Raw genomic sequence first — 72,089 nt, forward strand, 5'->3', positions numbered from 1 at the left:
TTCATCATTCAGGATGGAATTTGAGGAATGTGTCACAACCCAAATTTCAATACTTTCAATCCTGTTCTCTCGAAATAGGATAAAAGATAAAGACTTCTCATATGTATCAAGAGTAGTTTGGGATTTTTGTTTTATGTCATCAAATTCAAACATCTATACTTTCACCTTATTTTCATTTCCCAGATCGTCATGTTGTCTTTTTCTTCTTCATGCAACCAAATAGCCTTTCATCTTTGTCTCCCCTGCCCCCACAAAGACTTCCTTGGATGTATTTCTTCCCCCTTTTATTGAAGCTATTGCTTTGAAAACATTGAATAAATCTGACATTTAAACTCCTCCAGTATGCTGTCATATATGTTTCCTCTGCTGGGAGCCTAGAAGCTTATGTTAAAATATAGCTTGAGGTGTAAAAATTATTGCTAAGAAAAGTAAGTCATTTCTTTTTCTTTGCAAGAAACTGTTGGCCTAGATCTAAAAAGACTATGCGAGCTATTTTTTTTTCCTTCTCCACAATGTTTGAACCTGTTTGATATCAAGGGCTCTCAGAGGGGGTGACCAATTAGCCTCTTTTCTTTAGGACAAAGACCATTGCTTCAGGAAACTGGGCCGTTGGTGACTTTAACTCAGGTCAAATTCTGCTTGAATAGACTCCATTTCGGCAAGTTTTAAGTGCCCTTTACAGTCAGTTCTGGGTTGTATAGCATCATAAAAATTCTACAGTTATAAGGGACCTCAGAGATGATCTAGTGTGCCTGATGTTGGAAGGGAGAAGAGGAAAATACAGAAAAATTAAAGTGATAGTTTAAGGTCATGACGTGCTTTTGGGTAGAACCGGAACTGAAATCCAGGCAACTTCATTCCTGCGTTAGAGTTCATTCCATTATATGCTGTTTTCCATGAGACACAAATAGAAGGTTTCAGTGTCCTTGCCCAGCGATTTGGTTGCTGACACGGTATGTGGGGAAGTTCAAGCAGCAGACCCTTGGGCAGCAGGAGGCTTCCTAGTGGAGGGAGGCTAGCGGTGTGAGCATAGCAATGTTCCTGGGAACTGTTTCAGACTGGTTTCCTTCCCCATCCAGCTTGACTACAGTATCCGCAAGTACCTTTAGTTCCTGGGAGATGCTTCCTCTATAAAAAAAGGCTGGAGACGGAAAGCTTAATGTGAGGCCCCACGGTTTCTGGTTTTGTGTGGAAGGACAGCAGGAGTTCCATCTTGGCAGCAAGCACAGGGACTGCTAGTCCCTGAGATTTCTGTTTTTGTGTAACAGAGATGGAGGTGGAGAGTGGCCAAAAATAGCAGTAGTGTGGCAGAAATGGTAGCAGTAGCCACAGAGGACACAATTTAAGCACATAGGAGTCCAGGAGGCTTGCCAAAGTTATAGGGCAAAAGGAATTTGAACCTTGGCACTCTGGTTCTGAAGTCGGCACCCTTACTCTTAAGCCAATTTTCCAAAATAAAATGTCAGCAGAAGCGGGGAATGGAGAAACAAAAATGGAGGCAAAACTTCCAGAGAGTTAGAAAGGAAGAAAGCAAGAGTTTCCTGAATTCCTCTGCACAGGTCACGAGTTGGCAAACTTTTCTATAAATGGCCAGATAGTAAACACTTTTGGCTTTGTAAGCCATAGGATCTCTGTCACACTACTTTTTTAATGCAAAAGTAGCCATAGACAATACATAAATGAATGGGTGTGGCTATTTTCCAGCAACTTTATTTGGAGAAACAGGCAACAAACAGAAGTTTACCAACCTCAGAAGTAGATCCTTGTAGCTCCAATGGTGAGAGATGAAGAAAAGGAATCAAGAGACTCAAAAAGACATCAGGTTGTCTTTATGTCACTGGACTTCTCTGAGGATTAAATGAGTTTGTAGATGGAAAATGATCAGAGCAGTTCCTGGCATCTAATAAGTGCTCAGTAAAATGACTGCTGTTGGTTTCATTGCTTTGTTGTTTTTATATACATATATTTTGGGGTGGTGGTGGCTATTATTCACATAAGTGCCTCCAAGACATTCTGACCTTTTCCAGGATAAGCTAGGAAAAAGCAGAAGCTACCAAAACCCGTATTGACTCTCTCCTTGGACATATTACTAGAACTTTTTCACATTCAAAACGAGCAAACCCAGAGAGGGTGGAGGGATGGGTTAAATAGGTGGTGGGGATTAAGCACTGCACTCTTTGTGGTGAGCACTAGGTGTTGTATGGAAGTCTTGAATCACTATATTGTACACCTGAAACTAATGGAACACTGTATGGTAACTAACTGGAATTTTTTTAAAAAAATTAATCAAACTCATGCCTGCTTCCATTTAACTGCATCCTCAAGAAAATTTTCCCGGTTAGGCAGAAGTAATAGTTTCTGAGAGGAGGTAGGAATCTACCCGGACACAAATTTTGATAATCCATTGCATTTCTGAAATATCTCCAGAGTTGATATGTTAGATGCTAGTTGAGATGTATTTGTTCAGAAAAGTTCATTCTGTCAACACACAGTTATTCTCTGCACTACTAAGTTATTCAGTATAAGACATAGATTATCCAATTGACTACCTCTCCTTAGTGTATTTGACAACCTGAAAATTCATTCATTCAACAAACATAAGGAATGTCATCTATAAGGCCTGATTCTGTCTAGATGCTGGGGAGAAAACAGCAAACAAAAGTAAAGAAATAAATATCTGACATCACGTAGTTCACCTTCTGACCATATCAAAAATAACAATATGCTCCGTAAAATACCTTTGTGATATCTACAAAGGTAGATATCTACTTGACAGAAATTTAAAGACTAATGGAAAAAAAAAGTGAAGGTTAATGAGCCACTCTTGCTTTTTAAATCTTTCTCTTTTGTTTTCCCTTCTTTTTCCTTTTCTTCCTAATTGCCTTCCCTAGCCCCTCCCCCTACCTCCCCCTCCCTCTCTTTCCCCTCCCCCTTCTCTCCCTCCCCTTCCCTTCCACTTCATTTCTTCTCCTTCTTCTCCTCTTCATCCTTTCTCTTCTTCGTCATCTTGTCCACCTTTCTTTGTTCCTTTTTCTTTCTTTCTTCTTGAACTGTTGCCCTTTTCTCAGACGCAAGAGTCATAGTAGCTTGAACATCTTTATTTAAATGAACATTTTCTAAATATCCAAGTTTCAAAAGCAGCTCTTTTCCTTTACACCGTTTTAATGTTGAAATAGCAAGGTTGCTCCAAGAACTTCAATCTCATTTTCTAACAGACTTTTCTTCCAAAAAAGATCTTTCTCCTTTCTGAGTGAAATTGCTTAGATCGAAGATCACTATGTTTTTAGCTCAATTGAGTCCTCTTTCCCTGTATGTGTGAACTTACTTAAAGTTGTCAGAATCTCAGACTTAAAATTCTAAGTATTACTTTTTTGTGTGTGAAGCCTATAGATTGAAAAATGCAAATGTAGCATGAACTGTCTAATTTTATGGCCACCTGAATACAGAATGAGTGGTCTTATTAGGTGATCTTTAAGGTAAGGTCACTGTGGGATGATATGTTTTCTTAGTGGAATTCATGACATCTGGTTTCTTTAGAGGGCAGTGTGCCAAATCAGACAGCCTGGGTTCGAATCTCAGATCTGTCTTTTACAAATGTATGACCTTGAGCAATTTATTACAGTTCTTGGAATCTCAATTGCTTCATCCATAAGCGGTCACGACAATACCTAACCCATAGGTTTGTTGTGAAATAGTGTCTGTGTGAAACTTTGTTCTGTGTAGGGTATAAATATTCAGTAAGTGAAAACTTGTGATAATGGTAGTATTCAGATTTGTCCCACTCACAATGCCTGAAACAATATCACCACGCAAGTGACTCAAAATACCAAAGTGGATATGCCCTAATGAAGTGGTTCAAGAATGCCACCATTGTCTTTATGTATTTGTTGCCATTATTCTTTGTGTTGCAGTCTTTTTTAAAAAATATTTATATCAAAGCTACTCTTCCAGAGGACTAAGAGTAGGATGCCACCAAAAATGTCTATTTGAAAGAGGCAGAAATTGAAATCTCTTATTAGGTTTACTGTGGAGGCATTATGTGTTTGTTTTGATATTTATCCCAGAGACTGATTCTCAAATAGCAAGGCTGGATAGTAATCCAAATAGTAGTTGTATATTTTTTTTTATCTGAAACATCATGTCTCCCAAAACATACTTGGGTTGAAAAGGCAAATTTCCAATTCATGATGACTCCGTTATCCAATCTTACTGTAAAGGACTGGCAGGATAGATGTCACAAATGAGTTAAATTTTATAGTCTATCACGTGGAACCAATGTTTGGGCTGCCTCAGGATTAATATGAACACACCCTAAGAAACCACCTTAGAGACTTTCTCGGTATTTCTACAGATGTCTAAGACCTTTGTAACAATGAACTGACTTCACAGACAACTGAAACCTGAGTTGGCAATCCAGAAGAAAGACAAAGTAGCTCTATTTTCCTCTTGCTTAAATTTCCAAATGCATAAGCTTAAAAGCAAAGCCCGGTTTTCAGCAGGGCTAAGGAAACCACCTATTTTTTAACAAAAGAAATAATACACTGTGGCCAAAAAGAATCTCCCTCTCAAAGTTTAATTTCCATGTCCATATTGGCTGAGAATAAAATGTTGGGGGGAACTGGGTCAATATTGCAATGGAAGCTGGTTACCCAGGCCGCAGAAAATTTCAACATCTATGAAACCCTGTCATTGCCAACAGCAGCCTCAACCACATTTCAGTTTGTTTGAAAGTCCCTACAACTATGTTGCATTTGGGGTAATCACAGGCAATTTGAAATATTTTTTATATATGGCACAGAGCAGTATTGATCTGGCAGATAAAATAAATACAGGCTTCTGGTCATAGACAACTCTCATTGACACATGTGTTGTTTGCATAGTGTCTTGAACCAACCTCCTCATTTGTAGATGGGAACTGAGGGGCAGGAAGCAAAGTAACCTGCCAGAGATCATCACTCATAGTAGCGCCAGGATGGAAATCTGAACACTTCTTCTTTACTATTATTTTTATTTTTATGAAGTTTCTTTTGTAAAAAGAAGGGAAAAACATATATTTAGTATTTCGATATGTGCTTCTTAGAGTAAGAACTTCAATGCTGTTTCTTTAAATTGTGGTAAAAACAGTTAACATGAGATCTAGCCACTTGACAGATTTTTCAGTGTGCAAGACAGTATTATTAACTATAGACACCACATTGCAGAGCGGATCTCTAGAACTTGTTCATCTTGCAGAAATGAAACTTCATACTAGGTGAACAACTCCCCATTTTCCCTTCCCTCAGCCCCTGACAACCACCATTCTACTCTCTTCTATGAGTCTGAATGTTTTAGGTGTCTCGTGTTAGTGGGACCACGTGGTATTTTTACTTCGATGACTGGCTTATTTCACTGAGCATAATGTCATCCAGGGTCATTTATATTGTTACATGTTGCAGGATTTCCATCTTACTAAAGGCTGAATTATATATATATAATAAAAATTATATATATAATTATTACATATAATTATATATATAATAATAAAATATATATATAATATATAATAGTAATATATATTATTATTTTGCTTTTTCTTTGTCCATTCGTCCACTGATGGACACTTAGGATGTTTCCATGTCTCGGCTATTGTGAATAACGCTGCCATGAACATAGGGGTGCAGATCTCTCTTCAAGATCCTGATTGCCTTTCCTTCAGATAAATACCCAGAAGTGGGAGTGCTGGATCATATAGTAGTTCTATTTTTAACTTTTTGAGGAACTTTCATACCTTTTCCCATAGTGGCTGCACTCTATTATATTCCCACCGACAGTGCACAAAATCTCCCTTTTCTCCACATCCTCACCAACACCTGTTATCTTTGTTTTGGTTTGTTTTTTAATAATAGTCATGCTAACAGATATGAGGCGATTTTTCATTGTGGTTTTGATTTGCATTTCCCTGATGACTAGTGATGCTGAGTATCTTCTCACAAACTTGTTTGCCATCATATACTTTCTTCCATTCCATAGGTTGTCTTTTCTTTTTGTTGATGGTTTCCTTTGCTGTGCAGGAAGCTTCTCCCTACTCAATGGAGAAGTGAATAAAGGAGGAAGTAGAAAAAAGCATCCTAAGATAAAGTTTCCATCAGGTGACATATTTCATTTTCTTTCTTTCTTTTCTTTTTTTGTAAACGAGAATTATAATGAGAGAAACATGAAAAGCCTGAAGTGCTTGGTGCATTCTCTTCCTGGACAGCAAATCCACGCAGGAAGATGAGCCACCAAGAGATTGCTTGCGAGATATGGCTTGCAGGAAGGGTAGTATGCTGGGAGATCTGGAGGCCGGGGTCAGTAAATAATGACAGTCTAGGACATCTCTTTGGATGGGCCAGATATTATTAGCATTTTCTCCTTTGAACAATACAGGAGAAACCCCTGAGAGTAAGATAACTTGTTTTAACCAAACCAACAGATACCAAGGGTTCATTTTTTAGTGCTCTTTGCTTCTACTACCTGACTGTCACTAGTGATCAATTATTAAAAGCAGACAGTAAAGCAGGCATTATACATCTATTATTATATCTCATATATATATATATATGTATTGTCATAACTATAATAGATGTATATATGTATATATATACATCTGGGGTTAAGTAAAATATGGCAACTTGGAGACAAGGTTAGCATAGTCTTGCATGTACCATCAGGAGAGGAGACCAAATTGACTCAGGCACAAGAAACACAGGCTGTTTTAAGTCAAGAGTCATGCACACAGTTCCAGTACAAGTATTGAGGGAGGGGGAGAGCATAAAACAATTACCTTGGAAGTTGGTTTTTAACAGTATCATATTATCATTAGCAGTAAAGGAGCAATTATCACAGTTAATAAAATCACATTAAAACATATGACAGATAAAGAAAGCACAATGGGAGAAATTTAATGGACTACATTTCCTGCCAGATTTTATATTGGGTGTTAGATTATTTATAGGACATATGTTCTAGGAAAACAAATGTTTAAACTGGAAATGAGCAAATCTGAAGACATTTGCTTCCTTGAAGCATTGTGGTTTTACATTATTCCGGTAATTTATATGCCCTAAAAAAAACATGCTGTTTCTTTCATTAAAGCATATATGGCGTTCTAAATACATTTTTAAAGGGCATTATTTTATCTTGTAAATAGAAATTTCCATTTTAATTTAAAGTAAACCGATTTCATAATATTAGTGGTATTATGTCATCCTGTAGCCCCCTCCTCTCTGCCTCCCCAGCCCCCTCCCTCTCCCACCCCACTTACCTCCTTCTTGCAAAAAGCCCTCCCTCTGTTATTTGCTCCCCCACACCACTTTAGCTGCTGCTTCTGCTGTTTTTGCTGCTGCTATGATTCACCTTTCCCCTACCATTTTCTTTCTTATATCCTGTACCAGGGAACCCAAGTGGTACTATGATTTAAGCTACGTTTTGAAATTGAGCTTAGCCAGATAAAAGACTCCAGTTAGAAGCCCTGCTTGATTACTTATCAGATATATGACATTGAGCGGTTAACTTCTCAGGACCTTGGGTTCCTCACATATAACCTGAGGATAATAGCTGTTTTGCGGGACTATTGTGAGGATCGACTTAGAGAACGTCTAGAACGTTCCCAGTGTTATGCCTCCTACAGCGCAGGTGCTCCACGAAGGGTGGCTAAGAAACTGGTGTCTGTCTGGAAGGCAGAAAAGGTCTTGTCTCTCACAAAGAGGCCCTGGCGCCCCACACCTGTCTACACTGTGCTCCTTTCCAGGTTGTTATCATCTATACCACCAGTCTGCAAACTAGTGTTTCTCCAACTTTACTATGCATACCTGGTAAAAAGTACAGAATTCTGGGTCCTCCAAGAAGAGATTCTGATTCCATTGTTTCTGGGGTGGGAGCCAGAAAACTGTGTTCTTTTTCTTTAAAAAAGTTTTTTTTAATGTTTATTTATTTTTGACAGAGAGAAAGAACATGAGCAGGGGAGGGGAAGAGAGAGAAGGAGACACAGAATCGGAAGCAGGCCCCAGGCTCTGAGCTGTCAGCACAGGGGCACGAACTCAAGAGCTGTGAGATCACGACCTGAGCTGAAGTCAAGACACTGAACCAACTGAGCTACCCAGGTGCCACGTAGAACAGATGTAGTCTTCAGACGTACTTCTAAGTACTCTTTCTCTTACTTAGCACCCTAGAACTTGTTATTATATTGACATTATAATTTTAGCACCCTAGAACTTGTTATTATATTGACATTTCAGTTTGGGATGAGAGGAGAGACTTTCTGCATGGACTGCCTTCTGTGGATTACTCCCTGGTAACAAAACCCCCTTTGTCTAAGATGATGGTTCTCAAAGTGTGAGGTCAACCAGCAGTATTGGCATTACCTGGGAACTTTTTAGAGTTGCAGACTATCAGGCACTACCCTAGACTTACTGACACAAAAGCTCTGGCGGTGGAAGCCAGAAATTTGCATTTTTAAAATGAAATATCTTATTTGGAGGAATTGTAGTTTCACAGGCACTTGTAAAAAACAACTCAGAGATCCCCTGTATCCTTTACTCGGTTTTTCCCAATGTAAACATCTTGCAAAGCTATAGTACAATATCACAACAAGGATATAGACATCAATAGAGCTAAGATACAGAACTCTCCTGTCCCCTCAAGGACCCTGCTCTTGCCTTTTTATAGCCATATATCCACTTCCCTTCTGCCTTCACCCTCTCCTTAACTCCTGCCAACCACTAATCTGGGCTCAATTTCCATAATTTGTTATTTCCTGGATGTTGTATAAATGGAATCATACAGTATGTAAACTTTTGAAATTTTTTTTTCACTCAAGCATAATTCTCTGGAGGTTGCTGGATCAATAGCGTATTCCCTTTTATTGCCGAGAAGAGTCATAGCATGGATGGATCACAGTTTGCAGTTTCTGCATGGTTACACTCATGCATTAAGGGCATCTGGGTTTTCTGTTTTGACTGTTGCAAATAAAGCTAAAATAAACACTTGTGGGTACATTTGTGTGAATATAAGTCTTCATCTCTCTGACATAAATACCTATGGGTACAGTTGCTGTCTTGTATAGTAGTTGCATCATAAAATTTTAAAGGAATTTCTAGACTATTTTCCAGAGTGACTGTATCATTTTACATTCCTGTTATATATGCATAACTTATCAAAGTCTTGGCATCATTTTAACAGTTTGGTTAAAGTATGAAAACTTACTTCCCTATGTCCTCTTACCTTGCCTATTTATAATATAATCGTCTTAAGTATTTCTTCAACATACATTGAGAATCACATCTATACTACAGCAGTGTTATAATTTTTGTTTCAACCATCAAACATAATTTAGAAAATCTGAGATGAGAAGAAAAGCCTATTGTGTTCATCCATAATTTTGCTTACCATGTTCTTCTTCCCTTCCTGATGTTCCAAAGTTTCTTCTTTTATTAGTTTTTCTTTTTTAGAGAATTTCCTTTAGCCATTCTTTGTAGATCTGCTTGAAACAAATTTCTCAGTTTTCCCTTGTCTGAGAATGTCTTGATTTTCCTTTATTTCCTGGAGGATATATATATATACACACGTGTTCCTATACTCAAGTTGATATTTCTTTTTTTTCCTCCCAACTCCTGAAAAGTATTGCCCCCTTCTCCGGCCTCCATGGTTTCTGATAAGAAGTTTACAGTCATTTGAATAGTTTTGCCCTCATAAGTAAGATCTCATTTTTCCCTAGTTACTATCAAAATATTTTTCTTTGACTTTGGTTTTCAGGAGTTTAATTATGATGCATCTCAGCATAAATTTCTTTGGGTTTATCTTGTTTGGAATTCTTGCCAAATTGGAAACGTTTTTGTCTATTATATCTTTGAGTACTTTTTTAGCCCCTTCCTGTTTGTCCTCTCCTCTGGGACTCCAATGACACAAAAATTAGATCTTTTTGTATAGCTCTGTGGTTCCTGAGGCTTATTGGGTTCAGGGAGGTGGGAGGAGTTTGTCTTCGTTGTTCAGACTGGGTCATTTCTGTAGCCCTATCTTCCAGTTCACCGATTTTTTCATCTATTCTCTCCATTCTACTGTTGATCCCATCATTGAACTTTTAAATTTCAGGTATTGTATTTTCTATCTCTAAAATTTCCACGTGTGTTTTTTTTTATATCTTCCATTATTTTGCCAAGACTTTCTATTCTTTGCTGAGGCTTTCGATTTTATCATTTGTGATTATCTCAGGCATGTTCTTTATTATTCATTGAAGCATTTTCATGATAACTTTTAAAATCTTTGTCCAATAATTTAAGCATGCCCATCCTCTTAAGGTTGGCATCAATTGATTGTCATTTTTTTTCACGTAGTTGGAGATTTTCCTGATTATAGATACGATGAGTAATTTGCAATTGAAATGTGGACTTTTTTTTATTATGTTAGAAGACTCTGGATCTTATATAAAACTTTTGGTTTTGTTGGCTTTCTCTGACACTGTTCTGGTAGGGGAATGAGGGACAATGTGTCACCTTGTTAGTGCCAGATGGGAGTAAAAGTCCAGGTTAACTGCTCAGTCTCCACTGAGAGTTGGGGCGATGGGGGGGGGGGGTCCTAGTTACAGGTGGGGGTGAGGGTTTGAGCTCACATGGCCTCCCTTGATACTATGGTGAGGACAGCTGAATTATCAGTGGGTAGTAGGTGAAAATCCTTCTTCTCTACCGGGCCTCCTCTGATACCACCTCAGTGAGGTGAGAGAAGGGTACCTCATTACTTCTAGGTGGTGATGGAAGTTCAGGAATGTGGTCTCCACTGACATGGGGTGGAGCTCACTGCTGGCTGGAGGCAAAGAAATTCCTGCCTCCCTGCCTAGCCTTCTTTAACACCATCCTGCCAAAGGACTTGGAGCATTTCATTACAGTCTCACCAGGATGGAAGTTAGGTTCCCCACTCAGCCTTCGCAGGTCCAGGTGAGAGTGTGACCTCAGTTTTTGGTGTTTTGCTGGAGTAGGAATGTTATTTTCTAAAAGTTTCTATCTTGCTGGCTGACCCATTCTGAGCCCCTTTTTTGAGGTGTTTTGGGTTTTTTCTTTCGGTTTTGGTTTTTGGTTTTTTTGGCCTGAGACCATTGGCATTTCCCGGTCGCTGGGTTCTTTCACTCCAAGCCTGGGATATATGAGGCAAAAAAGAAAGCTCAGGGAACTTACTGTGTACTTCCTTGGGTCTCAAGGTCCTAGTCAGTCTCTTTCAGAGCCTGTCTTATGTCTGATACACACACGCACACTCACACACACACACACACAATGTCCAGTGTTTTTAATTGCACTTAGTGGAAGGAATAGGGGAAAGCGTCAACTCCATCTTCTCAGAAGCAGAGGTCACCCAGTGTGCATTGAACGAGTCCTCCAGGTGTTTGTGGTGAGTGCTGAAGTACTCAAGAACCCACGCCACCTTTCTTTGGGGCAAGTAAATGAGTGTCTGTTGCTAACATGAAAAGCCTGGGGTCGCTGTTACTATCTTAGCAGAAAAGCTCCTTCCTTATCAGTAAGTCCTTTTACAGTTCCCTGCTGTGCACGTGCCTTACATCACTTTATACTCAAGGTTGTAGGTTCAGTTTGGAAGCTAAGGTGGGCTTCAGGGCCCCAGGTTAGACAGAGAACACAGTCAAGAGTAGCTTTTGAGTATAGTGCCCCAGGCCAGCGTTTGTGGTTTATACTAAACATGAGAAACCATGCAGAAAATATGGTACTGATTTGGATATTATTCAGAAATGTGGCTGAGTCTTCTCAAAAACAAAGCAGGGGATGTGACCCTCATTCCCAGTGGGGACGTGTTTGCCACATGCTCTTTCCTTCCCCGTGAGGCATGGTTGGGAATTAGCAGCAGCTGGGAGTCCCCTGGGGAAACTGTCTAGTTGGAACAACATTGCAGAAGATATTTTGTCTTCTTGGAGAAGATAAAAATGATATCTTTAAATTGGCCTTAATCATCCAGTCGTTTAGAAGTTATGTATTGCCCTCACTAGATCAATAAGATTGCCCTAACAGCCACATATATTTTTTTAATTTTTTAAAAATTTTATTTATTCTTAGAGAGAGAGAGAGAGAGAGAGAGAGAACGAGCAGGGGAGGGGCAGAGAAAGGGAGACACAGAATCTGAGGCAGGCTCCAGGCTCTGAGCTGTCAGCACAGAGCCCCGACATGGGGCTTGAATTCATGGACTTGGAGATCATGACCCAAGCTGAAGTTGGACGCTTAACCGACTGAGCCACCCAGGTGCCCCTACGCATTTTGTTTTTAAGATTACAATGCAATCATTATTATTGGAATTTTCTAAAGCAATACTGTACATGAATATAGTCACTTCGTTGGTTTTTTCAGAAAGTCAAGATTAATCATCAAGACATTCTTTCGTTGTTAACGTACTGTCATCATCACCCCCTTAACAGATGAAGAAACTGAGGAAGTGAGGTAAACAGATTTAGTTCTCAACAATTGTTTGTTAAGTTTATTAAAAACGATAGGCTCAGTCAGTTAAGTGTCCGACTTGGGCTCAGGTCATGATCTCACGTGTCGTGAGTTTGAGCCCCACGTTGGGCTCTGTGCTGACAGCTCGGAGCCTGGAGTCTGTTTAGGATTCTGTCTCCCTTTCTCTCTGTTCCTCCCCTGCTCACACTCTATCTCTCAAAAATAAATAAAGATTAAAAAAATTGTTTTTCAATGATAAGCAGCATCAATTAAGCACCAACTGTGCATGGAGTGGATGTCCTTAGGACTTTATACCCGTGTGCACCTTGTTGAGCCTTTTCATCCTCGTAGCAACCTATTGTTACTATCGTCCTGATTTTTCAGTGTTGTCTCATTTGTGCCCATGGGGTTTTTGTGGAGCAGTGACACAGAGAGGTCAGTGCCATTGAAAGTAGAGTTTGTGACTTACGTTTCCCACCAGAAGGGGGCATGCTACATCACACAGGACCACAGGAGAAGCACAGGGTTTGGTCAGGAAGCAGAAGCGGGAACAAAGGAAAGCCTAGGACGGAGCCTTTTACTGAGCGTTCCACAGGAAAGGCGAGGCAGGGCAGACTTGGTAAATTTGAGTAAGGGCTGTCTCTAGTTGTCTGGTACCTGGCCCTGAGGTGATTTAGGGCAGGGGAATATTGGCTTGGTGTGTGAGTTAAGTAAAGACGGGGGTTTAGGGATATAGGGATATAGATATTTAGGGATATAGGTTAGTTTGCATATGAAAGGCTTTGCTCCAGAAGCAAGTTGTTCACTCTCTTTAGGAATTAACTAACCCTGGGAGAAAACAGTCTCTCCCCGGGTCTATAAGGCCTCCAAAATGTCAAAACATCACAAGACGCAGAAAATTTTTAAAATTTGACTAATACAAGTGTGCACACCGAGGCATGGAAAGTTTGAAGGACTGGCCCAGGTTACACAGCCGGGAAGGGGCAGAGCCTGGACATACATGAGCTCCAGCTGCCTACGAAGATCCTGCATAGATTCAGCTTCAGGACTGTATCCTCCTTCTTGTCATTATGCCACAGTTCCTTTAGTGATCTCTGGCACAAAAGGCCGATGAAATAGGAAATATGCTTTTAAGGAGTGTGAAGAATAAAACCCTTGAAACTCAACCTTGGGAGATAAAGCTAAGAGAACTGGGATCATTTAGCCAGGTGAAGAGAAGGGTGAGGTGCCATGTTGGTTTGTGAAGGATGGTGACACACTGGACTGTGAAGGGCTGGGACTTATCCCCATCTCCATGAAGGACTCAGGACAGCAATGAGAAGGCTCCTAGGAACATTGTAAAACAGTGGTGGATTGCTGGGTAAGGACACGAATCTACTTCTCAGAAAACAATCTCATCCCCCACAAGCCCCCCCACCATCTGTGCTTATCTACTATTCTTATTTCTCATAATTATTATAATAATTAAAGTGCAGAGTGAAATGGAATTATATCTTCAAAACCCTCTATTTTATATTATTCTACCTTAAATAATTGTCTTCTCACATAATTATCTGTGAAGGGTTTGAATTTTAATCTACTATACTCCTATGCAAGAAATAACTCCTTATCATTTTAACCAGATTCCAAATCTCTAGTTATTGAGATGGTGAGAAATTCACTACCAGTCATAAATGTATAGGACAGGCCTTGGGGAGAAGGTGTCCCGGCTCTGCATTTCCAAGATCACACAAGAGAATAGGGGTTAAGATAGTTTCTGAAAAAAATTTAAAAAGTAGAGAGTTTCTTGCTTTCCATATGATGATTACAAATAAACGTATTATTCAAGTTTCATAACATTTAAAAAGCAGAGGACTATGCTTCTCTATGGTTCCTTTAAAATCTGGGTAGTTCTGCTATACCTGTGCCAAACCCTAGGCACAGAAGGGGCAGTCTTGGTGCCTGGCACCCCCGAGCCTCTTAAGGATGCACTGTATGGTTTGTAAAGGAGTTGGGTCAATTCTGCTACTCTGTCAAGTGCTAGCATCCTGTTCCCAAGCTTGCAGAATCTCCCCTACCAAATATATGGAAACCTTCTTCTAGGTTTCCAGTCCCAAAGACCCTCTTTCCCCTCTTTCTGCTCTTATCCTTTTCCTTAATTCAGGCTTTCAAGAATAAGTGAATAAGAGGGGTTGTCTTGGAGTGATTTCTGCCTTTGGCCTTGGAACTCAAATACAGTAAACCCAAAGCCCTCCCCATTTTAATGAGAGAAAATTTTAATGAGAGAAAATGAGGAAAAATATGGAGAGAACCAAATGTAAATTAACATCTCAATAAACCACCCTGCCATCGTTCTTATAGACTCAGAGAAAGGCTGGATATCTCACATCAACAAGGTACTGCAAATCTATTCTTAGTGAGACTTGAACCTAACATTGCCATCTGCCATCGTCTGCTGCCTCCAATAAAGGGCTTTGTAACTCCTCGAGACCAGCTGGTCATTTCTCTCATTATTCACTGCAAATATGTTATACAAAGAAAGTATGACATGAAATGACATTTCAAAATATAATGCCACATTAGAAAAAAAAAAAACCTAAATACCAGCAGAATGCATTTTTGGGCCATGGGACTAAAAACAGCTTGTTGGAACTCATTTTGTTTGTAATAACTAAGCCACTCTGGAATTATTTCTTCTTTTCCAATGTGTAATGGTTCGTTTCATGCATGGAACAACTGTAATGAAAACAGTTCTTCACTAAGTCTTTGCCTTTTGGCTTTAAATTGCAATTAAAACAACATTACCCAGGTCTTGATTGTCCTCCATCTTTACCTCTGGTGCTTAGGTTGTGGCATTTATCTAAAATTCTTTGTCTCATATAGAAATGCGTGAGAAGCTGAGAAAATCAATTGTAATGAAAGCGTGGGTGGGAGAAACCGACACTACTCCAAAAACTCAGAGATTGCAAGAAGCTTTTAAACAGAAGCAACAACCATCATGAACTGCATCAATAAAGGAATTAAAGACTTGGGAGGCAGCCAAGATATATAGTTGCAGGCAAGTGACCAAAGGGTGTTAATAAATTTGCATCCCATTATGGGGGACAGTCGAGGTTAGGCATCATGGCCATCCAGGAGATGTTCAGAAATGAAACAGCCTCCATCCCGTTGGAAGTGGGGGTGGTGGGCAGTTCTGTTTTGTGGACTCTGGGACCACATGGGGATATTCGGGAGGAGGCAGCAGCTAACTCTCCACTCTCCAAAGCCATTCCCATCTGTGATTTTCCTTCTTCCCCTTCACAAAAGACAAGCCGCTGAAGCCACGACTTTTCAAAGTATCCAGAAATCCGCTGCCGCAGCCGGCAGAGCACCGCTTCTCTGACACCATTCTGAGCAATCCTGATTCTGAAATCTGTTCTTTCCTGCTCTCCTCCTCACCCACTACCTCTGCGTTTACTGAGGTCCCCATCCTCTCTCAGTTACACCACTGCGGCAGCTCTCAATCTCCTGTCCCTAACTTCAACTATGTCTTTAGAGAAATAATACAAAATGGAACATGTCAATCCCTTTTATGACTCCTGGTTAGCTACCCAATGAAATTCAAGTTCTTCAGAATGCGTTTTTGTTTTATTCTCTTTTTTTCGTCTTATTTCCTTTACATCTACATCTGATCTCCTATTTTATTTTGGGAAACCCACCAGTGTGTGCTGTCGGTAGGGAAAAACACATTGCTGATGTCTGAGAGTTTTCCAAAAAATCTTTTCTTTTCATGTGATCCTGGGTCTATTTCTGTGGCTTGCCAGCATGACTCTGGTCTGCAGAGACAACAATGCCCTCGTGGTCTCTTATTTGCTTTTTTTCTCCAGCCTTGTTTCTTGACACCCTAATTCCTTCCCTAGTTTGAATCCCACCCTCCCAATGTGCCTGGAGCCCACTGAACACCTTATGCTCTCTCTCTTCCAGGAATTTGTACATGGTACCTCGTCATCCCACAACGTGCTTCCCCTGGTGTCTTCACACACATTCTTCAGTGTAGATGTCAGTCCCTTCTGGAAGCCGGTGCTGCTATGTGGACAATGGGCTGTCTGTTTTAGCGGGTTGTTGCTTTCTTCCTCTTTTGACGTGCAAATTACCTGCTCACCTCTCCTTTGACTGTAAGTTCTGGGAGGATATGGACTTCAGACTTTATAACAAGATTTTTCTTTTCTTTTTAATTACTTGATTAGTATTTTCACTATTATTTCTCTAGTATCTAGCTCTTCAAGGTAGCACATAGGAAAACAGTAATTATCCCCTCAACAGGTAACTTGTCACGTTAATTTAGTTGTAGGTGACATAGAAACATGTATGTTTTCCCTTTTTTGATATAAGTATTATCAGATATTATTACATGCCAGGATGAGGTTTCCTACATTTCAGTTATTCCCCTATCATCTTCATAACTTTTGTCAGCTGTAAACAATGCCTTCGCTATTATTATCTATGTAAGAGTTCTCGTTGCATAAATACATTCTTATTAGAATATGTTTACTTTTTTAAAGTTTATTTATTTATTTTGAGAGGGGGAGGGACAGAGAGAAGGAGAGAGAGAATCTCAAGCAGGCTTCGCACTGTCAGCACAGAGCCCGAAGCGGGGCTGAACTCACGAACCGCGAGATGGTGACCTGGGCGGAAACCAAGAGTCAGATGCTTAACCGACTGAGCCACCCAAGTGCCTCTAAAAACGTTTATTTAACAAAACAACTTGAGGGGTGCTTGGGTGGCTCAGTTGAATATGTGTCTGACTCTTGATTTCAGTTCAGATCATGATGGCACAGTTTGTGAGATTGAGCCCCACATCAGGCTCTGCACTGTCATTGCAGAGCCTGCTTGGGATTTTCCTCTCCCTCTCTCTCTTCCTCTTGCCCTTGATGCATGCTCTCTCTCTCTTAAAAAATAAATAAACATAAAAAATTTAAAGTGGAAAAGGTAACTTTATACCATTATTGTAAGCAAAAAACCCCCATTATTTGCCATAAAGAAATGTTTAGATCAATACAAATGAAAAGCAATATACAAATATTAAAGTATTACACATTAATATTAATATTAAACAATGTGCACATGCTTTGAAATGTGTCTTGTGTTCAACCACTGGTGTATGAGCCGTGCCTTGGAACCAATGTTTTATATTGTAAGAACCATCTATGGTTTTGTTTTGAGCTAGGCTTTGCCCTGCAGTCTTCACAGGGTTGTTGAGATAAACATGCGAGATAAAATTAAGCTCTTCTACACAAGGGCACATGGTTATTAGTTTTATCCTATTTCTATTGGAGAAGATAAACAAGTGAAGTAATAAGACCACAAAAAGTCAGGATATGGAGAAGGAATCATATTTCATTCATATAGTTGCTCATGAAGATGTAATTCAGTTTTCCTCAGACTTCCGGAGAATTCCACAATTCAAAGCTCTTCCAGGAAAATTGCTTTTCCTGTCACTAACTCATCATCAAAGTGATTTTTCAGATTGCGAAGTCGAAAATATTTCATTTTCAATTGATTACAATTTCAGTCGCAGGGAGTATGTTAGTTGGAAATAAAAGCTATTAGTACATCAACTCTACCATCAATATCAATTTTTATTTAGAAGTAAATACTCACACAGAGTAAAAGCTCACACAAATGCACACCATACTTTATCAAACAAATCCTACATGATGTGATGACGGAGGGGTCATCGTTCTTTCTCGTGTGGTTAGTTTTGAATGCCCTTGGTAAAAACATGAGGAGCAACCACAAACTCACTATCCAGTCCAAGAATTGGAACACTGACAATGACTCACATCTACCTGTCTGCTTTCCCTCCTCTCATTGTTCCTCCCTCCCTGGAGGTGATTACAGTACTGAATTCTGTGCTTATCTTTCCCTTTATCAGTACCTTTCTTCCCCTTGGTTTTATGATACATCTATGTCTAAACAGTGCATCACTTTGCTTTATTGAATTTGGAAAATTATACAAAGGGTGTCAAGCTATTAGTAGCCTTCTGAGAATTGATATTTGCACTTGATACTGATTTACATCACGGAGGTCACTGCATATTGTTACATATAGCCACAGTTCATTGTTTTTTTATTGCACATATGAACACACTGTGTGTGTGTGTGTGTGTGTGTGTGTGTGCACAATATAAAGTAAATTACTTATCCATTCTTCTTACTTATCCATTCTTGGGCATAATTACTTATCCATTCTTAGGCATCTGAATTGTTTCCAATTTTGTTGCCACCACAACTACACTACTATTATTGAGCAAACACAGGTGAATAATCTGAGAGCATACCCAACAGTCTTTCTTAAGCACCACTGGGGAAACTTGTGGTCATAGGTGCATTAGTCATCTAAAGACCCACAAAACTGTCCTTTGGTATTGCCATCACCTGTGATCATTAATATAAAGCAAGTAGGGGCTTGTTATAATATGTAGCTCTTGTATCGAGGAGATAAAGACAGTGAATCCTTGGCTACCCTCAAGAAGAAGGAAAATGGATACGACATTTTATTTTCACAGTCTGCATTATAAAAGTTAATTACTCAAAATAAATAATAAATTTCATATTCATTTGGTTTTAAGAAAAGTTACAGAGAGGGAGGGAGGCAAACTATAAGAGACTCTTAAATACTGAGAACAAACAGAGAGCTGATGGGGGGTGGGGGAGAGGGGAAAGTGGGTGATGGGCATTGAGAAGGGCACCTGTTGGGATGAGCACTGGGTGTTGTATGGAAACCAATTTGACAATAAATCATATTTAATAAAAAATAATAAAATAAATTAAAACAAAAATGAAAGGCTGGAACATGCTATCAATCAGTAGCTCTTAAACTTTACTGCATATTAGAAATCACTTGGGGGGGGAGATTTTTAAAAATTCTGATGCCTACGCCATTCTACAAACCAATTCGAACAGACTCTGGAAGATACAGTTCCCTGGTGATTCCAATATACAGCCAAGATTGAGAACCCATGCTCTGAGCCATAGGCTCTAACCTATCACCCATCCTTACACTGGGCATGTGCAGGCTGGGGTTGACTACTGTGAACTTGGGAGAAGGAAAGAGCACTCAGAAGACAATATCAAACAAACATAAGAAAAGAGAAGTAAAAATTTTCCAATCCATGACCATTTAAACTACAGGAGTTCACAAACTGAGAAAATCCCAGTCACCTTGATTCTTAAGTGATAGAAGCAGCTGCTCTCCTGGAAACTTTGCTGGAGTTTCTGTTTCTGTTTCCATCTCTCTCTCTCTCTTCAAAGTACATTTTGACGTTTTCTTCCTCACTCCACCCATCCCAACCTTGGCAGGCAAGCTCTGGAAGGAATTAGAAAACCAACAGCATCTAGGACTAAGGTTTTTGCATTGAAATGCATTTCCCTCTTGGTCACTTCGCTGTTGTTCTTCTGTGTCCTTTTCACAGAATGTCGCTCACACTCATTGCATAAAGAATTCTGGAAATTAAGGCAGGATGTTTGCCCTTCTTTCCAGAAAGTTTGATCTCCAACATTTTGTTACTCAGTGTTTATCTAGTACGCATTGGTTGAACAGGTGCTGGGCGCTGTGCACTCGGCAACATAATGAGACTGTGGAAAGGAACAAGTCTACAATTGGGTGGGGCAAAGGGATTTCCAAACAAACAGTATCTTTAAAAAGTAATCACTACACTTAATTTTTGAAATAATTGTATACTTCAATGTTTTAAAACCCAGAAAGTAGAAAAGTAAAAAGTCTCCCTTCTACCATTGTCCAGTTCACAAACACCCCCAACAGATAAGCAGTATGATTAATTTCTTGTGTATGTTTCCAGAGATTTTAGCATAAATGCGAATACAAATATGAACATATATTTTTCACTCTCCCCTTTATTCACAAATGATAGATTATTTCACACACTGCAATCTTTCCATAGAAATACATGAAGACCTTTCTCATTGTTTTATATAAGTATATAGTTTCATTATACTGATATTCCATAATTCATTTTACCAGCCTCAAAAACACAAACGTTCAAATTTTTTTCTCTAATATTTTTCTATAACAAATAATGCCACATTGAAAACCTGTATGCACATGCCATTTCATCATCTCATACATGTAAAGTCTAGGATAAATTCTTAGCAGTGGGACTGTTTAGTCAATGAGCCTGTACTTTTTAAAAAATTTATAATTATCCCATTATAAGATATTTTCTAAGCTTGCCTATTTATTTATTTGCTTGTTTTTTTATGTGATCTCTACACCCAACGTGGGGTTCGAACAATGACCCCAAGAATGAGTCACATGTTCTACCGACTGAGCCACGGCACCCCTGAACTTGTACTTGTGATAGATATTGCCAGTAATATATGGAGCTACCTATATCCTCACTTCATTGCCTGCACACAATGTTCATTGAAATTTGAATTTTTGCTGATATGATGGGTAGTGATTTTTGCTGATACTGTGTGATATTAGTTCACATAACCTTTATTATGAATGAAATTGAACATTTCTTTATAGCACCAGTGTTATGTAAGTGGGGGTGAAAGATGTACTTGAATTAAATAGAATAGAAACAAGAATTTATCATTTCTACATCTGGGGTGGGGGTACTCAGACAATCCTTAGCAGTTTGTATTGGATTCTTTTTCTTTTCTTTTAAAAAAATTGTTTTAATGTTTATTTGGGGGTGGGGGTAGAGACAGAGTGAGACACAGAATCCAAAGCAGGCTCCAGGCTCTGAGCTGTCAGCACAGAGCCTGATGTGGGGCTCCAACCCATGAACTGAGAGGTCATGACCTGAGCTGAACTCAGATGCCCAAGTGACTGAGCCATCCAGGCACCCCAGCATTGGATTCTTTTCCAAAATGCCTTAATGAGTCATGGTGAGAGCATGAGAAGCATGTGGCTTTTTTGCCTTTTTTTTCTTTCCTATCCGATTCGTTCCACTTGATCTTTTAAAATACACCATGGCCTCAGCTTCTGGATTGCTACCCATGTTGTCTATGAGCTTGAACTTATGCCTTTTAGGGTTTACAAAGAGCCTTTGGGTAGATAATCTCATTTAAGGCACTCAACAGCTGTCATTTACTGTTGAGAAACTGCCTCTATTTTAATACAGAGAAATTAAATTACTTGCTGTCAGCCTCACAGCTAGCCTAACCTGGATCATGTTGCAATCCATACGCAAGAACTTGAACTCCATATTGAGTGTATTTTCTAACTAGACTTGAGGTAGTTGACTGTGACAAAAGAATCTTTGGTTTCCCCTTGCCTCTGCGTCTCCTGCATCCACAGAGAGGTCATTAGCAGTCCAGTGAGCAAAGACACAAACAGGGTCTCATACCCCTGATTTCCACCCCCCCACCCCCAACCTCACTCGCATTGACTTTTCTTTGGGTCCAGCTGTCAGAACACACATTCCGGTCAGAGTGACTTAAGAGACTTACTTCATAGGCAAGTTGGTGCACAATTGATTAGGAATTTCTTGCAGCTTCCTTCTGACCTGGTCTTGCTACAAGGTTTGTCACTACAATCAGAAGGACTGAATCACCCACCTTGCCAATTGGGATATTTGTTCTTTGGTCTACAATAAATTAACTCAGTCCTGAAAGAAACTTTTTATCCCATTGGTATCCATCATTGCCATTCTTGAAAGCATTTTTGAAAGGAGCAGGTGAATCAGAGCATTTTATGAAATTGTCAGCCTGATTCCTTGGAGGGCCAGACCTAAACAGCAATGTGAAAGGAGCTGGCACACATTATTTTTCTCAGCTTTAGAGTCTTTGATCTTCAGCACAGAAAGCTGTATGTGGTTTCCTTCTTTGTACAAGGGCGCTCTATTTTTATTTTGGTCTGAGCCTCCATGGCATCTTCTGACAATTTCATAAAAGACTCTAGTTCAACTGAATTAAATGGTGAGCTGCCTCAGGTGCAGAGGGTGTGACTTGATCCCCATTATTATTATTATTGGGCTGCATAGCCGTCTTATCTGGTCATATTAGTGATTTGCGATGAGTCTCTTGGGAAGAGTCCACAACCCTGTGGACGCTTGAGAAACAAATCCAGCTGAGTGGTGAGTCCTGCTTTGTAATAAGTGAACTGCCATGTGTAAAGCCCAGAAGAAAACACTGAGGGGGTGAACAAGTTGACCAATTCAATAGGCATGGAAAGTGATAAAGACACAGAAGTGATTTTGGAGAAAGCTTACAAACAAAGCACAGTTATGGATAATTAGCTGGAAAAATGCTATTAACTTCAATGCCTCCCAAATAATTAATGCTCTCATTTAAAATCAAATTTCATTCTTACCACATTCACCTTCAGTTTCTCTGTTTTTCACCTTTTCTTCCACAACACTTGTTTATTTGCTTTTTCCCCGTCTCTGTCTCCTTTCACTCCTGTATCTCCAGAATGGAGCAAACATTCAATAAACATTTGCCAAGTTAGTAATTGAAGGGATCCAAGGCGGATACATCTTTACTTGGCTTTGGTCTCCCCGCTTTCCTCTTCCAGGTGAGGGTCTTCTCTGACCTATACTTTCTACCTTTCTGTTTTCTACTATGTTGCTTCTTCCATTTCAACATTTAAAATTACTCATTTAGGGGTGCCTGGGTGGCTCAGTCAGTTAAGCATCTGACTTTGGCTCAGGTCATGATTTCAGGGTTTCGTGAGTTTAAGCCCCGCATCAGGCTCTGTGCTGACAGCTGAGTCTGGAGCCTGCTTTGGATTCTGTGTCTCCCTCTCTGCCCCTCTCCATCTTGTACTCTCTCTCTCTCTCTCTCTCTCTCTTTCTCTCTCTCTGTCTCTGTCTCTGTCTCTCTCAAAACTAAGTATATATTGAAAAAATTTTTAAATTACTCATTTAAAATTACTCTCATCTTGGAAAAGTAGCAAGAGGTTTTTGTCAATCCAATGTGCCCTGCACCTATCACTTATCATTCTATTCCTCTTCCAGTCAAGCTTCATGAAATGCCTATCTGTACTCACTGCCTCATTTTCCTGCTTCTGCTGCATTTTCCAATTCCATGCAGTGTTATTTCTGTCCCTTACAGTATCCCAGGTAACCCCTGGACCCCTTCCCTGTGCTTATCAAATTTGTTCCTTTAGTAGCATTAACAGTGTCAGTCACTCCTGGAAACACCACTTTACCTTGGCTCCTGACCCCGTGTTTTCCTACTCACTCTTTTTACCCTCCTTATGTTTCCTTTGAAAGCTTCTCTCCTTTGCCTGTTTCGTAGACGTTGGTACCCTTATTTTTTTATGGGAAATTTATTTTTATTTTTATTTTTTAATATGAAATTTATTGTCAGATTGATTTCCATACAACACCCAGTGATCATCCCAACAGGTGCCCTCAATACCCATCACCCACCAACCCCTCCCTCCCACCCTTCTTAAACCCTCAGTTTGTTCTGTTTTTAAGAGTCTCTTATGTTTTGGCTCCCTCCCTCTCTAACCTCTTTTTTTTTCTTCCTCTCCCCCATGGTCTTCTGTTAAGTTTCTCAGGATCCACATAAATATTGCTGTCCTTCAGAGTCACTCTACCTTCTCTCCCCAGGCAGTTTCTCTTTCTCTCCCGGCTTCCATGATCTCCCCCTCAGAGCTCTCTCAGACCTGTTTACAGAGCTGCACAGAAGTATGACAAGGATCTTGGGGCCCCTGGGTGGCTCAGTCAGTTAATCGACCGACTCTTAATTTCAGCTCAGGTCATGATCTCACCATCGTGGAGTCGAGTTCCGAGTCCGGCTCTGGGCTGATGGTGTGGAGCCTACTTGGGATGCTCTCTCTTGTCTCCCTCTGCCCCTTCCCCTCCTGCGCTCCCTCTTTCTCTCCCAAAATAAATAACTAAACATTAAAAACGATAAATATTACAAGTATCTGCACCCAGCTGCCTCTCAGCATTTCTGTCTCAAAATGCTGAGAATTTTGTCATCTCTTCCAGAATTTTTCTTCTCTTCCTACTTCCCGGTTTCAGTGAATGGTGCCCTCATCCTTCTTCTGGTGGTCCAGTCCCAACCAGAAAAACAGGTGTCAGCCATAACCTCTCCTCCAGTCTCACCTCTCTAACGGATCACAAAGTGCATCCACTGAAACGTTTACAATGCTTCTTCCTCCAATCCCCACTGGCTCTGCCCAGGGACGGGCCACTGCCCCTTCACATCTGTAACTAAGACTTTCCTCCGAGTGGCCGTCCAACCTTCACTCTTGCAGGGCCAAAGTCCATCTCCATACACTGCCAGGTTGATCTTTCCAGAATGCGGATTGGGCAACATCCGTCTTTACTTAACGTCCTGCTTCTGCCTTTGTATTAAAGCAAAACACGTCAGCATGTCAGACAAGACCTACAGAAGACCTACAGCATTGCTGCTACGCCTCTTGTACCCTGCTTCAGACCCTCATTCTCCAGGTCTGGGCTAGCTGTTAACTTCCTCCAGAAATCTATCCTGACTTTACCAGTGGCTGAGTAAAGAGTCCTTTTTGTGTTTTTACCACAGCATACTAGTATCACTTTTTTAGTGCCTTGTAATTCATTTTTTACTCATAAATCCTCTCAAATAATAAGTTCCTTGAAGGCACTGGCTGCTTTCATCCTTCTTATCACTATGTCCCAAGGATATTTCTTGGCATATACTAGATACTCATTTAATATTATACGACGAAAAAGATGAGTGTGCCTAAAGTACTTGACATAGGTCCTACTGTTCAATGAAAGGTTGGAATCGAATAATATATATAAAATGATCAGGGTAGTCCTCCAATAAATATTATTCCTTTTTCCTTTCTTATTTGATTCCTAAGAAACATTTGCTTCGAGCTGTGGAGTGGGTTAACTTAGTCGTACAGTGATTTCAATTCTTATACTAAAACCTATTGCCATTTAGAGCCAATAGAAGTATAGAACTTTATGGCTGCAATTGTCTTATCTATAGTTCAGTGCTCCGTGAAAGTACTGCAATCATATTTCTAGAATAAATTGAAGCCTATTGAGAATGAACAGAATGTACTAGCCATAGGGTAGCTGTTCCATAGAGTGACACTTGGATTGGTTCTTGGATTTCCCAGTTGGAAACTTAGTCAATGATCAGATGACTTCACAAAAGAAAATAATAACAATAGTTATTAGCAATGATAAAAATATCTCGTGGATGGATGCATCTATGCTATTTACTAAACACATGAATGCACATGCAGATTCCATTCAATTAGTATTTACTGAGAAGCAGAAAGGCACTGCCAGATAATGTAGCTTTATAAACCATAGCAAAGCGTATGGAGAAGGCTGTTCAAATAATACTTTTGTTCTTTCTTCCTACTTGAACATTTTTTAAACTGATAATAAAAATGACACGTCTCACAAAGAACGATAACGTTTATATAAGCCTCAATTATTGCATTTGACCCTCACAACAATCCCAAAAGTACTAAGGTGATATTATTTTCACTTTCAATATGAGGAAACTGAGGCAACGTCTATTTATTTGTCTATTTATTCCTCACTTACTGAACATGTCCTATGTCCTAGATACCTTGACAGACACTGAGATGTGAAAACAAAAAGGATTACCACCTGCTCAATCACTTCTAGTTTTAAGATAATTTACCTCCTTCCCTCACCCTCACATATCCCTATCCCCAGTCTCCAGTTGTTTAATTTATGCTACAGAGCTCTGTGTACCTGGGGTGGGGTAGGGGATGGAGGCAAAGGGACAAAGAGCAGAGGGAGGTGGGGGAGAGCAAGAGGGAGAGAAGAGGAGAAGAGAAAGAATGGGGATAAAAATGTACAGCTCTTGGGGTTCCTGGGTGGCTCAGTCGGTTGAGTGTCTGACTTAGGCTCAGGTCATGATCTCACACTCTGTGAGTTCAAGCCCCACATCGGGCTCTGTGCTGACAGCTCAGAGCCTGGAGCCTGCTTCAGATTCTGTGTCTCCCTCTCTCTCTCTGCCCCTCCCCCAGTTGCGCTCTGTCTCTCTCTGCCTCTCAAAAATAAAGAAATGTAATAAAAAATTTTTTTAATGTACAGCTCTTGAAAAGCAATGAATACCCTTGGGTCACTGACTGATTTTTCCCTTTCCAGTTTGCACCCGAATACATCCAGCCACCTCTTCTCCATCTCTTGTCCTTACACACCACAAAGTTATTTACAGACTTATAAATCACACCCCTTCCGTGCTCTCCAGGTTGAGATATGGTCCAGTGGTGGTGCTCTGCTCTTATTCTTACCTCCTTGGAGGTGCTTTGTGGAATTTTAGAGTCTGGAAAGCCAAAGTTTACATTTGTAGATGCTTTTGCAGCGAATTCTGGATACCAACTAGATATAGTTCTGCAAGATTTGGAAGCTGGTAGTGAGGTGGATGCTACCTCACTTCTGCTGTTTCTGCTGGCAAACAAGGTCTAGCTAGGGGCATGAATGCTGAGAAGCAGTATGCTGTGGATTTCTGATCCCTGCATCATATCTGTGGCTTTAGTTATCTCACTCAGTGGTTTCAGTGGAAGTCCCCTCCTTCCACTCCTCTAAAACTTCTCATGATTTTAGAAGCATTTAATTTCTGTATTAAATTCCTTGCTATTTAAAATACCCGTAGAGTTTTCTGTTTGCTCTACAGAACTGTGAAAAATACACCAACTTTTGCTTAATTTGAAGAATTTCTGTTTTCCCAACCAAATTTGTCCTGACTGAGACAGGGAAGATATCAAGAAAATACCATTGACGCAGAGAAAGTCTTAAAGAATGTATGTTCTAGTAGCTTACTTGGTTTCATGCAGCTTGTAATGAGGAAGCCGGGTTGTTTTTTTTTTAAGGGATCTAGTATAAATTTTTGTTTGTTTGTTTGTTTGTTTGTTTGTTTTGAGACAGAGAGAGAGAGAGGCAGGGGCAGAGAGAGGAGACAGAGGGATCCCATCAGGCTCTGTACTGTCAGTGCAGAGCCCGACACGGGGCTTGATTCCATGACCCTGGGATCATGACCTGAGCCAAAAATAAATAGATGCTCAACCAACTGAGCCATCCAGGCACCTCCAGGAGGTATGGATTTGAATCCACATACTTGGACCCTGGATTCCAGAGTCTTTTACTTATATTACCTATCACTTTTCCAAGGCAGTTAGCATATTACTTCAGTACCTGGCAGAAAGTAGAAAATCAACGTATGTTTTTCCATTCGAACTGGATTTTCAACATCTCACAGGATATATTTTAAATATAAACACAGGGATTGCTATGTGAAAACCATTACATTCTTTTTGGAAACAAGTAAAGAAAATACTTTATATTTAGAAAAGCAAAGTAGAAGTGAGAAAAGAGTAGAAAGGTAAGACTTTAAATATTAGAAAGTAGTGGTAATTTTTCCTATTATAGTAAAAAATAAGTTTTCATTATAAAATAAAACAATTCAACTTTCAAAGATTTAGAATTCATAGACATATCATTTATGAAAATTCCTTCTGACTTTTACTTTTTATTTAAATTCCTTCTCATACCAGAGTCAACTGAATTATTCAGCAAAACTTCCATTATTTCAGAGCAATATAGTGTAACAGCTAACATGGACCCACTGAATGTTGTCTAAGGTCACCGGACTGACTACTGACCTGATAGAATCATGTAGAATTGCTTTATGTGTCCATTTAACTCATAGAACTTCCATTACATCTTGTGGATATTTTACGCAGTTTGAAAGCCCTGCAGATAAGATCTAGGATAAATTTTATACAGCACATGTATACTATAAATTATGGATGATTTAAGTGAATTACTGTCAAAAATAATAAGTGACATGATATAGGTAGGAACAAATAACTGGATGGAGAAATGACTTACTCTACCCACAAGAGAAAAGCAAGACATCTGTTCCAGGTTTCAAACATAAGCAGGAGTGGACCAGCCCTCGGGAGTGGGAGCAAGAAACATTCCAGTTAGATAGAACGGAACAGCACTGAGTACAGAAAATCCCTGTCTACCAGCAAAGTGTGACACATCAGAAGAAGGTATATCTGTGTCACTATAGTGACAGTCTGTAGAACAGGACTGAGTCCAGGTCGTGAGGGTAAAGAGGTTTGCCTGTATTCTCTGGGTGGTGCGTAGGCACTGAGGCATTAACAGAGGACTGCCACATGCAGATTAACAGTCAGAGGTAAATCTGGTGTCAGTGTTAAAGATACACAGGGAGTTTCAAAAGGTCTATGCAAGGGTCTGGTTAATGATAATGACAATAATGGTTCTGGAAGGCAGGAACTGAGAGAAATCTTGAAACAGAATACCTTTTATGAATAAATGTAGTGTGTGTGTGTGTGTGTGTGTGTGTATGTGTGTGTGTAGTATGCGTTAGGATGTCTGAATGAGAAATAATTCTGTGTCCCAGGTTTCTGGCTTGGAAAACTGAGTGATGGTGACACTGTGGATCTGAGAAGGAATGCAGGAGAAGAACCTTAGTTTCTGGAAATGATGAACAAGCTGGATTTGAGATGACTATAGAAAATCAAGGTAGGCTTGTTCAGTAAGAAATTATATATGTATATTAACCATTGTATATATGTTATATATTATACATTATGTATGTTATATATATTCTATGTTTTACAGGTGGTATATGTAAACTTGGAGGTTGGTCTACAGATTAGGGCTAAAGCAAGAAATTTGTTTTTCATCAACAGAATAATACTGAAGAAGTTGCACCAGATTAAAGTAATTTCATTCAGACCACCAAGATATTTTATAGCAGGGGCATTGATATGAATAAAGATTATAAAGATTATTATATTTCCACACCATTATTTTCCACCCTTCTGAATTATTACAGGGAAGAAACAGAGAAATTCTTTACTCAAATTAAGTAAGAGTTGTTTTTGTCCTTTCATCTATAAGATGTATATAGGTGTGTGTGAGTGTATGTGTGTGTGTGTGTGAGTGCGTGCACACCCATTCACATTCACTGCTGTACCACTATTGTATTGATCTTGATATCATTAACATCAATTTTAAAACACGCCTTAAAATGCCTAAACTCATCAAATATTGTTGTTCACCCATTAAAGAGTTGAATATTATTTGAATTCATTGTTTGATTAGAGTTTCATGATATAATAAAGCATGTACCACAAAACCTTTAAACTTTATAGCTTTGTGATATTTTTCATCACTCAATTGATTCATGTTTGCCAGTTTAACTCAGAAAAAATGGCTATTCTTCCCTAGATATGTTATAACTGCAATCTGAATACTGAGATAAGAGGACTACCAGTGAGTTAGTGGTATGTCTGCCTTTGATTGCACTGGGTAGACTGTTATCAATAATTTAGCCAGGTCTGGGGTGCCTGGGTGGCTCAATCAGTTCAGCATTTGACTCTTGATTTTAGCTCAGGTCATGATTTCAGTTTTGTGAGTTCAACCTCTGTGTCGGGTTTTGTGCTGACTGTGTGGAGCCTGCTTGGGATTCTCCCTCTCTCTCTGCCTCTCCCCCACGCACACTGTCTCCTTCTGTCTACCAAAATAAATAAATAAACTTAAAAAAATAATCTAGCCAGGTGTAATGAAAGAATAGCAAACTCTCTGTATGGGTGAGATGCTGGCTCAACAATGGGATAAAATGAAAGTTAGCATATTGAGCAGTGGCGTCTGTTCCAGTATGTTCCTTGCCAAAATGATGGCAACCAAGCTTATATTCCCACCTCTATTTCCAAGTCGTGACAAGAGACATGTATACCCTTCTCTGAGAAACAACTATTCCAACTATCCCCAAATACTGCACTTTCTTAAATCAAGTGTCCTCTAACAAAAAATTCAGTCATTATTCAATTCAGCTAGAGGAAAACCTACCAGTTAATAAACTATATTCATACAAATTCCTTAACTAGCTTTTCAGAATGTCATCATTAAGAATAAATAGGCAGCCAAAGATCATCTGATATTTAAGACTTATATTAAAAATGATACACTGAAACAAGTAAAAGTAAACTTAGAAAAAAATTTTATTTTTTATTTTTTTAATGTCTATTTATTTTGAGAGAGAGAGAGAGAGAGAGAACATGTGTGTGAGCAGGGGAGGGGCAGCGAGAGAGAGGGAGAGAGAGAATCCCAAGTAGGCTCTGTGCTGCCAGCACAGAGCCCAATGTGGGGCTCAATCCCACAAACTGTGAGATCATGACCTGAGCTGAAATCAGGAGTTGGATGCATAACCAACTGAGCCACACATTGTAAAATGTAGGGAACATAAAATTTCAAAGAAACTAAAAATCAATATATGCAGAAAGATGGGAGAAAGTATTATAATAATTACACAATAAAGTATTTAATTATAAATTTCAGGACCCTTGGTCATAAAAATCCTAAAACTTTTTTTCAAAGAAAATAAGTCACATACAAAGATTAAGAATAAGAATGACATCAGACTTTTCACATACATCAGAAGCTACAAAACAATAGCTTCAATTTTGAGTGAAAATTATTGGCAATCTCAATTCTCTACCCAGCCAAACTATCAAGCTAGTGTGGAGACAGAATAAAAATATTTCCAGACAAACCCCATCTCAAAAAATGTTCTTTTATGAACTCTTCTGAGAAGACTTCTGAAGGATGTGCTTTGTCAAAATAAGGGAGCAAAGAAAAACAGGAGCAGTATACAGGATACAAAAGAAGAGAGAAGCAGAGGGAATTCTCAGGATGAAAATGGTTAAATGTGCTTAGTGAGCAAGTCATAAAGGTTAGAACAAAAAGATGGAGGTCCAGTATGGATTCTTCCAGGAAAAGAATAAAGAACCAATAAATTGTTTAATAGTTTTGACTGTGTGGAAATATTATGTGCAGAATATTTACAAAGTTATTATATGGTGTGCAAAAACAGCTATAAGTTCAAAGAAAATGGAAAAAATAAGGTAATATTAACTTCAGGAACAGCAGAATGTTGTTCAGGTAAGAAAATAAAATCAAAATACTCTACTCAGCACAAGAGTGATCAATATTCACATAGTCATAATAAGAAAAGCACAGAAAAAGAATTTTTAAAGTTTTATTACAAAAATGTCAGACAGACACAAAATTACAAAGAATGGTATAATAAATCTCCATGTACATTTTACTCAACTTTCAACAATTATTAGTCCTTTTAAAATTATAACATCTTTAAAAAATAACCACATTCTCATCATTCTGTTTCCCCAAATCAACAATAATTTCTTAATGTCAGTAGTTGCCCATTCAATATACACACTTCTCTCATTTTCCTAGAAGAGTTTTTTCTTTTTCTTTTTTTATAATATTTTTGTTTGGGTCAGGACCCAAATGATCATTCATTGCAACTTACATTTCCCCTCCATGTCTTCTTTTGTTTGTTTTTAATTTTTCTTTCCTTGCAATTTTTTAAAAATAGAAAACAGATTTTTTTTTCCATAGAGTCACTCGCAGTTTAAATTTCACTAATTTCATCCCATGGCATTCCTGAACCTACTTGAAATACATAAAATATGTTTAAATCTATGCTTTCATAATGATACCTGCTGGAAGTACATTACCTAGGAGATCATCTTCCTATAAAAACAGTCCAACCTGAATCTGATTAAGCCTTAAAAATGTAGGGGCACTTGGGTGGCTCAGTCGGTTAAGTGGCTGACTTCCACTCAGGGCATGATCTTACCATTTGTGAGTTCAAGCCTCGCATCAGGCTCTCTGCTGTCAGCACAGCTGCTGCTTCAGATCCCGTCTCCCCCTCACTCTGCCCTTCCCTTGCTCATGCACACTCTCTCTCAAAAATAAATAAACATTAAAAAAGTTGAAAGAAATCTATCTATAGATATATAAAATAATATATAAAGTATGTAAGGGAAAAGGACTAGAATTTTAATGTAACCAAATATGATAAAACCATATATGTAGAATAGAGGGGGCCATAGGACAGGGTTAAAAATCCTTGTTGGCCTGATTAAAAGCAATGGATAACATCAAGCTATGCAATGTAGGATGCATATATTATTCAGACATAGGAAGATAAGTATTAACCACTAAAATAGTTTAAAGGTACTGCCCCTGGTGACTAGGTAAAGCAGGGAGAGGTCAGAGGTCAGAGTATCATGGGGTTTTGGTTTTTGGTTTTTGGGGTATTTTTCTTTTGCTTTGTAGCATTATTTGATTTTTTTAAAACCACATACTGCTTTGATGAAATAATTTTAAAATTAAAGAAATGAAGAAGAAAAAGGTAGAAACATCTAAATTGAGTGCCTTCTCCCAAAATTAGACATCTCCTCCCAACATAGTCAACAGATATTACTCACCATTTATCCTGTATACATTTTATGTGTGTTGCTGTTGCTATTTAGTAGAGACTTTCTTTTTGTTTTCTACTGTCTCTAACCTTTTGTGTGCAACATTTATCTCATTACATCACTCCATTGCCCTGCAGCCCTTTCCTTCTCAAGAGTGTCCAGGCTTGGACAATGAATTTTAGAGTTACTCTCTAAATAACTTTTTTTTTTCCTGCTTGGACTTGTTCCAAATAGCTTCAGCTCCTTAGACATTTCGGAATAGAATTGGAAAAAAAGCTCTTAAAATTCTTTTTTTTTTTTAAATTTATTTACGTTGAGAGGGAGAGAGTGCATGCTTGTGAACATACGCACACTTGGGAGGAGCAGAGAGAGAGAATCCCAAGCAGATTTTGCCTCCATCCCATGAACTCGTGAGATCATGACCTGAGTCAAAATCAAGAGTCAGTCACTTAACCGACTGGCCACACAGGCGCCCCAAGAATTGGAAACAGGCTCTTAACCATCAGTTATTGGAGAGGTTCACAGGTTATTGGAGAGAAGACAGCTCTTTTGTAATTTTAACTCAGTACTTCACCTCAAAATGATTAGCTTGGGGGTAGAGGGAATGGGTGGAGATTTCTCTAAATGAAGGTCATGTTTCATACTTGATCTCCTAGGCTAGCAGAAAAGTAAAATGGTCATAAAGGTATAAACTTTATTTTTAATATCTTTTCCAATTACATCTCATGAAAGTTCTTTTTCCAGAATTATCAGAGATTCTTGGAAATCAAGTTACTGCTTTACATCAGTTCCTTCTTGATCTTATGAGGCCCAGAATCACAGTAAACGCTCATCTGCATAAAGCCAAAATGACTATGTAACCCACTCCTAACTCCTTTCAATTTTCACGTAGAGATTCCCTCTTTTTCCTTCTGAACTTTTTAAACAGACAGAGCAGTGCCTTTTATTTACATTAAATATGTATAAACAGTCTTCTAAAACTTGGGAAGCTATAAAGAAAGGTAAGTTATTATTTTATTATTTCCTCTCAAACACATATAATAAACACAGAAAACAAAGGTTGCATTTCATCATGCACTTTCCATGACCTATGCAAAAGGTTCATAGAGATTTTAGGGTGATCCATGTATTGAGAAATTTGTTAAAGATTAGATAATATTTTAATCATTTACTGTTATTAACTTTGTATTATTTATATCAATTTTGTATCTTTGCCATCTTGTAAAAAGTGTTAGAAAAAGAAGTTTATCGTCCAAGACGGAGAAAGAAAAAATATGCAAGTTAGTCCTAGAAGATGTCATAAATTGATGAGTTAATTCAGTGGAAATCTGATATAGAACAGGATTTTTAGCAAACTGTGACTTTAAGAAAATTATTGTGATCAAACAGCCAATAAAAATGGAAATGGATGGAATGTTTTTATTTGAAAATCTCCCTCTCACTCTCTCTGTGGTTATCAGGTACATTTCGAGTTTATTTTTACGTATGTGGTTCCTGTTTACCAGCCATTTAAGAACTTGAGCTATAATTGTCCTACAAATGAAATGTGAATTTTATTTTTGTAAATTTTATTGTGCTGGCAATCTGATTTTTATTTTTAAAGTTCAAAAAATGTTCTTGTTTTATTTGAAAGGCCTTTACAGAACTTCTGTGCTTCTCTGAAAATGTAACCCTGTTCCTGTCACTTGGTTTAATGTTCCACACATGTTTTCTCACTTAAACTTTGCCTCATTTGGCTGTGGGTTTTTTTTTTTTGTTTTGCTTTTTTTTTAATGTAGCCTTTGAAACCATCTCTAATGGAAAAATGCAGCTGTGAGCAAGATTTCCTAAAATGTACATGGAATTAATTTTCCAGGCATTTCTTGCAAGGGCCGTGATGTATCTAAAGGAGAGATTTTTGCCAAAAGGAGTTTTAATGTAACTAAATGAAAGAAGGAAACCGCCAGAAAAGAGGTTAAAGAGGCAAGCAAAACCCTAATGCAGAAAGGAGAGGAGAAAAGTCATGGAGAAAAAGAGGAGGATTAGAAAAGCATGTGAATGATGGAGCAAGGAAGGAAAAAACTAACACTTCCTACAAGAGGGAAGAAGAAAAAGGAAGGAGAGTGGAAGAAAGTGGGGGTCTGGAGGGAACCTTGCTACAGAAGAGAAATGTTATCTCCTGGTTTCCATTAAAGCATTTGCTTCAGTGAATCAGTGTCTCAACTCTGTCACCAAAATCATTATTTTATATCAGATCAGTGATTTTATAGTCTATGAATTTCAACAAAATAATTTCAGCTTAACTGAAATTAAAAAATAACACTATTTATTAAATATTATTTAACATAATATTAAATATTATTAAAATAACAACATTTTAAGTATCACTGTTGAGATTTTTTTTTTCATCAATAGCATCCCCTGGCAACATATTGTATTTTTATTGACACTATAAGGCTAAAACCTGAAACTACAATGTTTGAGTTTACTAATGCACAGCTGGTGAGCTTTTCATGCCCAGGGGATTATAAAAATATAGAATTGTGTGGCTGACTTCAGACCATAAACACAAAGACTTTATTTTGTCGATTCTTTCTATCTCTGTTTTTTTGCCTCTTATTTACTCTAAGCTCTTAAGATAAATGGCAAAAATCTGAAAGTCACAGAAGAAACAAAATGTATTTTTAATATGCATGTGAGGGTAAAGTGATGTATTTTCCAGCATTGTTCCCAGGGAGACTATAAACTTCAAATGTATGTGTAGCACATTTTCCATAGTATAAAATATTTAACATATTAATATAATACAAAGAAATTAATAATTTGTAACTATGTGGGACTACTGGGTTCATTTATACAAGTTTATGTTCACTTCACATATACTCTGCTTATAGAGATGGTTTTACAAATGACCAAATTAACACAATTCCTTGGATGCAGTCTGAGCAAAGAAATTACCTATGTGCGTGGAAACTACAAAATGGTTCCAGGAGACATTATTTCAATATTGAAGGATTGTTCATATGGAGCAGAGAAGAAAGCAAGCAGTGTGACATGACCTGTTTAATGTTAGGCGAACACAAAATATTAGATTTCTCAAATACTCCAAGTTTTTAAAAATCATCATAAAAGCCTGAAGAAAAAAAGATGAGAAAAAAGTTGAAAATTTGACTAAAATACAGCAGTATATATTAATGTCAAAAGTAAAACTACGATTCCATTATCTACACACTGCAGATGAAATATACCCTTAATAATCCTAATGTAATTAAATTACTGTAAAATGTAATAATCTGCCACCCTCTACACGGTGAAAAAAATGTAGAGATTCTAAAATCAGTCTGATGACTTCATATAAAATAGTCAGGCTTGAAAACAACATTTCCTCTTCTTCTTTTCTGTTACCATGTTCTTCTTGAAACTTGACCCTGCAATTATATCTTTATGAGGTGAATCTGTGTGTGTGTGTATGTGTGTGTGTGTGTGTGTGTGTGTGTGTTGTTTTTGTTTGACTAGTGTTTGGTTTAGTTGGTTGGTTAGCTTTTTTTTTTCTATGACACACTAATTTTTATAATCTTATCAAAATGTGTGAAATATTCGTGGACATGACTGAACCTTCTGAAGATTCGTGGACATGACTGAACCTTCTGAAGAAGATCTGATACTACAGATGAATTTACACTATAACCTTAGAAAACATTGATGCACTAAACACTGTGCAGGGTCTTTTTAAAATATTTTTACTTGGTAGAGAGAGTATAAGGGCCAGCACTTTGTCCACTATGTTGCTAACAGTCCTTGGAATCCTAGAACTGATTTGTCAGTCACTCTGTGTATCTTGAGACAATGTGAGCTAATAGAACTCTCTATTGAAAGACAGAACACAGGCTTTAATCTACCTCTGCCATGGCGGTTAATTCGTTTTCTTAGGAAAAGCAATAGGAATTTTTTTCCCCTTAAAAATAGTGGACAGATCCAGGAAAAAGAAAAGAGGAAAAGCGCTACTGGCATTAGAACCACATTTAGGGGCGCCTGGGTGGCTCAGTCGCTTAAGCACCGGACTCTTGATTTCAGCTCAAGGTCATGGTCTCATGGGTTCCTGAGTTCAAGCCCCGTGTTGGGCTCCCCTCTGCCAGTGCAGAGCCTGCTTGGGATTCTCTCTCTCCCTCTCTTTCTGTCCCTTCCTCACCTGCACTTGCTTTCTCTCTCAAAATAAACAAACAAACAAACATTAAAAAAAAGAGACAACTGTATTTAATTTTCACTAGCTCATGGCAAGATTGGTGGTACTAAAATGCGCCTTTTAATTGTAAAAGAAAATATCTTCTATTAAAAAAATATTTGAATGTCTTCAACGATGGGTTCCCTCCCCTCTGAGCACCCTCTGAATTCCTTAGTACTTGCCTCATGATACAGGAGCAACTTCATTCATTAGCTCATCTAATCATTCATTCTATTTCTCATTTAACTTGGAACCCTTCCCATGGCCTACAAGGTGGCACAGGATCTGTCCCCCCGCCCTTGCCTCTCTGACCTCCTCTCCCCACGGCTCACTCTACAATGAGTGAGGGAGCTTGCTGTCACTAGTGTGGGGGGCACACTCCTGCCTTACTCCCTTTGCCCTAGCTCCCGAGTGTCCCAAGCGTCCACTAGACTCACCTTCTCACAGTCCTTGCACAAATGTCACCTTCGCAAAGGGGCCTGTCCTGGCGCCTGAATTAATAATACAGCTGGCCGTCCTACTTCATTACGTTTATTGTTTATTGCCCGTGGTCTCCCCTTCCCTCTTCCTGCGTGTAAACTGCTTGAAAATGGGAAATTGTGTCTAGAACGACGTCCGGCCCGTAGAAAGCGCTTAAATATTTGTGGGACGATTGAAGTTAATAAATAGGTGTCATGTGTCTACTCTGTCTCAAGATGTGTGCTTAGTGCTGGGAATAGACTGAAGAACACGACACAGCCTCCAGCCCACAAGAAGTGGGATCATTCCCAGGACCCTCACCACAGATTCTGATTCAGTAGATTTGGGGGGCAGCATAGACATTTGCCATTCTGCCAGCTACACCAGAGCTTTCAAACATCCCCTGTTCTCACTGCGACCTCCTGGCAGGCAATGAAGTTGTCTTGTCATTGGCTCTTGAGCACCTAGTACAAAGCCGGCAACATGCTGGGTTGGAGTAAGTCTCCCTCAGTGATGAAATGAACATTGTGATAAATAAGATGTACCGTCTGCCTTCCAGAGACTCATAACACTGATGAAATTTTCACCTGGCAATTGCTTACGCTTTTTTCCCAAAAAGCACTTCTAACACGATGAGAAATGAGTGCTCTGCACACAGCACAGTTAAATGATGAAACAAGGAAGGGTGTGAATATGGAAATTCAGAGGAGGGAACACAGCTCAGACACATTCCTCTAAGACTTCCACTGCTCTGATCTTAAAAGCCATAGTTTAAAATCAGGATCAATGCTGTCTTTAAATATTATTTAAGAAGTCAATAAATGCAGTGCTTAGTACATGTGGAAACAATGACTTTTTTGATAGCATTTCACTTTGATGAGGGGGGTAGGGCAGCAGTGGCTATACTGCAGACACATGCAGTAAATGGACAGGCTGTTATTACCAGCTTCACAATACACATATATGTCACTCCCAGATTCACCCCTGCCTGTTCGAGGTAATGTGCAGGTGAGACTGCTCACAAGTGCTTGAATCGTCACCCAATGAGAACTCAAATTTCCCCTTTTATCATCTGATACCTGGGCCAGGAATTGTGTTGATTTGCTTCAAAGGCACTTGAGCTATAGTTCAGAGAGGGAAAAGTTTCATGCACCACAATAAAATGTTACTCTAACACAACTTGTCATGGCAATGCCTTCAGAACAAAGCTTGTGTTTATTATTGGCAGTGACAAGAAAGCCTTAATACGTAGCACAGATTCATTTAGCACATGGTTGATGAGCATAATATGCCGCCCAAAGACCAAGATCACGCAAGAATAGTATTATAAGCTAGATTCTGAGACACATAGCCATTCTCAGATGAAAAGTTAAGATAGGTAAAGCTAACTTTCAGTGGATTCAGTTCTCCTCCTATCCCTGTCCATTCCTTTCTGACTTTAGGCATCCAGTGCTCCCATCACTCACTCTCTCTCTTTTTTTCTGATCAACCCCTATTTTCTGGAAAGAGATTTGTATCGATAAATTATACCTCACTGTGACTTTGTCAATAGGTTGCTTATCCCAAGCATAACTTACCCCAACTGTATTTGCCTTGTAGGGTGTCTCCCTCATTGTGCAACTGGGAGTATTTTCCCTAAATTAAGTGACTTTCAATATCTGGGCTTGGGAACGATGCAGGTTTTGAAGAGAATGGAAGAGTGAGTTATTGAATATCTACTGTGTGCCCCGTGCTAGATATTTGGTATTCATTATTCACTTTAGTCATCATGGAGAATCCTATCAGATGGGTAATATTACCTCCTTTTTACAGAAGAGACCAATGAGACTTAATGAGGTTAATTTATTTGTCTAAGTCCACGGGACTCAACCCAGTTCTTCCTGGTTTCAGAAACTCATAAGCTCCTGCCACATACCACTACAGCCACAGGGACATAAAGCTGTGGGTGACATATTCTGGTGGGAATCGGGAGAGAAAGCAAGAATAAAGAGGAAAAGGGAAACAGTGAAATGCATTACTGTGCACACCTGTAACTAGAGTCATGAGGTCAGAGTTATTAGATCATTTGGAAGTACTATTCTGAATGAAGTTGTTAAAGAGTGTCTGGAATTTATGATGGAAAAATGAGTATTTATCATGTATTAATTTCCTACTCGGGCCTGGCACTTTTCATACACTATCTCTAATCCTGATAATAAGAGTTGTATTATCTTCATTTTGTCTTTTCAACTTACTGATTCCTTCTTCAGCCATAGCCATCTTACTCTTATCCCACATATTGTGAACTTTATTTCAACTGTTATATTTGGAATAGCTAATATTTCTCCCTTGTTCTTTTTTTATAATCTCTTGTGTTCTTGTGCTTCAGATGGCACATACTGTTGAGCTGTTGAATTTCTTTTAGATAATTATGTTCCTCAAGTGTTGAGTTATTTCTGCCTATGAGTACATGTACATGAGGCTGTCAGCTCCTGTTGGTAGGTCAGATGTATTTGGAAAGGGCCAATAGCCAGGGCCAAGTATAAGTTCTAGGGTGAGAACCTCAATCAGCGTTGGTAACTTCTACTGACTAATAAGTTTTTTTAAGAAAAATGTTTTTATTAAGGCAAAGTCTACCAGTATACAATTATTAGAATGCCTAGTATTAAAAAAAATAAAACATGAAAATATCAATGCTGATGAAGATGCAGAGATTTGAACTTTTCATACATTCTTGAAGGAATACAACTGGTAGAATTACTTTGGAGGTTGGTTTGGCACTCTCTTATCAAGTTAAAAATGCTTTTATCATTGGACCCAGCAATTTCCCATTTAGTAATTTAGCCAAGGGAATTGAAAACTCATTTAACACAAATGCATATATTCAAATATTATAACAGTGTTGTTCATAATTGCACCAAACTGGAAATAACCCATTCTTCAACCAGGAAATGGATAAACAGCCTGTGATATATGAACACAATGGAATGTTACTCAACAATACAAAGGAATATACTATGTGATATAATACCATGAATCTCAAATGAATTATGCTCTGCAAATGAGCTGGACCCCCAAAACTACATACTGAAGAAGTACATGTCCATTTCATTCTTTAAAAAAATAAAAGGGAGCCTGGGTGGCTCAGTTGGTTGAGTTGCTGACTCTTGATTTCAGCTCAGGTCATGATCTCACAAACTGTAAGATCAAGCCTTGCATCAGGGTCTGTACTGACAGTTTGTGTGCACACATGCTCTCTCTCAAAAATAAATAAATTTTAAAATAAATAAACTTTAAAAAAGGTTAAAAAAAAAAGATGGTTGCTGTGAGTTGGGGGTGAGAAAAGGGGTAGACTACACAATGCTATTATGGGTTTGGGTTGATACCAAACCGCACTGAAATGTACATCAGAAAAGTGAATTTTACTGCATTTAAGTTAAAAATAAATACAAGTCCTTTTTAAAAGCAAAATCTACTGGAGCCCCTGGCTGGCTGAATTGGTAGAGCATGTGACTCTTGATCTCAGGGTCAGGAGCTCAAGCCCCACATTAGGAGTGAAGCCTACTTACACACAAATTTTTTTTTTAAAAAAGGAAAAGTCTACTTTATTTGGATGACTATTACACTTACTTTTCAGATAATAAAAATGGGCTTAAAAAATACTTTGAAATATTTTGTGTTTTAAATTTAAGAAAACATCTCTTGGTTTTGCCACAAAGTCACACCTGAACTATTTTCATTGGATTTATTTTAAATGTTTAATAAGCACTAGTTTTATTCAGTTTTATGATTTTTTTGTATTGTGCCAAATCTAGCTTGTGCGCGCGCGCATGTGTGTGTGTGTGTATGTTTTAAGATCACTTTGTTTTCTTAACAAGTTCCTTTTGAAGAGAAAACTTTCAGTGCCATTAATGGATTCTTCCTTTCCCTCAGCTTATTAAATTTGATGGAGATGAATGAGCTCGAGTGCAGGTGGCCATAAAAAAGGTCAATTCCCACCCACCTGGGGTTGGCTGGCCCTTTATTCAAAATTATGGGCAGAAAATGTGAAGGTGATCTCATGCTCATAAAGGTGGGCCAGCATTCTCTAACACAGGTGTTAAAAAATAATTCAGACAATCAGAGAACTATTGAAACCACATCTGTCCCCTTTAGTGTGCACAGCTGTACGAATATATATTGAAACTCTCAGGCCTTTTTTTGCAGTAACTTGCTTGAAATGATGGATGAACAAACCACGTTTAGAATTTTGAGTTCTAATAAACCTACTGAAATGGACATTAAAATCCAGAAAACAGATCCTTCTCTCACCTCAGTAGCCTGGGCCTTGCATAGCCCTTGGTAATTACTGGGTATCTAGTAAATAATTGAAGAAGGAATTAAATAAAACTTTCTAGGTCTACTAAATATGTGACTTTTCCCAGATCAATCACTTTTTTTGTGTATCTTCTATAGTATAAAAATAATACCTGATGTCACAGGACATGGAGTGTAAAAAATAAGCTGGTTGCTAACATAAAAGCATGCTGAGAAAATACAGAGGTTTTAAAATACAAAATTGAATCTGTGGTGAGAATTCTAACATTATAACTGACTTACTTTGGGGTTGTCACATTCTCTGAGTCTTTCATTTTATTTAAATGTATTTTCATAAATTTTCAAAATGGTATTGTTACTTTGGATCTCAATGCATCCAACAGGTGATTCTTACAACATCTGTTTACAGAGCCATAACGTGTTTCAAAGAAAATGAAATAAGGCGCCATGAGATCTTGGATTTTTTCTTTCACAACTCTCAAACTTCGCTTGGTAATAGAATCCTTGTTTCAACTTGGGTGGGAGGTAGAGAAAGGGAGAAGAAAGAGGCAGACAAAGAACAATAAGTTAATTATTTATAAATGTCTAAGTCTAAGCAATTCTCCGTATGGTGACTATTTCTCAACATCCTGATCCACCCACTGTCTATGCACTACTTGATTTTTTTCCTTTTGAGGGTTAGCTGACTTCTCGAAATATCCCAAATGTTCCAGGCTTAAAAGTAAAAATAAAAAGAATGACCACAGTGCATCTTGGGTGGAATCCACTTCAGAGCATGATGGCTGCCATGGCCATTGAGACATTGTTTATTATTTTTGTCTTGGGCTAGTAGAGTTTGGAGGAGGAGGGAGCTGCATATTATTTACAATCTTCAAGCCCATTGGTAAATGCTTCTCTTTTGCTTATATAAACCTTACCTGGAAAATTAGAAAATCAATAATTTCAACTGGTAGATCCAACTGGGAATAACCGGGATGGCAGTTGGAACATTGTTCTTCATGAGGGTAGATGGTGATGGTGATGATGATAGAAATAATAATAATTATTGTAGCTCTCCTTTCTTGAGTACTTTTTATAAGCCAGGTACTCACTAGCATAATATATGCATTATATAACTCATACCCAAAAGTTGCAAGAGTCGGGTATTTGAATGGGTCTCCCCAAACTCTGTGATGCTAGCTTTATGACCAGATCACTGTTCTTATCACCATGGCAGCCCCAAGCGGTGTCTCCCCTACCCCATAGCACTCGGCCAACCCATCTAACCCTGGTGTGCCAAGGGACCTACAGCTTCCAAGGTTGAAGCAAACTGGCACAGGAGCCTTCCTTGGGGAACGCCTCATGCAGTGGCGACCGTGGAAGCATACTGGTAACACTTAGATGCTGTAGTTACCCAAAATAGTCAGAAAGCTTTGTCAGATAATTCACTTGAACTCACCTACTCTTCATTTCTACTGATTCCTCCAGCTCCTTCCCTACAGGCAGGGGAAGTTCTCAAAAGGAACCTGACTGGGCATCACAGGTTTGTCCTTAGATGCATATGTTGTGTTCTGCTTCCTCCATTTCCTCACTAGGGACACAGCCGCAATGGGGGTTGCTTAGTGCAAGGGAGGCACTGACACTAATGTCAGATCTCTCTGGCCCTAGAGCTTGTTTTCTTTTTATCCCCTATTTGCAGCATGATCCCTAAAGGGACTGAAAGAAGACTCAAAAAAGAGAAGAGAAGGAAGTCTAGGAAAGAAAAACTGTGGTAATTTCCATGGTCAATATATTCTTTTAAAACAGTGTCTAAATGAGGAACTCTTACTATGTTTTATTTGTAGTGCCTCGCGAACAGTCGGGCCCTCAGCACATGTTTGTTGAATGAATTATACCAGTTCTGAATGACTCAGCAACCAATTTTGAAGCTTATGGGTTTTCTGGATAGCTGCTTCTCGTAGTTGTCAATTTATATACATTATTCTACCATTTAGTGTATTTCACTGAGTCTAAAAGAAACTAAAGAGAATATAAATCCAATTTGATAAACTAATAAAAAATATAGTCCTCTTGCATTATTTGTCACTTTGAGTATTTGGGGGACGGGGCTGACATCTAGATAATAAGAATTTTTGCTTCACGTTCTAATTTTCAGAAATATTACCTTAAGTTTGGTTTAAAAAGCATTTTCAAGCCAGTGCTTAATATCATGACCTAGTATTCAAAGATGAATAAGCCGTGTCCCCACCTGCTGGTGAGGTGAATAATCTGATGTGTGGAGGGCACAAGGGTTAGATGGCCATTTCTGCCCATCTACCATATTTATAAATTTCCTGTCTAGTTTCCCCTTCTTTTAGTTAGATCCAAATTGGGATTACTAACTGGACATTAGATCTTTAATTTTGAGGCTAGAGTGATTTTTTAAGTGAAAATATGGTTGTATTCCTTTTTACTTAAAAACTTTCCCAGCCCTACCTACTCTCCTTCAAAGCCCCAAACCTTCAGAGAAAACTCTCAGATAGATACTTTCTCATCCCGTAAAGAGCCTCTGTGTTGGCACCTACCAAAATATATTAGCTATTTGTCAGCCTTTCCATTTAGATATTACCTTGTTAAAGGAAGGCATCGTATCTTTTATCCTTGTATTGTCAGCACCACGCTGGCAGGTAGAAGATACTTAAAAACGTTTGTCGAATAAAACATGGAATAAATAAAGAAAATATAACCCAGTGTGGATTATGAAAAGTCAGCCAAAGCAAAATGTTGATGTGAGCAGGTAATGTTGGTACACGCAAGTGGTAATCGATGAGGCAGAAGTATTTTTATTTTGGCAAAAGCTTTTTGGAAAATACTTGCCAGGGGTGTAGGATACTTTGAGAAAACTGCTTTATAGACTGAGTTGAAATATCAGTCATCAGGGAACTGAGAACAAACTGAGGGTTGATGGGGGGTGGGAAGGAGGGGAGGGTGGGTGATGGGTATTGAGGAGGGCACCTTTTGGGGTGTTGTATGGAAACCAATTTGACAATAAATTTCATATATTGAAAAAAAAAAAAGAAATATCAGTCATCAGGGAATAAAGTAATAGTCTGTGGTTAGGCTGGGTATATTCAGAGCCCAATGGAAATGCATTGTAAGGCACATGTTGTGTTTATTTCCCCATCAAATAAATTCTAGCTATTTTGATGGCAAGAGTATTACTGGCAATTCCTAATAGGCTTTTACAGATATTTAGAGGTATTAAACAATAGCATAGCTACATTTAATTTGCCATAAGAACACACATTCAGCAAAATAATATCTACTATTATGGAGACTTCTCAAGTGTTTTTGTGCAGCTTTAGTTCACGTATGAAATATTTTTACCCAGAGAAATATATCTTTAAAATATAATGTATTTAAAAATTTTTTGTTTTAAAACTAAAAAACAAATCAAGAAAATAGAATTTGCATAATTGGCCTGACTTAGTAGTTGCTTAAATTATACCTTTAGCAAGTATTTGATCTTATTAAAACTCATTAATTTGTTACTGGATGATGATTTTCACAACTATGATTCTGTCAGTGTAATTAAGAGATTAAAGTATAAAATTTTAGAAGGATACAAAAAGTAGAGCATAGAATAAACATTTGTGCTTTTTTTTTGTCCTACAGAAACTTGGAGAAAACCTATTGTTGACAAGATAGTTATAAAACCAGCAGTTGGTTCTTAGTTATTCTGAATTTTTCCCAGTGTGGGGCTGGAACTCATGACCTCAAGATCAAAAGTCTTGTGCTGTACTGAGACGGCCAGACACCCCTATTCTGAATTTTTAAAAGAGATTTGGAGTGGGGTATTTTTATCAACAAGAAACATCAACCCACTGAGGCTCATAAAACAACACAAAACCAAAAAAAAAAAAAAAAAGAAATGAAAAGGGTAATATTTGAAATGCCTCAATTCAAGGACTACTAAGAACCAGACACATATCTACAGCAATGGATCAAATAATACCAAAATTTGTTATGGCTCAGCCATCTTCTTTGACATTTTCCAAAATAAACACTCCGGAATATTTTATCAAATATAATAGAAATTTAAGATGATTTTTCTGGTGAAGACATTTAGTGGCAGTTTTTCAACTCTGGAGACATCTGAAAGCTGCTGGAAGAAACAAAGACTTACTATTTAAATTTCTAGATTTATAGTGAATTGGGATTTTTATGAATCTCTGCCAAACTTATAATTATTTCCCATCCATCACTATCCATTATTTCAAAATCTCTTGTTAGTTCAGCATCAGTCTTTCCAGGAATGAGAAAGCAGCCCAAGAAAGATTCCTTTATTTTTTTAATCATATCCTTTCACTTGGGCGTGTGAAACATCGTGAATGCTGTTGGGAAGAAGGAATTACAGAGGCTGGGCTCAGCTCCATTTCCTCCCTTAGTGGGAATGAAGCACTCCTGTAGAAGCAAGAAAAGACTCCTTGTCAACTGGACCTCCAGGTAAATAAACTAATGATGTTTGCCAGGAGGAGGAAGTCTGATTGGCAGGCTGTCTCTGGCTAAAAGATTATTTATAATAAATGAACCCATAACCCATGAGGCATGACTCCTTAGAGAAATTCACCTAAGCTATATACCACATCCTGAGGTATAACATGGAAATATTTCATGAATTTAATGTTCTTTGCAGTGTGAAGAACCCCACAAAGCCTCATGGTGGACCTTGTCTTTTGTTTTTATGTCCAATGTGGTAAAACAGATAGAACCATGGAGACACGTGAGAGGCTCCAGACCTCTCTGCTCAATCTGAGTTTCTTGATTGTCTCTTTCCTAAAACGCTGTTAGTAAAGGGTCTCCTGTGTGGCTCAGTTGGCTGAGCATCGGACTCTTGATTTCAGCTCAAGTCATTATCTGGAGGTTTGTGGGAATGAACCCCATGTTGGGCTCTTGCACTGACAGCACAGAACAGCTTGAAATTCTTGCTGTCTCTCTGCCCCTCCCCCCCTCAAAATAAAATTTTAAAAAGTTGTTATAAAGATTGATACTGGCTAAAAACCTCTGACTCTGGAGAGTGGGATTGACAATCTATCCTTTGCATTATTAGCTCAGCCATCACAAATAATTCCAACATACATATTTTTTAATACCCACTACTATATTTTCATTGATGTGATTTTCCAGAAGATGATATTTGGTGACAAATATGAAATCTTCAGAAGGAATAATATGTTAATTTTAACAAGATGTTTCTTCAAAATTGGGTTGCAATTTGAGAGTACTTCTATCAACTCCAAAAATGTCCTCTGTTTGTAGATGACATCCACTCTGTGGCCACAGAAGGGAAGGTGCTATGTAACTGAAAACAGAATTATGTCAAAAAGATGATATGAAATGCCCCCTCATTTTTTGTCTCTTTATTCATTTCCTTATGATGGGTTTTAGTGACAACTGTTTTGGAGTTATCAGTACCATTGCTGTTGTTTTCCATTTTTGTAAGTGACAGAAGTGTTCATATACCTCAAATTCAGGGATTTGAGAATTTAATTTCCAGTATGTTTTAAAGCTAATTATAAAGCTAGATGTTCCAGCTTTCTCTCAATATCTTCAAACAGTCTGTAATAAAAACAAAGCAAATAAATTTTTGATTTTGAATAAACCAAGTCCTCAATATATATTTTTTTGCCATTTGATAAAGATCTATATAACCATGTCATGTGTTGACCATATCTTCTGCTATTTTTTTCCTTCTCATTGAACTGGAAAAGATCATCTTTAATCAAAAGAGGTTCAGTTCCTCTCTTAACTAAATTAATTCTCAAATCATCTGGAACCAGTACTGCCCAAGCAGAAATATCAGAATAAATTAAAATATCATTAACTGTCTCTTCTGCATCAAATTGTGGTCTTTGCTAGTGTCTCTGTTTCTCTTTGTCTCTTTCTGTCTTTCTGTGTGTGTGTGTGTGTGTGTGTATCTATCTATATCTATAGTTGATAGTGATTCTTTCTAGCATTTTCTTTCTCTTCCTCATTGTCAGTGTTTATAGAAGATGATTCATTGTTCTCTTTTAGTCCTGCTCTATCTGAATCTTGTGTTGTTTTTTGTATAGGTCCTTTATATGAATAAATTTTCATTTCTACAGAATTTTTGTTAACTATACACATCTTTGAAAGATATAATGATGTTGCAAAAATGAATAGTATTTTTGCTGGAGTTTAGTGAAATATTAAACAATTCTGAGTTTTTATTTGGCCTTATGAATCATCATTATTTGAATCTTTGCAGAAATCATTCTGGTGGGAGGTTTTTTTCCTCAGGTGTGTCATTTTTTGGAGCTTTGAGGAAAAATTATTTATTCTTTTTTTTATTTTTGCCTCATCTCATTATTGGAAAATGCTGCAGAATGAAGTTATAAGAGTGGAAAGACTTTCCCAGACAAGCTGGGATGCTCATTATGAGGGCTGTTCATGTAATATAGACACATTTTTAGAAGTTAATCTCAACCTTTGAAGTACTGTGTGATCTAATAGGAAATATAGATCCAAGAAAATCAGCTTATATTTTGCCTCTGATGAATGGGGTTTGTCTCTTCTGAGTTATCTTTTTACTTGTTTGAAGTTTATAGTGAAATTAATCAAACACAAACATATTTGCAAACATCTGGAATCAGAGTTGAACTATAAACAGTGAAACACCAACTTTTAGAGTGGCTCCTTCAAGAACAGCACCCAGACGGTGAGCAGTCATCTACGCAACAACTATGTGTGATAAAATGTATATTTGTATGGAAAAATGAATCAAATGTGAAGAACAATGCCAGGAAAAGTGACAAAAGGTGATGGTCTTTCATTGTCAGGAGAAATAAGAAAAGCAATGCTTGAATCCATCAATTGTTTTCACTAAGAACTAGACAGTCATTCTAAATCAATAGATCAAATAAGGTGAATGTTCACATCTTTCAGCCATTTTCTCTGAGTTTTGCATAAAAGAAGTTCCAGAAGATTTTACCAAATATTATGTAAATTTATAATGAATGTTGTCATGAAGATAGTGGGGAGTTTTCAAGTGTGGTGATATTTGAAAGTTGAGAGAAGAAACAAAGATGTGGATAGAAGTGAAATTTCCAAAATATGTGGTGAATGGGCTTTTTATGAATTGATGCTAACCTTCTTATCATAGCCAGGTAGTAGAAGGGATGTAAAGGAAGGGAGAGAATGGATCTGAGAAATATGGGAACTGGACTCAACTGAACTTGGATGGGGGGAGAAAGGGAAGGATCCAGCCTGACTCTTACTTTCTGACTTAGATGATTGGATGAATGTTAGACTCATTATCTGGGAAAGTACTGAATATAAGCAAGTCAAAGGCATGAAGGAGGTAACCCTGAGGTTGAAGTACCTTGAGACTTGAGAGTAGAAGAGTACACTAAACAGATGGACCTAAGATCCTGGAGTTTAGGAGAGAGGACTAGGTTACAGGTTCAGATGTTGGATTATTGTGGAAAAGAGGGAGTTGGACACATAGAAGTGCATGAGTTCATTGAGTGGTGAGAATAGGGACATGCATGGGACCCTGGGTAAAGGCAACATTTATGGGGTGGAAGGAGCAGGCCATGCAAGTAAAGATGATGTTCAATCAGATGCCAAAAGAAGAAGTGGCCAAAGATGATCAAGTGCCACAGGAGGTTAGAGAAGTGACACTGAGGAGGTGACTGTAAAACTGAACAGGATATGAAGATGTAGGGACATCAGTGGCCACTACTCTTTCAAGAAGTTAGCCTGAAAGGGAAGGAGAGATTAATAATTAGAGTAAGAAACAGAGTTTGGATCAGGGATGTTGGTTTGATAATTTTTTTAATGTAAAAGACCTTCATCCTGTTTCTTTTCTGATTATGAAAGAAATACATGTTTCTTATAAATAATCCAAAAAGGTCTACATTAAAATGTGAAAGCCTTTGTTTAGTCCAACACCTAGTAACAGTGTCACAGTTACTAGAAACCACACCTTTCCCTTTAGTTTTTGGTTGCTTTTTGAATTTCTTGGGTAACTTAACCAAAGAGACAGAAAGAAGTTTGTTGAAGAGGAGTCTTTACCATGGTATCTCTTCTGCCAGATCTCAGTCAAGACTGACTTCAGAAAGAAGAACTTTTACAAAGTTTTCAAAAGCACAAATAGTACAATGCTTTATCCACTACCTTTCAGTAACTGCCACTTTCTATCACCCTAAAATCAATAACAAAGGGCCAGTCCAAAGCAGTTTTGTCTCAGCTTTGAATATTCAAGACTTAATTTGTATCTGGATTTGTATTGGAATTTATTCCTACCAGAGATCTGTAAGAAATAATAGGAATACCGAAAGTCCTTGATAGGCAAAAAAACACACACAAAGCCAACAAACAGAAACAAAAGAAACTTCCAGTGCCACATAGTAAATTTAATTATGTAGAAACATTAAACCCAGATTGAGAAACATTCTACAAAATAACCAAGAGATACTCTTCAAAATGTCAATGTCACGAGGGATAAAGAAAGACTCTGAAACTGTTCCAGATAAAGAAGGTAAATATTCATGCCATGTAACCAATAATATAACTCAAGATTCAGCTTGAAGGAACATTATGGGGGAAAATGTAGAGATACGAATAAGACTAGATTAGATTGGATAAAAGGTGTATCAATGTTAATTTCCTGATTTTGATAATTACACTGTGATTACATAAGAGATTATATTTAGGGTTTGTTGTGAGCACTGTGCAGGTGTAGGATGGACCCTCGCCCACAATTTGGTTTAGACATTGAGATTTATGATGCCATACTCATCTAACAAAGGTATGAAAAGGTTTATTGCTTACACAGTTGACGGATCTTGGGAGAACAGGGCAAGCCACCCAAGCATGTCTGAGGGAGCAAAGGTAGGAGACTGGCTCTGGGTTTTCATGGTGGTTAGGGAGTGGAGCAGACTGAAGACTTCCCCACACAGGTCGGGGCTTGCAGGGTCTGAATCTCCCCACAGCAGCTCAGGAAAGAGCAGGTCTTTCTCATCAGATTGTTCAGAGGGGAGGTGGTAGGGGGGTGAGGTTTAAATGCTGTCCGTAAACATCAGAAAATGGACACCGACTCTTTATCACAGGGTTAAAGCAGTATTGTTTTCTGCAGCTCACTCTCAGATCAGAAAAATACACACACGCACAGAGAGAGAGAGAGAGAGAGAGAGATGGCAAAATGAAGCAAATAGAAAGCAAATATAAAATGTGAACATTTGGGAAATTTGGATAAAGACTATATATAGTTTTTTTGTACTATTTTTGCAAGCTTCTGTGTCTGAAATTATGTCAAAATAAAAAGTTGGTTTTGTTTTTTTTTTTGAAGGGAACACTAGGCCACTTAAAACTTTTTTCTTGAGAAGAAAATTTCAGATTCCTAGTAGAGAAGAAGCAGCAATGAGGCAAAGGAAACATTGTAAAAGTTTCTCTTCTCTGAGTACATTTCCTATTCTATTTTAATGACAGACCTCCTAATGATTGTAAATATACCACAGTAGTAGACTTTGACTATATTTTCGTATATAATGTTCTAGATATTTTTCTTTGCCACTACACATTTCTAATATGTAAACTTTTATATACTTTGACTCAAGAATTTTGCTTATAGAAATTTATCACAAGTAAAAACTATAAGTATACAAACATATATTGTCAGTATGTTTGCACAACATTGCTTATAATAGCAAAGGGAAGAACACAGGAATAATCCAAATGTCCTTCACAAAAGAAATATAATGAGTTCCTCTGTGTGCGTAGGAGCTAACAGAAGTAGGGTGGCAATTAAAATACATATGCATTTTTAAAATACAGCATGAATTGGAGTGTTCAATACTTACTTTAATGGAAAAGAATGTAGTGGCCATCAGTTGTTTTAATTTATCCAGCATCAATTATCCATTCTTTGGTTAACTGCACTTTTAGACTGGCTTTGAAAAACCACCTCTCCACTAATGTATATGGTCTTGGTGAGTACTTATATACAAGTACTGACCAAGAGGTGGGTGTTGTTCCCAAGCTAGACCAGTATCTCTCTCTCTCTCTCTCTCTCTCTCTCTCTCTCTCACACACACACACACACACACACGCACAATATTTAGAACATACTCATCCACTACAATGATACCCTAAAGAGAATAGAGCGTCCGTCTGTTTTCCTTCCTACATCACTGGAAAGCATCTGGTTTGGGCTTAAAAAAAATTGGCTTATCATTATTTCTCTGATTTTGTGTGTTTTCTGAATGCAATAATTCACTCCTTCATTTTTGCTTTGTTGGTAACAGTCCATATCTGTAGATTTCAACCAAGGAAAGCTAACAGATACAGAGACTGAACAAATGAATAAGCGAATGAACTAACCAACACCAAAGCAGAATACATCAGGGATAATTAAAAAGTATGTGACATACTATAATGTAGTCATAGAGGCAAGCTCATAGAACAGAGAGAGAACAAGTTAATTTCAAAGTAATAAAATCTAGCTAACATTTTTTCCAATCTCTTGACTTGATCAAGCTGCTTTTAAAGGCCTTTGGTTTTTATGGAATTAGAATGAGATCTTCTGGCAGAAGCTCATTTGCCAAATTAATTAGTAACTAGTAATCCAAAAGGTTAATGTGGAGTTGTTATTAATTTTATTTTAAGGATGATATTCTTCTGTAAAGGACAAAACCCATGCATATTCAGATAGCAATCACTGGCTTAAATATCCTAAGCAAGTGAAATATTAAATTGCTATAGCATTAAAAAACTTGAAATAATATTTGGATTCTCACATTTATTTTATTTTATTCATATTTTATTTCCTCAGAGAAACATAAAGTGCTAATTTTTAAATATACTTAAAATTCCTGTAGTCACTAGATTTCCACTGTTCCTTAGAGCACAATAGATAGTGTTCAGAGGAGAATTACAGAAATTAACCAATTCCATTTGAAGTCCACTCATAAAAAAAAAATCAAGTCCACTCTCATCAATGGTATCATTTTTGCACTCATGTCACTTTTTCCTAATTTTTAAATGGTTTTGGAATAGATGACCTCCTTTGAAAGATTTATCATTATATCTCAGTTTACATTAGAATCATAATTTTAGACAGAATGCCAGAGCAAAGAATTTAGAGATAAAAAAGTGTAGGCCAAACACATTTGTGGCTAGTAAATTACTAGTTGGATGTGTGGGCAGAATTATGGTATCTGAGATGCAACATATCCCCTCATTATCACACAATTCTTGGTTGAAAGCGTATGGGAAAGCGGGTCCGGTTTCAGCTGGAGAAACTTGTCAAGAACGGTGATAGGTAATGGGGAGACCAGCTTGAAGTATTGCCCTGGTAGGCACCTTCCGAGGCTGGGATGGCGGAAGATGAATGGCAACCCTCCACCCCGGAACTTGTTTCTGTCTCCTCTTACTGGCACGCTGGCAGAGGGGTCTTATGTGCACGGTCGTGTTCCTTTCTCCACTGGATGCATTTCAACAGGTCCTGGAGAAAAAAAAAATCGAGGAGTCCAGTCTCTGGCAAGCCTTTGCTCTGGGTTCCACGGAGCGTTCTCCTGAGAACGTAACCATACGGAGGATCAAAAGACCTGTCGATGATTATACTCTGCTCTGTGAAATATTTCTGTCACCACAATGCTCCGTTGTTAACTGGAAAGGGACATATTTTCTTATTGCTTTGGGGTGAGTAAACTTACTTTCACATCTCAAATCATCCTGGAATGCCACATTTCCATTGTGGGTTATGAGGTAGGTTTTGAAAAAAGAACTATTCTGTGTGGTGTGGAAAGAGGATTTTCTAAGTTCAGTTTTAAAAGGTGTCTCTCTTGTAGATGACATAGGCAATTCCAGTCATAATTTAATGCCTATATGCCCCGGTGAGTGTCAGTGACTTATCAGAGAATTGTGTGTGTGGCACATGTGTGAAAAGCCATGAGGATAATACAGAATCAAGAAATTGCCAGACTTTTCACTAAAAGTGGCTTGTGGCTATAATTTATTAAACTCTTGCTGTGAATATATTAGCTAATATGATACTCATTTGCTGTTTACTTTCAGCCTGCCCTCAGACTTGAGACTGGCACATTTGAGACCCCATGATCTACAGTTTGATTCAGGAGTCATTCCAAGTATGTTGCTATGGTTCAACAGACTCAATATGTTATGACTCCATAGTCAGGAATCTACTCTTTATAGTTTTGTTTCTTTAATAACACTAAGGGATGAAGGAAGAACTAGCTTTGTACCAACCCCTTCAAAATGTATCTGGCCAGCATTGGTGGTAGAGTGGTGAGCAGAGCTGCCTTCCAAAATTTATCTGGCCAGGATTTCAAATCCTGCTCATATTGAACCAATATTTTAAGAAATCAAAGGAAAATTATGAGCCCTACAAACTTGTACATTCAAAAAAAAATCAAAGACAAAAAATTAGCACCCTCTAATACTGTTTGATCTATACAGTCTTTAATGGGGGGAATGGGAAAGAGATGCTTCATTAAATTATATTCAACACCAGCCAAACATCATCATTATTAGTCAAAAATTGAGGGGTAGGGAATTGTAGTGAGACTGAATTAGACAGCCTAGAATAATACATGGAGCATAATGGGTTCTCCATACATATTTGTTGGATAAGCAAATAAATGAATTTCTCAATTACTTGTTTACTGGATAAATGCTTATTGAACATCTATTGTATGCCAAGCATTGCTCTAGATAAAACAGATAAAAATTCTTGACTTCGTGGGTTTTACAGTCTAATAAAGGGAAATAGATGATAAAATTAAAAATATAAGTTAATCATAAAACATGTTAGTGGTTTTAAGTTGAGACCGTAAAATAAAAATGAAAGTTTGTGGGACGAGTCTGTAATTTTAAGGAGGGAGGTCAGCAAAGGTTCGTTAGAAGAATTTTAAGAAAGTAATGCGGCAGGAGATGCTGTAGGAGATGTCAGAGTGGGACCAGATCATGGGGGAGCCACTCTTGCTTTTCCTCAGTGAAACGGGACATCATTGGAGGGGCCTGAGTACAAAATGATGTGTTTCCTAGGATCACTCTGGCTACTGCATTGGAGATAAACATACAGGGTGGGAAAAAGCAGTAGCAGGAAAATCACATGTAAGGAGACTTGTCAGGGTGATAGCAGTGAAGGCAGTAAGAAGTTGTCAAATCTTGGGTATATTTTCAAAGTAGAGATGGTAGTATTTGCTGACATATTGGATATGGGATCCAGGAAAAAGAATAACTCTAGGGTTTGGGTCTATAAATGCAGTGTGGAGTTGCCATTGTCTGAGCAGATCTTGGTGGGCTGGCAATCACGAGTTGCGTTTTGGATGTTAAGTTTAAGATGCCATTAGACATTTAGGTCCAGATGTGCAACAGGCGGTCGGATATGTGTGTCTGGGGTTCCGGGGAGACATCTGGACTGAAGTGACACATTTGTGAGTCATTAGTGATATTTAAAGTCATAAGAGTGATAGGAAAGAGGAGATCTAAGGACTACATCGTGGCACACTCCAACTGCACGAGACCTGAGTGATGAGGAGGAATGAAGAAGGGAGGCAGAGAAACAACAGCCAATGAGGCAGAGGACTAACCCAAGAGGCTGTGTTGCCCTGAGAGGTAAGTTCACCCACTTGGGATTTGTAAGAGTTGTAAACTTGGAGTTTATTCCAACATGAATAGTTACTTTGTCCAGGCACTGTGCTAGCCACTGTAGATTCAGAGATGAGTAAGACTTGAGTCCCCAGCCCCCTATAAGTGAGGAGGTATATGAATAAGGAGTTATCGTGCAATGGAAAACGTCTTGTAATGGAAATATGCATAGACTGCTTTTGGAGGTCAGAGGAGGGCATCTAAATCACATGGGTGGACTTGAGACCTTGAATCAAGAGAAAATTCCAGCTAAATGAGGAAAGTGGAAACCAGAATTCCTATGAACAATTTCCTCTCTCTGTCTCTTTCTCTCTCTCTCTCTCTCTGGTTTCTTTTGTTTGAATATCTGCTACTTTACTGGAGTTATTTTATTTTTTTTTTTATTTAGTTGATGATAGTTTTCACCTCTGACTTTTAAAAAATGTTTATTTATTTATTTTGAGAGAGAGTGTGAATAGGGGAGGGGCAGAGAGAGAGAGAGAGTGGGGGAAAATCCCAAGCAGGCTTCATGCTGTCAGTGCAGAGCCTGACGCGGGGCTCCATCCCACAACCCTGGGATCATGACCTGAGCAGAATCAAGAGCCAGATGCTTAACCCACTGAGCCACCCAGGCACCCCTCTTCTCTGAATTTTAATGTTTGACTTTTACTTTGAATATTTTATTTCACTCAATTTAAACAACTGTATTTTGGATGATCTTACAACTATGACATATTCTTTATTTTGACCAATTTTTATACCTGAAAACTATTTTTAATATTCTCTTTTTCACCTTGCTTTTGAAAATAATTCTTCAGAAAGTCCATTCAAGTCTAGTCCATTACTATAATAGAAACAAAAGACAGTTCTAAGCCTAAAACATTTAGATAATCTCAAGAAATATAGTGATTTTTATGAAAACGTTAAGGGACTAAATTCCAAGCTTGGAAATGGAAACAGTACCAATGGGGAAAAAAAATCAACTATCACAATTTTCTTTTGTCAAATTTTTTTCTCAAAATCAGTCATCAGACACTTGCTAGATCTGTAGTTCAGACATTCCATGATCTGTATATTTTACATCTCGCTCAATTTTAGCTTACCCAGTGATTTTTTTTTGGCTTTTAAAAACACACTTTGCAGAGAAACCTCCCACCAATAGGTGGCGTTAGGACTCTAGAAAAATATCAAATATATCTTGACCCAGGAAACAGTATCCTTTGACTCATTCAATATCCTCATTTTAACAGAATTTGCCAAGGCATTATCTAATATGTAGCTGGCGTCATCACTGTTGTTTTTGTTTTTATATCAGGCTGGTAAGCATTAGCATATCTTGCAACAGAAATAAAATGATGGGGTAGATATTCTTATATCGACTCCTTACATGAATAATAAATTTACTCACAGCGTTCTTCCAAACAACTTCATTTTCAACAGACAAATGGAAAAAGAACGACCTAATATTTGAAATAATAAATATACAAGCTGTTGGGATATGATTTTATGTGAAGCAGTTGAGATTGAAGAAATCTGCTAGTCAACCATAGAGAAGAATATGACATTCTGAGAAGCCTAAAGTTATGTACAACCAACTTTGTTCATTATTGAATCTCTATTGAAATTTGTATGTAACGAAAACTTATTTGCGGAGTTGTCTGTGTTCTTTCGAGATTAAAGAAAAATAATGGTATTACAGAGAGCTAAAACCATGGCATTTAGAAATGACTGGGATGACTGAAGAGGAAGATAAATGTAGCTGAGAGTGGCAGTGCATGTGGTTATAAATTAGGTTAGTAAATCAAGGCTATTGGACGATTGTTCTTTAAGCAATGCAACCATAAAAATATAATTTTACTCACTATAACATTTTACAGAGAACAACAAAATAGTGACGCTTAGCCAATCGACCTGCTGTTTAACAGAAATATTTTACAGCATAGAAGAGACAGTTGATTTATTGTAAAATCATTGAATAAATTGAGGAGTAGATTTTAAACCTCGTTCCAAACACTAACATGTTGCTCTGAGTTAATTTGCCAATCTCCATATTAACTAGGTGTTTGGAGATGCTTTTGAGGTGGGAAATCACCTCTGGCCTTTGACAGGAGAGATTCCAATTTGTTTTCCTTTTCCAGAGGGGAAAGCTGGTAACAAGAAGACTTAGCTATATTACATTTTCATATTATATTATTGTCATTACTGAATATAATACATTATTTTCAACTTTCCAAACTGTTATAAAAATTAGTAATTGGAGAAACAGCCACCTGGGCATGGGTTTAGATCACTCCATGTCCCTGGAATATAAATCGTTTGTATTGGTTAGGACTTTTGTGGTTGCATCTAATGAGGATAACACTAGCTAATTTAATCCAAAAGAGGAATTAATTAGAATCATGACTTGCAAGAACTACTTGTGGTACAGATATGGATATGCCTCTTTTATTTTCCAGTGAAGCTCTCAGGCCACTCTTGCTCCCATTAATAGGAAATCCAGTATTTCTCTTTGAAGGCATTCTCTATCCTGGAAATTGGGCTTTCTCCACCCAAAGGGGTCAGACCTATTTCCAAATGCCAAGTAGAGGGAGAGTTGAGAAGTCTGGTCCATCCTGTATCATCACCCCAGTGTCACAACTGAAAAGTGACAGCTTGGGTCAATTGCCCATCTGACAACCTTTGTCTGTTTGCACCCACTCTCTTTGCATGTTGCATCGTGCTTCTAAATTTGAGCCTTCCAGGTAAGATATTTATTTTCAAGTTATGCTTCTACGTTCCGCCATTTCTCCCCAGCAAAGCCACCTACTGGAATTATGTAGGTGTAAGGAAGCATCCCGCCCTACTCCATGCTACACCAGAATGTTGCATCTCAAGACATTGAAACTGTTCCCTGGGCAATAGTACAGACCCTCCCTTCCTCTTGGTGGTCTTTGGGATCTTTTCCTGCCAGTGGGTCTCATGTGGGACCATCACAATCCATTAGAAATGTTCTAGCTATGCTAAACTGCAACAGGCGAGGATCTGCAATCTCATTCTCTTTCTTCATGGGGCATCTCATCTCCTCAGCCTGCTTCTAGCCAGTGCTTAGTTCTGCACAGTAGAGGATAGCATCTAGGAGGAGCTACCTTGATTGGACCATGGGTATTCTGTCCTTTTTTTTTTCCAGGGCCTTACGTGTCTCGTCATCTTATATTTTCATAATTAAGAGGCAGTAATCAGTGTTTTGGGAAAAAATGAGAAAAGATCTGCCACCAAGTGACTTTCTATGTCTGAATAGACAAAGGAGTAGTGGCTGGCAGCTTCCTTATTTACAAACAAACAAAAAAACAAACAAACAAAAAACCAGTGTGTGGTTTTGTGTGTGTGTGTGTGTGTGTGTGTGTGTCTCCAGGTACCCTTCTACTAATGGATAGAGGGTTGGTTCTGGGACCCAGAGTCAGAGATGCAGCCAAGCCTCTAGTATGCTGGCAACCAGGCACTTAAATGACATCAAAATTCTCTTTGCATTTCTCCCACCCTCTCTGCAGACCAGGTTTTTCTGTTTGCTTTTTTGGTTCATTCTATGAGACATGGCAACTGGCATCTGATTTTTAATGTTTCTGGTCTGCTTACCCTGAAAGATGAATCAGATGAATCTCATTTTGGTACCAGTAAGTAAGGGACTGTGATTAGTCCAACTTAGGTCAGTTTCTCATCATCGTGGTCAAAGAATCAAGGACACATAGTGTTAAATGGTTGCCAGTCATTCATATTTAAAAAAAAATTTTTTTAATGTTTATTCATTTTTGAGAGAGAGAGAAATAGAATGTCTCAGAGAGGGGGAGTCACAGAATCCAAAGCAGGCTTCAAGCTCTGAGCTGTCAGCACAGAGCTTGACGCAGGGCTCAAACTCACGGACTGTGAGATCATGACCTGAGCCAAAGTCAGACACTTAACCGACTGAGCCACCCAGGTGTGCTCCCAGTCATTCATATTTTAATGAAGGGACAGATTTGATTCCTAAGGCTGTCATGTTCAATTGTTCAGGTTGTGCACTACACATGAACATCACATCAGAACACTATGCACATCACAAATATCTTTATGTTGTAACGATGTCAGTATTGTTATTATAACTTCTGACTTCAAAGATGGACTATTTCCATATTTATATTGACAACTTTTTGATGGTGGTAGAGTCTTGTTCCACAAAAATAAACACATTATGACAATTTTATGACCAGTGGGAATAAAATGTGTTATTCTAAGACATAGTATATGTTATATAGTTGTATATACGTATATACATATAATGTCATGCCACATTAACTTATCAAAGAGGAACAAGTTTAATAATTAACTTATCGAAGAGGAACAGGTCTTATTGGTCTGACCAAATCTAAATTTTTTTTTTAACATTTATTTATTTTTGAGACAGAGAGAGAGAGTGCGCGCATGAACAGGGGAGAGTCAGAGAAAGAGGGAGACACAGAATCTGAAACAGGCTCCAGGTTCTGAGCTGTCAGCACAGAGCCTGACGCGGGGCTCGAACCCACAGACCGCAAGATCGTGACCTGAGCCGAAGTCGGACACTTAACCGACTGAGCCACCCAGGCGCCCCGGTCTGACCAAATCTAAAATGTGCTTTGATGCTAAATAAGATGCTGTTTTTACAACTGATACATTTAGTGGCCAGTAAATATCTAATTTTTTAAAAAATTTCCTATTAATACTAGTACATGGCTAAATTCGGCATTCTATATTTTACTTCGTTTCATTTACCATTTATTTATTATAACAGATAGTATTGCTGAGTTATTGATTTAAATGTAAAGTACTTTTATTATTATATGAATCGCTATGCAATCAGCAGTATCCATGTATCATTAATAATCTCTAAAGTAAATATTTCATATATCCCAATTAGAGATTAGCATGTAATGAGCTGCAACACAAATAAGAGCTCTTGATTATTTGTTGTTATGAAAAATTCATCAGTACAAGAATTAACTAACAAAATTTTGCAACTAATTACATAAATATATTTGAAATTGTTTTAAATGATAACATGCTAAACTATTATTACTCAAAAAAATTTTAAAAAATGGTGACCATCAAAAGCAGCTAATATAAAAGAAAAAAAACTATTATAATCCTTGAATGAAATTTTGGAGAAAATATAGGGAAAGGTAGAAAAAAAAATTAAAACTGCTTGAGAGTTCCTAATGTGAGCAGAATGCAACCACAGTTAGGGTTCAGATGAAGCATGAGTAAATTTCATGTCTCCATGAAAGTCATTACTGTAGAATTTCAAGAAAGACAAGAACAGAAATTCACAGAGAATATATTACACCAAGCATACACTCTGTTGATATAGGTACACAGCCTGGATAGGTGAGAAATTTTAGTTTTCCAAAAGATAGTGCTAATAGGACATTCTCAGGAATTTATCACACACGAGTTTTTCACAATGGTAAAACACTCATTGCATTCTGTTTAGTTTATTATCTCTGATAATTATGTAATTTCTTTTTATATTTGAGACTCTTTGGGGGATGGAAAAACCAACTGAAGATTGGGACTGATTGTGCAATTACTGGCAGCACTTAGAGCATTTTCATAAATATGAACAAACTGAAATATCCATCAACAATAGTGGTGTTTTTAAATTGACATTGTTTGTATGGATATAATGATGAGTAACATGATGGAGACATTATATACTAATGATAATTATACTAATGAAAGTTTGTATGAATATAATGATCAGTAACAAGATGGAGACATTATATACTAATGATAATTATACTAATGATAAGTATTGATGTGCTGTTTTCAACTCATAAAACATGATTCAGTTTTTGGCAAGGTGCTGCCCACCATCCAGAAAATTATCCAAGAAACTGTGTGCACGACAATGGGAATTTTAATTTAGCAGAAACCAAAGCCAAAATTTCAAAGCATTTTGGCAAAGCTTTTATGCAGAATACAAATATTGACAGTAAATAATAATTTATTTGTAATATATATTTATATATAATTATTTATTATAACATATAATTTTATATAATAGAATATAAAAGCAGATTCTGAAGAAGGGAGATATATATGTATGTACATACACACATATGTATGTAAAAAATGTAGATAAACAAATTTCAAGGACTGCATAAAACAGGAATAAATTCTAGCCAAAAAAGTTTTAGAAGCCTAAAATTCTAAATTCTTATTTTTTTTTTTTTCTTAAGTAAGCTCCGCACCCAATGTGGGGCTCAAATTCAGGACCCTGAGATTAAGAGTCACAGACTCTAATCGACTGAATCAGCCAGGCGCTCCTGTAAATTCTTTATTTAAAACATGTAAAACGTAATGATTTGCTAAAAAGATCCTTGAAAAAACTTCTAAGCATTCTAAGTTTTTTGTTCTGTAACAAAAAATGAAGCAGAAACTGTTTTCTATCACTTTTTTTTTCTTTTTTAACCTTATCCAAGGGCTATGTAATTACTACTCTTTGGCTTTGATAAAATATTGAAATATTTTGAAAACACATTTAACAAACACAAATTGAAACCACTGCAGAATCCACAATGAGAAATTCAAGTCATTTCCATTAGGCCATTAAAACTCAATTAGATGCAGTGTGTGCTCTTATAGAAACTGGCAGTGATATTAATAAAGATGTAAATTACAGAACACAAGCCAAAAGTTTTTCTATCTTTTTGATATTTATTTTCCAAGTAACATCTTGGCTCATTGTTTTAAGTAAAACGATGCATAAACCAAAATTCAATATACACAGTGTCTGTGATGAAAGCATCAAAAGGATTTAGAATTTTTGAGAAATTACAGGTGGTAGTATTTACAAAGTCTTTACCATTGACGCCCAAAACACTGGTGAGTATCATTGCTTTCATGCCAATTTCTCCATATTTTGGAGTATTTGGAAAATACTCTAAAAATGAAGACTATTTTGACCTCAAACCCCATTTTTCAGTTCATGATTTACAACTAAATCTCAAAATCAATTTCTTTTTCAAAACTTTGTACATACCAATATTATTTTGAAACAATAGATTTATGACCATAAAAAGTTTCATGGTCTTTTAATATTATTATGACATTTAATTCGAAGAATTATGATCAAACTAATCAAGGGCAAATAACAACTCAAGACAGAGCAAGTGCCCTGCTGTGGTTTCTGCCTGATAGAAGAGACAATCTGATCAAACACAGGGGGATTAGGTTTGTAGGAAGAGGTCTTTGGATTAATAACCAAAGAATAACTCTTAGACAAGGTGTTTAAAACATTGAGGATTTATTCATATAGAAGGAAACACAAACACTAGGGCAGAACTCATGAGGGTAATAGCCACAAAATTTCACTAGGAAAAGTGTTTAGTTCGTTTAAATAAAACCTTGGCATGTGAATTCAGGATTGGTGGGCTGAATTCAGTTTTGGTGTAGGCCAGTTGTTGAACCTCAAATCCCTTTGTCTATTGTTTAAGAACAAGGCCACAAGAAAGACTGTTAAATCTAGTAACCGTTTCTGTACATAAATAGTGTAAGTGAGCATCGAAGCAGTCATAAAGAGTTTTGCTTCCTATGAAAGTAAGACGTATAATTATTTTATAGGAAATTACACTGTGTCTGGTAACTCTGAGTTCCTAATTATCGTGATTAAAATTTTAATTTTCTATAATTTTATGCTTACTACTTTGATTTGTAACATTTATGCTAAAGTCATTTTATATTTGTATTACTTATTATTATATATTTATTTAAATATACTAACTTTAAAATTCTAAGTTTGAGAAACCTTTTCTAATTCACATTTAAAATACTATTTGGGCTGTCAGTGGTTCTGCTCATATATCCTCCATAGAAAAAAACCTAAGCAAGTTTTAAAGAATTTTCATGGAAACAACCTAAGTATCCATTGATAGACTCTTTTATTCCAATCCCAGCCAATGGTTAGGGGAAGAGGTCCCCACAACCCTAGGAAGGAGAACTATTGTGTAAATTGAAGATTAAATTTGATTTATGAGGAAGGATCAGTCTTTACTGGGACATCTTAAGTTTTAAAGTTTACACACAAAAAACATTCTTGCCTTTAGACTCTGCTTTGTTTCAAGTTTGCAAATATCTTGATACTTTTCAGCATTGTTGGAAGATGCAATTGACTCTTTGAAATTAGCTCACTTCCTGTCCAAGAGCTAAAGCCTAGGGTCTGATAATGTCAGTTTTTCAATGACATTGACTTCTTCAACGAAACATTTTATGAAGTTAAAACATTTTTTGTCTGTCAGAATAAAACCTGAAAAATCAGTTATGGTCTCATTCCAAAGTTTCCTTGACACGTGTCAAAGGTGAGTTACATAATTTTTTCCATTGACTTCTATTCTTGTTAAAATGCAAGAAATTGTACAGCTACTCCGTGTTTCCTCTGATATAAATTGGGATTGTGTTTGCATCAGGAGTGGCAGGTCTTGGATGCCGGGATGCATTCTGGAAACAGGCACATTAAGAATAGGGAGATGGGAGTGGTTCTGGTCTCTGCTTCCGTGCTGATCTATGGCGCCTGTGATGAGTCCTATCCTGCAGTGAGTGAACAAGTCTCCTCTGCCACTTGTCCCTAAAGCTGCTTCCATCCAGAGCCTGCTCTCCACATCCATCCCCTCCCTGCCCTGACAGACGTGTCTGTTCCAGCCCTTTGGTGACCTCGGGCTTCTTTCAGCCCTAATCTTTCACAATACATGAAGCCAACAGCTTCTCAGTAGGCCAGTTCGCATGCGACACCAATCTTCACTGAAACCTTTATGTTTGCCAGCACCCCACCCCCCAGGACTTTCCTCCTCAAAAGCAAAATGAGAAAAAGAAAGGGAAAAAGAAATGAAAAGAGAGAAAAAGAGGGAGGAAGAGAGGGAGATAACTTTCTCCGTTTCCCAGAAAATGCAGAGCAACAGCCATCTCAGTGAAAAACAACAGGGGTGACTCATTAAGTCTCAGTATGCTTACATTTTGTATAAGAGGAATTCACCATGGGGGAAGGATTACTGTAGGCCTTTGTGATTGCTACGGATCTAACACAATGATTCACACACAGCAATTGTCAAATCCTTGTGGATTAACCAGAAGGCAGGGAGAGCATCTCCCTTCCAAATCAGCATTCATAGGAACTCATAGTTCCATTTTTCTCTCCTAAACTGAATAGCCATTTCAATAGGGTATTGTCCTAATAACTGATTTCACAGCGCAGTTTAGAAGTAGTTTTAATATTTTTGATTCAACGAACTGAAATGTATACCCAGGTAGCAGTGTTGGTAAATGTGGGAGATGAAATAGAATGGAGAGAAGAGGAAGATGGGAAACAGAAACAGCCTCACATCTCATTGCAGCAAATGCCTAATTCTAGCTGAAAACGGTACGCTCATGCTCACCCCTCACGAATTTCAAAAGCATAAGAAAAATCTCTCTAAATGATAGATTTGAAAGGAGCGCTTTGGAAGGAGGCTGCAAAATTTTTGGTAAACATTTTTTATTGAATAAAAGTTTGTGTCCCATGTAAATGCTCACGTGGTAGTTTATCAAGGTTTTCTGAGAGTTAATTTATAGTATCCCAAATGTTCTGCTTTACCATTTTTCTTTAAATCTAAGGCATATAAAGAGATGGACAGTGATTTTAATTCCTGCTTCTGACTTATCAGTGTTTGCAAAAGCTCTGTAAGGCACATTAACCCTTTTTCCTTCTTGCCTACACAGACATAAACACACACATTGCCTTAGCAGAATTCGACAGAACAGACATCATACCTAGAAATAGACTATTCTGAGGCCTGATGGATTCCAGTTTACTAAAACAGACACACACACGCACACACACACCCAGCAAATCTAGATTAGCAGTCTGCATTTGCATCATCTCTAAAGTGTTTAAAGTATTTGATAGGGCAATAGAGCAATGGAGCTCTTTCCACATCTCTGAAGTAGAGAATTGCTTCTGTTTCTCTGATTACCTTGGAACACTGTCCCACCGTGGAGTTCTCTCCTATACCAAGTCACTCATTGCCTTTGTTTCCGCCTCTGAGTTTCCTCCAGAAAACAGAGCCCAAGACAAAAATTTATGTGCAGATAATTGCTTTTGGGAAGTAATCCCAGAGACAGAACAGGGAGACCAGGGAAGGAGACAAAGCCAATCCAAGGGTGTGTTCTTAAGCAATTCTCTGTTGCAGACAACTGGAATTCAATCCCACAAGGTCCTTCTAATGAATCATATAGAGCATGTCTTAGAATTGTCTACTGGAGAAAGGGAGTATTTATTTATTGGTTTCCATCCTTCATTGGTTTACGGCTGCCCTTTAGAGCATAAATTCTCTTAATCCACCTATTGTCCACATATTGAGACAGGTGTCCACAGATGTCCTAGGTCATAGTGTCAGAGAAGCCCAGAAGCTGATGACAGGTGACACGTCATACAGCAGAAGGGGGCAGCCGTCAGATTGTACCTGTGCACAACTGGTTACCACAGAAATGGCTGGAGTAAACAGTGGGCTAAAAGGTGTCTGATGTGCCCACTTAGCATCTATTGAGAGTGCTACTACAAAGAAATTATGGAGAAACAAATGCAAACAGGCCATTACAACAATAGGGAGAGCGTTAGGGGTAAGAGAAGAAACAGCTAATCTTCCCCATAAGGTTGGATCTGTTAAACGTGCTCTTGGACCCTGGCTGTAAAAACTGAGAGTAGTGGTGGCATGGAGATAGGAGAGGAGACAAATTACCAGAGATTATGCTTGCTGACAGGAAAGACAGTTCCAGCAGATGAACCTCAAATAGATTTGCAAAGAGGGAAAGTGAGACCACAGCAGCGGGGCTGGGTTTAAGTTGGTGATGGGAGTTAGGGTAGGGGACTGTGGGCAGCTGACATTCATATGAGACACTAAAGAGGAAGAAATGGGGAAAAGGATTTTAGGAGGGTTTTCTGTTTGTGTACTGAAACCACATTTGGTGTCTTCAAGAAACTTTGGTAGAGATATAGTTTATTTTCCTCCATTTTATTTGCCCAACTATTGTTTTCTCTCTGTTTCTTTGCAACCCTGTCTGGATATTCCTTTGGGAAAGGAGGCCTTATTCCCCCAGGTGCTGGGATGGCCCTCATTGTCAGCTCCTCTCAGGGACTGCCTCAGTTCAGAGAGCCACCTTACCCAGCATGCCCCTTTCCCATAATGGCCCATATCCAGTGATTGATCAGCATAGGGTATAAAGGCCCAGTCCCATCTCCCAACTGGGGACAACTCTAAGGGGACATCCCAGCTTTAAAATGCTCTGAAGGGTTGACTGGGTCCTCAGATGAAATGGCATCATAGCTCAACCTCTTCTACTGTTCAAAGTGCCTTATTGTAATATTAGTGCTGTCAATACACGCGAAACATATTAATTTACCTTAAACCTAATTTTTCTTCCATTGTTCTACCCCAACATGCTATAATAACTGTTAACGTCCTAGCAAAAGTAATCAAAATACTTCTTGTTTTCCATCTTTTCTTCATTTAGAAACTCCTTGTAGCTGAATAGATCTTCCTTTGCTTCCAGCCTGGGCCTTTGTTCCCATCAGTCTGTCAGCCCACTGCCTCCTGCACATGCCACACCCAACACTGTTCTGTGCTCTTGCTTACAGAATTCTCTTCCCCAGTGCCTTTCCCTTCACCCAAATTTCTCCTTCAGTTTGTTGAAATTCTTGTTCTTTGTGGTCCCCTTCAAATTCTGTCTTCTCTATGATTCCTTGCCTTACTTTTACTTTCTTTGATTTTCTCCTCTCTGAAATTACATGGTACGCATTCCCTATATTGTACAATAGCACTTCCTCATTGCGTTTTTGGGGTTTAATTACTTACGTGTGCATCTTGCTTACTCAAGCTAGTTTACTCAAAACATTGGAGGTAGGTCCCAAGGTTTGTTCTCCTTTGTACTCACTACAGTGTCTCACTATACTAAATGCAGTATCATTTATTAAGTACTTATTCTTTGCCAGCTACAGGGTTTACCACTTTCCACATATTAACCAATTTATTTATTTTTTAACGTTTTTTTTTTAATTCATTTTTTTGAGAGACAGAGAGATACAGGGCGTGAGCAGGGGAGGGGCAGAGAGAGAAAGAGAGACACAGAATCGGAAGCAGGCTCCAGGCTCTGAGCTGTCAGCAGACAGCCCGGTGCAGAGTTTGAACCCGTGAACCATGAGATCGTGATCTGAGCTGAAGTCGGACGCTTTAACCAACTGAGTCACCCAGGTGTCCCAAACCAACTTGTTTCTTACAAGCGATTAGTGAGGTATATGCTATTATTATCATTGTTTTGCATTTGGGGCAACTGAGTCTTAGAGAGTTGGAGGGTCTGCTCAGATCCCACAGTAGGAAACAGCAGAATTGGATCTATTTCAGTCTTGGTCCAGAACCACTCTACCACAAGCTTCCCGTACATTCCAGGAAGCGTAATGGATTGACTGATGTAGGTGATCTAAATTTCAAGGTATGGGATTTGTTTGCGAGGACCCAGAGGCCCTCCCCTAGGATGCACCATTTGTTGTTTCAATGGCATATTTAGTCGCAGCAATGAGAAAACAACTGTGAGCAATAATAGTAGCAAATCCATGACTTCTCGAAGTCTCTTCTCTGTACCAAGTTTGGCATGAAGTCATTTATTTACTCCCCAAATGTGATTTGGCCTGACTATATGCATTTTAGTTGTCATGAGGGGCATCAGAATATTAGTCCTGTCCTTCAAGGAGCTTACGTTACAAATAAAGGCAACGTGGCCTCGCAGGCATCTGTGTTCTGTGTACCTGAGGTTTCCTAGAGGAGAGGAGATACTAGAATCATGACTCATGTGTACAGTAATCACAGATGTAATTAAATTCATCAATGTTCTTTCACAGTTGCTGTTTTTGAGTATCAGAGCTTTCCAGAGATGAAAATGCAACAATCTGAAGAGAGTATTCAGAAGAAACACATCATGCTCAAATTACCATACATCTGTAGGCCACTTGAGTGTGTGGGATTTGTATCACCTCAGCCTACAAAACAGATCTTGTCCATGTCTAAACAATAGCAGCCATGGACAGAAAAAAAAGATCTCTGAGATCTCCATGTTACCTTAAAATTTTAGATAAATTCATTTTTCTCTGTGTGTTTATAATTTAAAATATTTAAAATGACTAGGCAAAAAAATAAAACAAACAAATAAGCCCCAAATGAAAGTCATGCTCAAGTCGTTGTCTAATGGAAAATTTACTGTTGTACTGCAATTGATTTTGGAAAAACAAAACTGAAGAATTGAAGGCAACTCACACTGCATATAAGATTCAATGCCTGTGCAAATACTCTTCTTTACCATAGTGTCACAGTACTTTTAGATACATATGGATCTTAGTAGCAGCACGGCTTTTTAAAAATTTTATTCTTGTAAGTCATGCCAACTATCAATGAGAAGACAGACCCAGAGTGTCACAATTAGGTGGCAGGCTGCAATATTTAAGGACACTCTTGGTGGAAATTTTGATAATTGCATTTTATTTATTTATTTATTTATTTGCTTACTTATTGATTGATTGATTGATTTGCTAGGAGATTCCATCAGTAACCCATATCAAGAATCGAAAGGGTATCTGATCCATTGGTCAGTCTCTTTTTGTGTCTCACAAAATGATTCCTGAAATAACTGTTTTAGTGAAGAAATATGGCTGATATTATTGTTCTGTACTTTATCTCTAACATTGCAATTTTCATCACAGGTAAGTGAACTGAGATTTTCAAGTAAGTTGAACTTCCACAATCAAGTCTTTTCATCTGAGTCTCATGTTTCCTTTACCTCCCCATGATCCTGTCATGGGCTGGGAAAACATTTACAATGTTGCCTTGAAGTTATTGATTGAGACTGTTATACCCTGGGTTGCAGGGGCAGTGGGGGGAACGGTACATAATGCGACTTTGTGAACAATCTTTATCACTAAGATCAACAATGTATTCAGATGTGCAGATTTTTGCCTCTTTTCTCCCTGTCATTTTGGCCATGATCTTTCCCTCAGCTGAACCAGTGAACATCTCTACTGTGGTGCAAGCTTCCAGAATAATTTGTTTTAGTTCATGTTGGTCACAGAAGAAACCTGCAACTGTTGATTGTTTTGTGTTACTCTTACCTGCTCTCTTAATTTACCATTTACCAATCCACTCAATGCAGTAACTCAGCCTATTGACTGGATTCAGTAGCTAATTCTCTCTCTCTCTCTCTCTCCCTCTTGCTCTTGTGCTCTCTCTCTCTGTCACACACACACACACACACACACACACACACACATTAGTAAAAATGTAATTTCAATTCAGATATCTATCAGGTATGTTACAACATGTTTTTGATATAAAATGCACTTTAGCCTATTTGTGGATATCAAGGTCACATGGCAAGAAAGATGATCCAGGTTGATGACAATAAAAATTAATATTTCACTTTTATAAATTAGTTTGTAAACAATTTATAATTTGGATATATTATCTCAATCAACTTCAAAGGTTTTAGATTTTCTCTGACCCCCCTAAGCCAACAACATAATATCATTTTATAATTCTGGTAAATGTGAATGAGAGCTCTTATCAATATCTGTCTCAAGTTCCAGGGCTTTATAGAAACATAACACATGATTCTCTGATGTTAACGTATATTTCTCGAGTGGCTGTGGCATAAACAGGCCCTATTCGCAGTGCTAAAGATGCAGTAAAAATAAGATAGATACATCCTCTGCATTCAAGGAGAAGATGCCCATAAAGGGGACTACAGTGTTTTTTCTTCTATATTGAAAATGGTCATTTCAACCTAATGACAGAAATGTGCTTTGTTTAGAGTAAAGCAGTTGTTAACTATGGCTTAAGCTCACGGTTTACAGTGATTCTACCAACATTACAAATGTCAATCAAAAAGGAAACTGCTGAATAAAGTATGTTATGTCCATACTGTAGAAATACTACACGGCAGTTAAAAATGAATAATGTAGATCTACATGGACTGATACAGAAAGGTCTCAAAGACACATTGCTAAATGACAAAAGTAAGCTGCCAAAAACTCATAGGGCTGATGTCATTTATGACATCATTTATTCATGCTTCCTCATCCAGGTTTTCATTGACTTTGTTACAGATAATTAAAATAGGTAGAAATGACATTGTCCCTGAATGCTAATTATCAGTTGCCGATACACAGGAATAAAGAATTTCAAGACATTTTTGTTATTTATTTTTAGTGTCGATAGTTCCAGATTACCCATGACCTTATACATTTCCCCTGGGAATTAAGTGGGGCAAACTATGAAACAACCTTCCTCCCCCAAACCAGTAAGTCCTCACGGGAGCAAGTCATGGGGCTGAGGACAGGACGTCAGCCAGGTGGGAGGCACAGCTCGATTCCATCAGCACTTCTGGGAAGCATGCCCGTGGTCAGAGTCAAAGCCCAAGGCAGCAGGTACCTCCAGCTTGAACTTGAGAGTGCCCCAAGCATACAAGGGCAGAGCCCAGCCAACACGTGCTGATAAGGAGGGCAATCTTGTCAGGTGAAAATGAGTACTCTGCCTCAGCTCACATCTGACACAAAAAGGATTTCTTTTTCTTTAAAAACAAAAGTAAAATAAAAATATACCCTTCCATAGAAGCTCTGATTCCATGCCACCTCCCATCTTCCTTGCTCCAGGTAAAGTAGAATGATAGTAAATTTAAACTTTCATTCCTTTTACTTGAAGCATCGTATAGGACAATCTCTGACATAGTCCTCAATGTTGCCTGGTCAAAAAACTGGTCAATCCTCAGTTTTTCTCTTATTTTGGTATCTCTGCAAAACATCTGAGATTTGTTGACATTTCCCTCATTCTTTTTTTTTTTATGTTTATTTATTGAGAGAGAGAGAGAGAGTACGTGCCTGTATGCTCGAGGTAGGGGCAGAGAGAGGGAGAGAGAATCCCAAGGAGGTTCTGTGCTCAGCACAGAGCCCGTCACAGTGCTCAGTGACACAACTGTGCGATCATGACCTGAACCAAGATAAACAGTAGGATGTTCAACTGACTGAGTCATCCAGGCACCCTGACGTTTTCTTCATTCTTACACCACTTGGTTACTTGTCTTCAGGGCCCTACAGCCTCCTGCTTTACCCCTGTGTCTATTTGCCACATCATCTCAGACTCCTTTGCTGGCTCTCCCTTCCTCTTCCTGGCCTTGAACTGCACCCCCCCCCCCCCCCCCCCGCAACCCCCAGGGTTCCATCCTCTCTGTCACAGCTGGAGTCCTAGGAGATTTCTGTAATCTCTGAGCTTTGAATACCACCTACACAATGATAATGCCCACATCTGCAGCCCTGCCTCTCCCTGACATGCCGGTTACTTTTCTAACCTGCCTGTTCAACACCCCTGCTTGGAAGTCTAATCAGAAAATTGAGTTACAGATCAATTTCTCCTCAACCCTCCTACGCATTCAGCCTCATCATCATGGTCCAAGGCACTGTCATCTCTTTTATAGGTTCCTCCCAACTGTCATCCTTCTTTTATTCTTACTCATACCAGCACTGGGTGGGTAGCTGTTACAAAGTAGCCAGTGTGGTTCCAGCAAATGTCAATCAGATCATATTAAAACCTAGCAATGGCTTCCCGTTGTATTCAGAATAACATTTAGAGCCATTTCTCTGGCCAAGAGGCCCCACATGATCTAGCCCCTGCCTGTTGCTCCCCTCTTATGTCCTGTTAACTCTTCCAACCCCACTGTCTGCACAGTCCCTAAACACGTTGTTATTCCCATCCTAAGGTCT

This window comes from Panthera uncia, chromosome B4, assembly GCF_023721935.1.
Source record: "Panthera uncia isolate 11264 chromosome B4, Puncia_PCG_1.0, whole genome shotgun sequence".
Taxonomy (NCBI): domain Eukaryota; kingdom Metazoa; phylum Chordata; class Mammalia; order Carnivora; family Felidae; genus Panthera; species Panthera uncia.